General features: G+C 34.2%; 1 protein-coding gene and 1 pseudogene across 1 annotated transcript; both read right to left on the minus strand.

The window, feature by feature from the left end:
• Nucleotides 1-755: 755 nt before the first annotated feature.
• Nucleotides 756-4,509, minus strand: LOC132066883 (S-adenosyl-L-methionine:benzoic acid/salicylic acid carboxyl methyltransferase 3-like; annotated as a pseudogene).
• A 15,760-nt stretch (nt 4,510-20,269) lies between these two features.
• Nucleotides 20,270-22,449, minus strand: LOC132068262 (chalcone synthase 2). Its single transcript, XM_059461795.1, has 2 exons — nt 22,149-22,449; nt 20,270-21,438 (listed from the first exon to the last, which is right to left on the minus strand). Exons 1-2 carry the CDS (start codon nt 22,324-22,326, stop codon nt 20,447-20,449), a joined length of 1,170 nt encoding a protein of 389 aa, XP_059317778.1. The 5' UTR covers nt 22,327-22,449; the 3' UTR covers nt 20,270-20,446.
• Nucleotides 22,450-63,846: the final 41,397 nt, after the last annotated feature.

A 63,846-nucleotide genomic window follows, 5' to 3' on the forward strand; every position in this document is an offset into this window, starting at 1 on the left:
ATCAGGTGAAAGGCCTTATGACCATGGACAGATGGGGGCTACTAGCTATAAGGATATCTAGCAGGATGAAGAAAGAATTGGTCTTTGATCCATTTTAATTCCTTGTATGTCTCTCTTTTCTATAGGCTAGATACTTCAATGTTTAGGATATGGATATTCATAGATATCCTTTTCCCTCTTGCATTTATCTCATCAAAAATCTTATGTAAGGGCAGTGCTAGCCTTCAAATTAGCCTAGAAAGGATCTGTTGCACTCAACCCCCTCAAACCAACTGTAACAACCTTTTGGAGATTATAAATAGTTAATATTAAAAGAATTGACTTGGCTTCTATTCTAAGTGATCATCTGTCATTCAAAAAAAGATTCAGTATTTTCAGTAAATACTATTGCCACTAATAAATGCCGCAAAAAAGTAATTACTTTTAGCGGCAATAATGTGGGTCTTTACCGGCACTCACCATAAATGTTGTTAAAAGCTTTAGCGACTTTAGATCTAATGAAATTTAATCAATTGCTAGTAAATGCATTTGCGGCAATACTAAAGGAAATATTTATTGCCACTAAAAGCTTCTTTTGGTGTAGTGTTGGTAGGTGGGAGTATTGTACTAACCACGAACCGAGGATGGCTCACTTCTACTGAGAACTCCACGTGCTTTGAAAAAGATCAACGAGGCCCAACAACACTAGCACACAAATCAATATAACTTATCAATATGGTTATGTGACTTAATGAAGGAAAAATACATGTTATTCAATAATGGTTAAGTAAAAGAACTCTATAATCAAACACATGCCATGCATATATCGGTTTGATCTAAACATTTGATGCGGATAAGTTCTTCCCGACATCTAATTCTAGGATGATTGCCTAATTTGTTTTGGTCAAGGAGACAATGACATTTGTGAACATAGCCTCTTCTTTCGTCATGCCATTGGTATAGATCTCTTTACACTTATGGAACACATTATCCATCAATTCATCAACATCACCAAAATGACTGACAAGCAAAGGTTCAGCAAAAGCTCTCACACATTGTGCCATAATTTCACCAGAAGCATCTAAATGGAGTTCTGAAGTTTCCAAGCAACTAACGGTGAAAGATCCTTCCTTCTCAACTATATACATCACTTCTGCAGGACATGGACAGTATCCAGGAATGTTGAATGAATCCACTTTCTCTTCTTCTACCGAGCCCTGCATTCATTATTCTATTGGGAAAATATCACTGCATATCACTTTAGGTAAATTAATTACCCGTTGTAGCCATTTTTTTTTTTTTACATGCTTTAGCCACTTTTTCTTAGTTTGGTGCCACTGTTGGATTTCTATGTTTGAATTTTATGTTTTTGCTTTTGTTTATTATTAATAAATATCCCACGAAATTTGGTTGCTAAAAAAAACGTTTAAAATGTGTATGAACATTTTTATACATTATTATACACTTTTATATGGTGTAGAAATGTGTATAAACACCTCTTATACATTATGTATAAACACCTCTTGTATGAGTTTGTGTAACATTGTATACTAGTTGAAAGTGTTATGCACCTCTTGTATAATCATGTATATCCAGTGTAAAAGTGTGTATGAACGCCTCTTATACATTATTATACACTTTTATACAAGGTTGATACATAGCTCTTTACCCTGTCAAAGGTGTATAAAGTTATATATTGTTGTATAAAGTTGAATATTCAAGTTGGGCCATAAAATGTTGGACTGTAGGTTTGTAATTTAAAATATGGGCTATGAATATGTAATTTTGACCCATAAATTGTGTATAAGTGAAATTTCCCCTATTTTATTTGAGTTTAACTTTTATATACTAATAATAGGAGTATATAATTTATAAAGCTTCGTAAATTCTTTGTGATTATTCAAGCTCATAACAAACTTAAGAGAGGAAACTAATTAGCCTAGAAGATAAGTAATATATAAGCTTATAAAGATACCTGCTATAACTCGGATATAGGTTGTATGTTCCCAAGCTAATTAAATGGTCGAGCTCATGCATAACTTAAGAAGTTTAGCTAAGTTTGGAGCTGAAGAGGGGTTCATAAAAGGAAAAATTATGCTCTATGTCTACGGTTGAACTGTGGCACATTCCAGATAGAAAGAATAGGTGGAGACTCAGCCAACTGAGGCCACGCGTTCAGAGGTTAATTATCGGGAGAGACCAAGATAAAAGGTGTTTATACACAAATATGGGCTAAATCGGGTATGACCCAAAATATGGTCGACGTGGTCTAAATATTTTCTCCGGTAGCCTTAGAGCGTAATTTTCCCTTTAAAACACTCTAATTATAAAATTTGTATTTTCCATAAATGACATACTTTATATATAGCCACAAAAATGCATAACATATTAAATTATAGGTTTAAGAAGTTTTTATTTCTTTCGTATTATTAGTCAAACAGTTCCATATAAAATAAAACGGAGGGAAAAGTCCAAAAGATATAATGTTTTCATAGTATTTTAAATATATATTCAAATTATGTTAAAATTTTATTTTATGTCCACGATCGCCTGTATATTTTAACAATTTGATATTACCTCTGCAACTAGCTCTTTGAGGGCCCTGGCCAAAGGCTCCAACAAGTAGCGACACCTTTTGCTAAAGTGATCTTCATTTTCTTTGCCCTACATGGTCAATATCATACGTCCACCTTTCACTAATTCTTCCGAGCGATACTTGAGAAAAGTTATAAAATCTCTTTCATATTGCTCATAATATGCTTTATGAGCGCTTGGTGGGCTTGTAGTTGCTGCATAAATATCCCCCTTGTTATTCTCTATTCCATTAGGCACCTATCATAGGTGAATCAAAACGTAGAGTTAGCTTTATATATATATATATATATGATCTTATTGTATATTATTATTTTTTTAGATTTTGTGAAATCATTAACTTTTTAGATAAACGAAAACAATTTAACTTATGGCCGATAGTCATTTTCTTTTTATTTTTCTTTATCTTATCCATAAAATAAATTTAGAAAAATACTTTAGTAACTTTGATACAATAAGGTAAAAGCTGAGTGACTATCCATAAGATAAACTTCACAGAAAGCATAAAAAACCACATATAATAGTCAGTTGAAAAGAACATGAGCAGATCTTGTAAACTGAATTCCGTAATTTCAAATTTATATAGAGTAAATTTGGATTAGTCAGGTTAATGAATTCTGGTTACGATATGGTTTTACAAGAATAAAATTATATGATATATATCAAAATATACCTGAGAAAGCCAGTGGAGACTATAAGAGGAGTGGACAAAATGCAGCCTTTTGGAAGGAAAAAGTCTAGTATAAAATGAACCAGCAACTCCTGTCACAAAACATTTTGGTTGACCAAGTCCATCTTGTCCCATATTTTGTTTCTTCAAATCTTCGTGGATGCGGGCAACAATCGGAATATGGTATTAAAATCATTGCCAGGAAGATCATTCAAGAAAACGTGAAATTCAGGCGATTGTTGGCCATTGTTTTTGCATTCTTCATAAATAGTTTTAATGAGTTGGGAGACTGGCAAGAAAGTGTTAGGTCCAGAGGAACAACCTAAGTCTGCAATGCATATGGTTTCTGGTGAAAGGTTGCGGTAGAGAGCAGATATAGCTTCATCTGTTATTTTTTTTTTTTTTTTTTTTTTTTTGTCATGAGGATCACCTTTTGCTGCACATAATTCAACGTAAATCAAAAGGAAATGAGTTTAACTTTTATGTTGTATTTACTATGTAAAAGAATTTTTACAGAGACAAATTAGAATTTGAACATTATGTATTTAAGTTTAAAGTAACATAACTCATTTGATTTACTATCTAGGTTCGAAGATTATTACACTGGATATGTTGTTGTTGTTATGTACAGAATTTGAGCCAAATACAATAACTTCGGATGAATTCGTAATCCTTGACTACATTCGCCCTTGAACTTTTATGCTATCCGTTCAATTAAATGATAAATTAATTGTAACCAACAATTAAAAATAATGGAAATAGCAATTCAAAAAGCTAAGCAAGTTAATTGTTATAAGCAGAGGCAAACTTAACTTGTAACCTATGAAAAACTGGAACCAGCAATTCGGTTTAAGTAAATCAAGTTAACCGTTATAAGCAGAGTAGAATCTAACCTGTAGCTTATGAAGCCCAATAGCATTAGTACAAATCATGTATATATATTAATACATTCACTACACATATTTGACTATGAATCCAGTTATTATTGTAGATCAACTTGAAATCGCTATAATAACCTATAAAATCAACTCCCGTATCCGTCTCTGGATTACAACATGTTAAAAATCTTTGAGCATAAAATTATCAATATGTATTATAAGTTGAACTCAAGAGAAAATTGTTGTTTATATATAGAAAAATGAAAAAGTTGTGTGGTTATACCTGAAGCAGAGAATTTTTTGCATAGCTATCGTCTCCGGTTCCTCCATTCATGTGAACTTTAGCAATGTCCATCTTTGAATCTTTTCTGTGTTTACGTACGTTATGCACTACTTTCGGCTTAGCGATGTTTCAACGGGGGGATCACTATATATAAATATGTACCTATAGTATTTCCTCGATTTCAATTATGTGACACTGTTCAAATTTTGAGAATCAAACCTTTTAATTTTGACTATGAATTCGGATGGAATCTTTAAGTTTTTTCTAATAAAATTTAAATATTTAAAAAGTATTGTACATCATACTAATTGATAATTCAAAATATTCAAAAGATATATCAAAAAATTAAGTTAAAAAAAATTGTTTGACTTTTAAAATTTGAACTGTGGTTCCACCTAAACTGATACACAAGAAATAGTAGTAATTAATACTTGCAAGTTTTAATAGTTGACCAAGCAAAATCATCGGTTTATTCTATTCGAACCCCCTTTTTATAAATGATTAATTACGATCTCAGCAAATCCGTCACGTGAAGGATCCTTAATAGTCAATAGTCTCGTTATTAAATTCATTTATCACACACATATCCATATACGATTAAATTCCCAAGTAATTTTTCGTCTCTATATACGTGGAGGTTGCCAGGAAAGCAGCAACCTCCATGTGGGGGTTAATTTCTTTATTTGTGTGAATATTATATATATCCTCATATTTCAACATCTTTTCTGCGTTTTTTATTTTTATTTTTATTTTTTTGTTTTGATAAAAAAGTTGTCGAATATTTGGGTAAAATCCTCTTTGGCGGTCAATCCGGAACCCTCTCAATTCCTTAAATAGTCATTGAATTTGTAAAAAAGTCTCGGTAAAGTAATTTTTGAATTTTGGATAATAAAGTCATCAAACTATATTCTTGTTTCCAATAAAGTAAAACAAACCATTTTTGGACATAAGACCCCTTAACCCATTTTTAAATTATAAAATTCATTGCTACGCACAATTTTTCGATACTCCGAAATTCTTGTTTAAATTAATCTTTTTATATTTTAATAATAAAATAGAAATATTCTAACGTATTTTTTCAAGCTATAAGAATAAAATAATATAACCATTCAAACTATAAGTATGCTATAAGGTTTTCTTTGTTATATCAACTTCTTTTGAACTATTTTGATATTTTCCTATTGCTCAAAGCCGGAAGTTAAAGATTTTACTGAATCGAAGCGCTTGGACATAATTGAAACACAAGAGTCATTATATATAATTGTATGATGCATTTACAACATTTGGATAAATTTTCTCAAGGAAAAAACGTGTTGGATAACTACTTTCTAAAAATATAAAATGTCTATATTAATTGTAATCCACTTATTTATATAACTTAAATAATATCAAATATTACAAGTTCATATCCAAGAAAACAGAAATAGTAACTATTTTTTTTTGTATTAAATTTTTTCATATACCAGGGAAAATTATTTACAGTCAGTCAAAAAACATATAGTTAAGCACCGTGCTCAACTCTACTATCATTCAACTGTATCTTTTATTGTCCAATTTAGACACGGTTTTGCAATGTTTTAATTTTTGTCCGAATTAATATTTTCATATTTTGAAAATAAAATAGAAATATTCAAAAGGGTTTTATGATTTAAAAATAAGTTAAGGGGTCTTATGTCCAAAAATAGATTGTTTTACTTTTTTGGAAATGAAGATATAGTTTGATGATCTTATTGTCTAAAAAAAATTCAAAATTTACTTTAGTGAGACTCTTCTACAAATTTCATGATCATTTGAGAAATTAACTCTTAATTTATATAATAGTAGTTATTAAGAGATTTTTTTAATCTGCTTCCATGTGTCTTATGGTTTTAATTTGGGTTTAAAATGTGTACTTTTGCCAACCATGGAATCACAGGCAATAATAAAAGCACAAAAGAATATTAAAAGTCATATTTTTTTATGACAGCTTTGAGAGCAAAGGTCGGTACTTAGGTTGTATATCGTGGGTCCGGAACAAAAATAACCCCAAAAAAAAGATAATGAACGAAAATAACTACATGAAAAAAAGTATTGACAAAAACACATTTTAACGCATGATTTTCATGCGTTAAAGGACTTAACGGAAACGACCCGTTAAGTCCTTTAACGCACTATTTTCATGCGTTATTGACCGTCAATAATTTCAACCCAATAACGCACTATTTTCATGCGTTATTGGATTGTTTTTTTTTTTTTTTTCCTTTCTTTCTTTCTTTCCTTTTACCTTTCTCTCACACTTTTTTACATACTTTAGCTATAGATTAATCATGCTTCGAGACTCAAACGTCAACATTTTATATAGAACCGATATTTTTTTCTGCGTACTATAATGTAGGCTCGATACATCAAGGATACGTAAACGTTCGGATCGTCGTTTTAGGGGTTGAAAAGGTGCCGAAGTAAGTTTTGTTTGAAAAAACTTAGTGTTTTTTCCATACTTTAGCCATAGATTAATCATGCTTCGAGACTCAAACGTCCGCATTTTATATAGAACACGATATTTTTTTTCGTACTATAATGTAGGCTCGATACATCAAGGATACGTAAACGTTCGGATCGTCGTTTTAGGGGTTGAAAAGGTGACCCGAAGTAAGTTTTGTTTGAAAAAACTTAGTGTTTTTTACATACTTTAGCCATAGATTAATCATGCTTCGAGACTAAACGTCAACATTTTATATAGAACCTGATATTTTTTTTTGCGTACTATAATGTAGGCTCGATACATCAAGGATACGTAAACGTTCGGATCGTCGTTTTAGGGGTTGAAAAGGTGTCCGAAGTAAGTTTTGTTTGAAAAAACTTAGTGTTTTTTCCATACTTTAGCCATAGATTAATCATGCTTCGAGACTCCGAAACGTCAGCATTTTATATAGAACCGATATTTTTTTTCGCGTACTATAATGTAGGCTCGATACATCAAGGATACGTAAACGTTCGGATCGTCGTTTTGTGGGTTGAAAAAGGTGCAATTCGAAGTAAGTTTTGTTTGAAAAAACTTAGTGTTTTTTACCTACTTTAGCCATAGATTAATCATGCTTCGAGACTCCGAAACGTCAACATTTTATATAGAACCTGATATTTTTTTCTGCGTACTATAATGTAGGCTCGATACATCAAGGATACGTAAACGTTCGGATCGTCGTTTTAGGGGTTGAAAAGGTGCCCGAAGTAAGTTTTGTTTGAAAAAAAACTTAATGTTTTTTACATACTTTAACCATAGATTAATCATGCTTGAGACTCGAAACGTCGGCATTTTATATAGAACCCGATATTTTTTTCTCGTACTATAATGTAGGCTCGATACATCAAGGATACGTAAACGTTCGGATCGTCGTTTTAGGGGTTGAAAAGGTGCCCGAAGTAAGTTTCGTTTGAAAAAACTTAGTGTTTTTTCCATACTTTAGCCATAGATTAATCATGCTTCGAGACTCGAAACGTCAACATTTTATATAGAACTCGATATTTTTTTCTGCGTACTATAATGTAGGCTCGATACATCAAGGATACGTAAACGTTCGGATCGTCGTTTTAGGGGTTGAAAAGGTGCCCGAAGTAAGTTTTGTTTGAAAAAACTTAGTGTTTTTTCCATACTTTAGCCATAGATTATGTATACGTTTGAAAAAACGTATACGTATCCTTGATGTATCGAGCCTACATTATAGTAAGCAGAAAAAAATATCAGGTTCTATATAAAATGTTGACGTTTCGGAGTCTCGAAGCATGATTAATCTATGGCTAAAGTAGGTAAAAAAACACTAAGTTTTTTCAAACAAAACTTACTTCGGGCACCTTTTTCAACCCCTAAAACGACGATCCGAACGTTTACGTATCCTTGATGTATCGAGCCTACATTATAGTACGAAAAAAAATATCGTGTTCTATATAAAATGTTGACGTTTCGAGTCTCGAAGCATGATTAATCTATGGCTAAAGTATGTAAAAAACACTAAGTTTTTTCAAACAAAACTTACTTCGGGCACCTTTTCAACCCCTAAAACGACGATCCGAACGTTTACGTATCCTTGATGTATCGAGCCTACATTATAGTACGTAAAAAATATAGTTCTATATAAAATGCCGACGTTTCGAGTCTCGAAGCATGATTAATCTATGGCTAAAGTAGGTAAAAAACACTAAGTTTTTTCAAACAAAACTTACTTCGGGCACCTTTTCAACCCCTAAAACGACGATCCGAATGTATCGAGCCTACATTATAGTACGCAGAAAAAAATATCAGGTTCTATATAAAATGCTGACGTTTCGGAGTCTCGAAGCATGATTAATCTATGGTTAAAGTATGTAAAAAACATTAAGTTTTTTCAAACAAAACTTACTTCGGGCACCTTTTCAACCCCTAAAACGACGATCCGAACGTTTACGTATCCTTGATGTATCGAGCCTACATTATAGTACACAGAAAAAAATATCATGTTCTATATAAAATGTTGCGTTTCGAGTCTCGAAGCATGATTAATCTATGGCTAAAGTAGGTAAAAAACACTAAGTTTTTTCAAACAAAACTTACTTCGGGCACCTTTTTCAACCCCTAAAACGACTATCCGAACGTTTACGTATCCTTGATGTATCGAGCCTACATTATAGTTCGTTAAAAAAAATATCGTGTTCTATATAAAATGTTGACGTTTTGAGTCTCGAAGCATGATTAATCTATGGCTAAAGTAGGTAAAAAACACTAAGTTTTTTCAAACAAAACTTACTTCGGGCACCTTTTTCAACCCCTAAAACGACGATCCGAACGTTTACGTATCCTTGATGTATCGAGCCTACATTATAGTACGTAAAAAAAATCGGTTCTATATAAAATGTTGACGTTTCGGAGTCTCGAAGCATGATTAATCTATGGCTAAAGTATGTAAAAAACACTAAGTTTTTTCAAACAAAACTTACTGGCACCTTTTCAACCCCTAAAACGACGATCCGAACGTTTACGTATCCTTGATGTATCGAGCCTACATTATAGTACGCAGTAAAAAAAATATCGTGTTCTATATAAAATGTTGACGTTTTGAGTCTCGAAGCATGATTAATCTATGGCTAAAGTATGTAAAAAAACACTAAGTTTTTTCAAACAAAACTTACTTCGGGCACCTTTTCAACCCCTAAAACGACGATCCGAACGTTTACGTATCCTTGATGTATCGAGCCTACATTATAGTACGCAGAAAAAAATATCAAAGTTCTTTATAAAATGTTAACGTTTGAGTCTCGAAGCATGATTAATCTATGGCTAAAGTATGTAAAAAACACTAAGTTTTTTCAAACAAAACTTACTTCGGCACCTTTTCAACCCCTAAAACGACGATCCGAACGTTTACGTATCCTTGATGTATCGAGCCTACATTATAGTACGCAAAAAAAAAAATATCAAAGTTCTATATAAAATGTTAACGTTTCGGAGTCTCGAAGCATGATTAATCTATGGCTAAAGTATGTAAAAAACACTAAGTTTTTTCAAACAAAACTTACTTCGGCACCTTTTCAAACCCTAAAACGACGATCCGAACGTTTACGTATCCTTGATGTATCGAGCCTACATTATAGCACGCAGAAAAAATATCAGGTTCTATATAAAATGCTGACGTTTCGGAGTCTCGAAGCATGATTAATCTATGGTTAAAGTATGTAAAAAACATTAAGTTTTTTCAAACAAAACTTACTTCGGGCACCTTTTCAACCCCTAAAACGACGATCCGAACGTTTACGTATCCTTGATGTATCGAGCCTACATTATAGTACGCAGAAAAAAATATCAGGTTCTATATAAAATGTTGACGTTTCGGAGTCTCGAAGCATGATTAATCTATAGCTAAAGTATGTAAAAAAGTGTGAAAGAAAGGAAAAAGGAAAGAAAGAAAGAAAGAAAAAAAAAAAAAAAAAAAAAAACACAATCCAATAACGCATGAAAATAGTGCGTTATTGGGTTGAAATTATTGACAAAATTCAATAACGCATGAAAATAGTGCGTTAAAGGACTTAACGGTCCGTCTCTCCGTTAAGTCCTTTAACGCATGAAAATCATGCGTTAAAGGTACTTTTGTACCTGTTTTTTTTCCTGGGTTATTTTTCGTTCATACCCTTTTTTTTTGGGTTATTTTTGTTCCGGACCCGTATATCGTAGATTTTCATTGAAAAGAAAATAAAATAGAAAGAATTGATCCTTAATCACAGACATTTCATTTCATTTCATTTATTCATTATCATAATCTCTAAAAAGATAAGGCTAGATGTTATTATTATTATTATTGAAAAATCCTACAGAAAAAAGTTGGAATTCTCGTAGCTTGAGGTGTCTCAAGGATACTGTCTTAAGGATATTTCACCTATAAAGATATATCCTCAGAATTCAACAGTTAAATTTTTCTAATATAAATTAGGAGAAAAAACAACAAAGATTCAATAGGAAAGAGAACTCAACATAATGTAATATGAGACAAAGAATTTGTCATGATATTTTTTCACTTATCTAAAAGTGAAGCGAAAGGAAATTATATAAGCGATAAAACTGGCAGAGGATAAAGTACAGATAGGAAGAGGAACGTCCTGGTATTAAAGAATAATAAAAGCCATAAAAGCTGTTCAACGGTTAATCAAAGATCTATTACAAATGCATAAGAGACATTAAAAATATATTACTCCCACCGGTTCAAAAAGAGTATTGTCTGCCTAGTCATTTGTCACCCATTAAGGAAATACTAATTTCTAAGCAAAAACAGGTAATTTAATTAAATTACTTCTAATTAAATAGGTATTAAGATAGGATAATTTAAATAATATACAATTCAGTATAAAATATTACATCCACGTAGCCATATTTCAACTTACATCTGCATAGCCAATCTTTTTTTTTTTTTTGTAACAATGTTCTACACACGATATACAACATTATACACTTACTGTAAATAATGTATAAACAATTTATAAACATTGTATAATAATGTGTAAAAGGGTTATTTCGGGTAATATTAGAAATATGGGCCATTTTGGGTAAATAGTTTCTCCAAATAGACATGCCAGTGTTATTTTCTCTATTTGGATTTCATCACTTAGCACGTAATAAGGGTAAATCTGAAAAAATGAGGTTAATTCTTTCTTGATTTGTTAGTGTATACACTTTTTGAACAAAAAAATAAAGGCTAAGTGGACACTCATTTTTAACACAGAGAGTACTATAAAAGTGGCTATTAATATAGTAGAGAAAAAACAATGTGTTATAACTTAATCTTTTTGAGATATATATAAAAATTACAGTATAATTTTTCCAACAATTACATGACGAACGACTGAAATTTCAAACGTAGGAAATGACTAAGGGGAACACACACACACACACACGACGCATATATGGATTGCATGCCCTAGTTTGTTTTGGCCAAGGATACACTGATATTTACGAACATATTCTTCTCTTTCGCCATGCTATCACTGTCAATTATCTCTTTGTATTTGTGGCGACATATTGTACTTCTCATCATCAGATGAATTCCTACGCATTTCTGAAGTTTCCCAGACATCAATGGTGAAAGATCCCTCTTTCTCAACTATGTATATATATGTTACTTCCGCGGGAGACGGGTTGTATAGAGGAATATTAAAGGAATTCACTTTCTCTTCTTTTATTGATCCCTGCAGCATAAAATAATCATATAATATTATTCGATCACCTAAAGAATTAAATCAACAGAGAAAACTATCTACGATATTAATTAGGAGTAATTAACAGTACTCCCCCCGTTCTAATTTAAGTGTCTTACTTTTCCTTTTGGTCTGTTTCAAAAAGAGTATTTCTTTCTATATTTAATAAGTTAACAATTCAAACATCATACATGGCAAATTTAAAATCACAAAATTTAAATAACATTTTAGTATACTACGCACATTTTTAATTTTAGTATCACGAGATTCAAAAGTCTCTTTTTCTTTCTTAAATTGTATGCCAAGCCAAACTTAAACACTCAAATTAGAACGGGGGCATAATAATTTAACTGTCTCTTTTCGTTTTCCCTTTGAATACTTTTCTTGTTTCAATGTATGGATTGATCTATTTCAATTGAAAGCATACATACGTACACCTCCATTTTTGCCATTATCGGCAAAATGACGCAGGACAGAGAGCATGCGGCGCAGCTTAGGGTTTGTAGAAACCCCTTCTACAAAAATGAGACCCTTTGGGGTCTGTTTGGTGGCTTATAGCCGAGATGGGCCTGGTCTGGTCCTATCTGGACTGGACTAGCCATAAAAAAAATTAAAAAAAAAAAAAAGAAAAAAAAAAAAAAGAAAAGGGGCTGCCCTATTGTATATATACATATACACGATATACATATATATAAATGTATATCCATGTATATGTATGTGTATATATGCCTAGGACAACATGTTGTTTAATAAATGGCCAAAATTTAAAAAGTCAATTAATTAAACCTTTCAATTATGACCAAGTTAAAACTAATTAATCATTTTAAAGACACGGCGAATAGCATAAAAGGACTTAAATTGCAAACATAGTCTTAATTGATCTAAACCATGAAATTGGTTATTTCAATTATGACCATAATTAAATAACAATTGATTTTTTCAATTGTAGCCACAACTAATCACATAATAAGCTATTTTCAAATATAACCTCAATTACACATCTAATTAATTATGATTAATTAAAAATTGCAAATGCAAATTAATTATGCAAAAAATTAGAAATTGAAAGGTAAAATGATTATTTATTTAATTAATCAAATTTCTTGAATTAAACAGAGTAAAATATTTGATAATTTGATACTTGATAAATTGGACAATTAATTGAATAATTGTTTTAAGTTATTTTCTGATTAAACTTGACAAATACTTTAATATTAATAGTAAAATATGTAAATTGTTTTCAAATGACTTACAAAATATATTTCAAGTTATTTTTCCAAACGAAATGGCAAAATATTATCAAAATAATTTTGCATAATTAGATTTAAAAAATACATATTTCACTCCGTTTGAGATCCAAGAACTGTGGGCAATTAAATAAAATTATTGGAGGTCAAAATTAGGTGTCAACAATAGCCAATGTAGAGATTTTTTACAACAATATGGAATCATACACCAAAGTAGTTGTGTCCATACAACACAAAAAAATGGTAGAGTAAAGAGGAAGCATAAATCTTATTTTCTGACAATTGTTGATGATCATATTAGATATACTTGGATTTATCTCAATTCAAATCTGAAGTCATAGTAGTTCTGAAAATATTTCTATCTATGTTCCAAAATCAGTTTAATGGCCCTATTAAAACTATAAGATCAGATAATGGAACTGAGTTCATTAATAGCCAATGTAGAGATTTTTTACAACAATATGGAATCATACACCAAAGTAGTTGTGTCCATACACCACAACAAAATGGTAGAGTAGAGAGGAAGCATAGACACATTTTGGAGACTGCAAGGGCTTTGAGGTTTCAAGCTAACATTCCCATTAGGTTCTGGGGATTATGTGTCAAAGGAGAAACTTACCTGATAAACAGATTGCCATCTAGTGTTTTACATGGTCACACACCTTATGATATGTTGCACAAGAAAAGGAATGCAATTGCTCATTTGAGAGTATTTGGCTACTTGTGCTATGCAACCAATTTGGTAAAGGGAGACAAGTCTACGTAAAAGAGCCAAGGAAGCTATTTTAATAGGATACTCAGGAACACAAAAGGGATACTTACTATTTGACATTGCTACTAACACTTTTTTTGTCAGCAGGGATGTCACATTGAAGGAATCAGTCTTTCCTTTTAAAAAATTGAACAATGCAGTGAATCGGGAAGATAGTGCAACATGAAGCATTCAAACTTAGTAGAGGAACAACAATCTCCCCTAATGTACATGACTATACCACAACAATCACAACCCGCACTACAAAAAAGTGGGTAATTTGCTGGAGGTTGAAAGTTGTAATTCGCGGAGGTTTTAGCCTCTTCTAGCAACTAGTGGAGGCTAAAACCTTCGCGAATTGCAACTTTCAACCTCCGCAAATTACCCCTTTTTTTTGTAGTGCCGGTTCAAACACTGATGCAAATATGGAAGAAGGAGAAGCATCTGATCAAAGCACTGATGCAGATATAGAGGAAAGAGCAGTACACTCTAATCAAAGTGCTGAGGATGATGTGACAAATGATGCAACACTCAACTCAGCTGAACCTACAACTGGTGCATCAAGAGAGCAACATGATGATGCAATCACAAATAATGCCGATAAAGGACCTGTAATGTTATAGCCCGTATTTCGTACGTTCGGATAATTCGAGATAGTTGCAAGAAGTTAAGGGCAAAGCTATGTCGCGATCTTGTTTAATGCGCAAGTTGCTTATAAATATTGTTGTCATGGAATATTAAGGGCAAACTTGGAAATTGAAAATTTTTATTAGTTCATGACTTCTTGGAAAAATCAAGTGGCCGTGGGACCCACCCATGGATGGCCAATTGCTGCAAGCCATGAAAGGGGTGTATGTGTCCATTTTATATTTGTAGGGGTCAAATGCATACATGGAGAAAGATGACCATGCAAAGTACCAAGTCATCTTTGTGACTTAAGGAAATTTCTAGAAATTTGAAGAAATTTGGAGGGAAAAGAAAAAAAAAAAAAAAAAAGGAGGGGCACATGACCGGCCATGTGCCCATGTATATATATATATATGAGTCATGAAAAAGAACAAGACAACTTATCATTTTAACTTCAAGAAAATTCAAGAAGTTTGGAGAGAAAGAAAGAAAGAGAGAGAGAGCAACCATTCGGCCAAGCAAGCTGGCCGAAGATGGTCCCTTAAGTTTGATGGTGAAAAATAATTTTTCCTTGCCTTCCTACTAATTAGAAGGTCCTTGTTAACATGAGCTAGTTGTTGGAGCAAGCAAGGCATCCGTTTGTACGATTCATGTCAAGTCTAGAAGAGGAGGTAAAGGAACAAGGTATGATTCAATCTTATTTTTCATGTGTGATGAATGGTTTGTGTATGTCGTGAAGTGTGGAAATGAATGAAAACCATGAAAATAGAGAAGTTGGAGTGTGGCCGTGTGGGTGCATGTGTGTGGCCGTGTAGTGTGTGTTGTGTTGGAGTAAGGGATTAATTGTATTCAACATGTTTGTGTGTTGTTGTAATGTGTAGAAAATGAATGAAATTCATTAGATTATGTATGTTGATGTTAGGCCGTAACCAAGGGTTATTTGGTGTGTAATGAATGAACTAATGTTATCTAGTGTTTTGGGTTGTCGTCGCTATGAATTCTATGGCGTAAAATGAAGGTTTGATGACTCAAAGGGAAATCGTAATTGTGTGGGCTGATTTGAGAGTTAATGTGATCTTAATATAGTTTCTTGAATTTGTGAAGAATAATGTTGTTGATATATGGAATTGTTGAAGTAGTATGTTGATTAAATTGTTAGAATGTACTTTGGGTTGGTTATTGAAATTGTTAGTATGATTATTGGCATTATTGTGGATGGTTTGGTGGGTTGAATTCCGGATTGTTGTTGATTGAAATTGCCCAAGTTGAACTTGGTGGGATGGAGTATTTACGGGGGAGATGCTGTCGAAATTTCGGTAGGCAAGTGTTACCTTAAGATTCAACTTCTAAATGCTCTAATTGACGTTTGGTAAATGTGACCAAATTGTAGATTTTGGCGAACTTGGAATGAATTTGGAGTAGCGAAGAGGCGGAAAAGGTATGTAAGGTTTCACCTTCCTTTCTTGGCATGTCTTAGACGTAGTAGGTTTGGACACGGGCCTCGGGGACAATTCCTTTCCTAGAAATCCGAGATTGAAATTAACCCTTTTTCATTCAATAGAATTGAATTAATATTTTGCATAAAATGTTGGAAAGTTACCTAAACATCTAGAACTCGCACAAATACCCGACTACCTTAAAACTCTCATAAGTGACGTCTTGGAATGTAACATATGTAAATTATGTACGCCACCTCATTTGACTTGAGGTGGGCCCACTGTTCTCGGATTTTCTTTATTGCTCCGTTTATCAAACGGTAAGTATTGTAACTATTCTAAATGAGAATATTTCTATGATGATAATGATAGCGATGATGTAAGGAAGAGGATATGTCTATGATAAGTATGATAAGAATGATTCCATGACTAAGAGCCTTAAGTCAAGAATCCAATGCGAGTATGAAAGCGTTAAACTAGTTCTTGATCTTTGATTCTATTTCTTAGTTATGATACTATTTTCTAAAGATTTCAAGGCATACAAATTAACGTTTATGATGTCCATGATTTCATTCCGTGTTTTCTTTTAATGTTACTTTCCGTTGATGGTCTCGCCTTACGATAGTCGTTCCTCCATGCGAGACAGACGACCCTGGTTATTCCATAATGTAATCGGAGGTTTCCGACCTTATGTCACTCCGATGGATACATGACTTTCTTTGGGCTCTCTCCGCATGCTTATATGATATATGTATATGAGATATGTATACGCACGTGGGGTGGGGGAAGGGATACATGGGGATATGGGAAGGAAACATGTTTCATTGCCACCGGTCACTGGTTTATCATCCCGGACGCGGGATGGACGCGGGATTTATGGGCGAGCGCGGAGTAATTCGGAGCAACGTGGGAGAGCGACGCTGTTCGGTGCTATGATACTACATGATATACTATGACTTGATATGATATAACACGATATGATATGTTATGATACGATACTATATGTTAAGACATGATATGACATAAGTTCTATTTTCTATGTCTATGAAAGAAAAGTTTTCTTTTCCTAAAAAGGAAAGACAAGCATGCATGGTATCCAGCCAAAAAGGCATTCACATGTACAGGTTATCCTCTTATCTCATCACATGTTCTATGATCCCATGGTATTGTTGTTCATACTTATATTCCCGTTTGTATTATTTTTCATGCCTTACATACTCAACATTGCTTAATCGACCCCTCTTCTTCGGGGTTGCGTTTCATGCCACGCTTGTACACTCGTACAAGTAAGAGCTATTGCAGAAGACGTTCCGGCAAGTTGGTAGACTCCATTTGTACCCGGAGTGCTTTGCCGAGTCGATTATATGTCTTTGTGCAGTTTGTTCGAAGTAGAGACTTTGCGACAAGAGTCGTGAGTCAGAGTGTCACTTTGAGAGTGGGTCCATTAGCTAAAATATATTTTTATTACGCATTATGTTACATTCCTTACGCTTTGTTCGTGTTTAAATTGAGAAACGACAAAAAGAAATTTTGAGAATTTTACTATGTATTTTGCCTTTATTTGATCTAAGCATCCAAAGAGTATATGTGAGTAATAAGAGTATGTCGTGGCTCCGAATATGGGGTCGGGTGCCCATCACACCCTAACTTTATTAGGGTGTGACATGTAACCACACATGTACTAGATGAAGCACCAGGCAGCTCCACCAATGTACCATCATACACAAGAAAATCCCAAAGAGCCCATTTGGATGAAGGACTATGTCACTCAAAAGAAAGGAAGCACCAGTTTGTATCCTATAGCAAACTATTTGTCATATGACGAGGATTCTCCTAAGTACCAAATCTATTTAGCCAAATTCTCAAGTTCAACAGAACCACAACACTTCAGAGATGCAACTAAGGATCAAAGATGGATTGATGCTATAAAACAAGAAGTACAGGCCCTGGAGGAGAACAAGACATAGGAAGTAGTTAACCTACCCAGAGGGAAGAATACAGTTGGATCCAAGTGGATATATAAGATCAAATATAAAGCAAATGATGAAATTGAAAGATTCAAGGCAAGACTAATAGCCAAGGTCTATAGTCAAAGAGAAGGCTTGGACTATCATGATACATTCTCACCAGTTGCCAAGATGGTGGCAGTGAGATCTGTTATAGCATTAGATGCTTCTAGAGGATGGAACATGTTCCAGATGGATGTGTGCAATGCCTTCCTTCAAGGTAATCCTGAGAAAGAAGTGTACATGGAAATGCTAAAAGGTATTAGAAGACAGGGGGAGCACAACGTATGCAAACTGTTAAAGTCATTATATGGTCTAAAACAAGCCTCAAGACAATGGCATATCAAACTCACAGATGCACTGGTGGATCTTTGGTTTTTCTCAAAGTAACCATGACTACTCATTGTTCACCATAAAGGCAGGTGAAGACTTTGTGATAGTGCTGGTGTATGTAGATGATCTTCTGATCACTAGCAGTAGCATGGTGTTGGTTGAGAAAGCAAAACAAACACTTCATCACAAGTTCAAGGTGAAAGATTTGGGAGAGTTAAAGTACTTCCTTGGCATTGAGGTTCTGAGATCTGAAGGAGGTGTACTATTGAACCAAAGAAAATATGTGCTAGAACTAGCTAATATCAGAAATGGGATTGAGTGGTTCAAAACCTGCAATCACACCACTAGAGTGCAATCAAAAGCTCACTACTCTAGAGTATGACAAGGCTAATGACATTAAAGGAGATGAACTGCTGGATGATCTTTGGTATATATCAGAAGTTGAATGGCAAATTGTTGTATATGACCATCTCAAGACCTGACTTCAGCTTTGCAGTTCAAACACTGAGTCAGTTCACGCAAATGCCTAAAAGGTCACATTAGGTAGCTGCTATTAGGACTATAAGATACATGAAAAATACTTCAGGACAAGGTATATTGTTGAATTCTAGATACACTCAGCAACTTACATGTTGGTGTGATGCTGACTGGGCTTCTTGTCCAAACACAAGGAGGTCTGTCACTGGTTTTGCAGTTAAGTTTGGAGAATCCTTAATCTTTTGGAAATCGAAGAAGCAACAAATAGTTTCTAGAAGATCAACAGAGGCTGAGTATAGAAGTTTGGCAACAACAGTAGCAGAAATCACATGGTTGCAAAGACTATTCAAAGAACTAAATGTGTATATTTACAAGCCTATTACCATCTTCAATGATAGTAAGTCTGCAATTCAAATTGCAGCTAATCCCATATTTCATGAAAGGACCAAGCACATAGAAATTGATTGCCATTTCATCAGAGACAAGATCAAGGAAGGGTCAGTGAAAGCAGTCTATGTGAACACCAAGGAGCAGCAGGCTGCTTTGCTAACTAAAAGCCTTACCAGGATTCAACATGATCATTTGCTTGACAAGATTGGAGTATTCGACATTCTTCATCCTCCAGCTTGAGGGGGAGTATTAAAGTGTAGAGTTAAAACTTAGTGGTTAGATTGTAGTTAGCATTTAAGGAATTCTGTTAGTCTATTATTTCTGTTAATTCAGTTATTGCACAGCTGGAAGTTGTGACAGCTGTACGTGCACAACTCAACATGAGCTGTTAGAAGTTAGTTAAGTTAAATTGTTGTATTAGCTTAGAATTTTGCCTAAGTTAATCGGTTAGTTCATTGTATATATAGGACTGATCTCTCAATGAGATGTGTCAGTTGAAAATTCCCAATATATATGTTTCTTCTTCCATGATCAAAGCTCCTCTATAATGGAATATTAGATCACAATTACACCATGAATGCATAGTTTTTACATGATCTTTTATAATTAAAAATGGGGATTTGTATGCTATCGAGTTCTCCTGTAGGGTTAGGTTTCATCGTATCTTAGGAAAATTATATCATGAAAACTTGTCCCAAACAAATGTGTGTTGTCTCATTCGAAATATGATAGTTTACTAACTTATACTAAAAACTCATTCGGAATATGATAGTTTACTTATACTTAAAAAAAATCTCAATTTCTTCTTCTTTTGGAAACAAAAAGTAAGCAACCGATGTCCAATGAAACTTCCAAATGCTACTTAAAATTTTAACTAAAACAAAACAGATTTAAAGCAAGAAAAGAGGAGAGGGAGAAATGGACTTCTTTTTATACATAATATGCATTACAAATAACATTACTTGCAAAGTTCAATTGAAAACAAAGCAAATACATAGTACAATATATAAAAGAAATTTAAGATTACATAGAAAATCAATTTAATACTTCGATCACCCCCACAATATAAATCAATACCCAGCATACTAAGTAGAGACGCTATGGAGCACAACAGTCTCAACTGTTAGCCCAGGCCCAAATCCAAAGAGTACACCCCAATCAAGGCCTTCACCAGTGCTACCAAGCCCTTCTTTGGCTGAGGCCTTCCTCATTTCATCCAAAATGAACAAAACACAAGCACTAGACATATTTCCATAGTCACTCAAGACTTGCCTTGTAGCTCGAAGTTTTTCAGGCTTTAAGGCCAACTTTAGTTCAACTTGGTCCAGAATTGCCGGCCCACCTGGGTGAGCAATCCAAAAGAGAGAGTTCCAATCAGAAATGCCCAATGGTTGGAATGCTTCCATCAAGCTCTTCTCAATGTTCTTTGAGATCAATCCAGGAACATCTTTGAGTAAGTGAAATGTTAGCCCAACTTCACGAAGGTGCCCATCGATAGCACCTTCGCTGTCAGGGAGCAGAGTTTGGGCTGCTGAGACAAGCTCAAACAAAGGCCTTTCAACCTCTGGTAATGGATCAGAACCTACAATAAGTGCGCCTGCCCCATCCCCAAATAAGGCTTGTCCAACCATACTATCCAAGTGAGTGTCACTTGGGCCACGAAAAGTAACTGCAGTGATCTCTGAGCAAACAACAAGGACTCGAGCACCCTTGTTGTTTTCGGCTAAGTCCTTGGCTAATCTGATAACAGTACCACCAGCAAAACAACCTTGTTGGTACATCATGAACCGCTTAACCGAGGGTCGAAGCCCAAGAAGCTTAGTGAGCTGGTAGTCGGCCCCGGGCATGTCCACCCCACTAGTGGTGCAAAATACCAAATGGGTAATCTTGGACTTGGGCTGGCCCCATTCTTTGATGGCCTTTTGGGCTGCTTCTTTGCCAAGTTTTGGCACTTCAACCACCACTATGTCTTGCCTAGCATCAATAGAAGGAGCCATGTATTCACAAATATTGGGGTTTTCTTTTAGGATTTCTTCAGTTAAGTGCATGTACCTCTTCTTAATCATAGATTTGTCACCTGCATTATATGGAAAACCTAAAGTCATCAATAAACAGCGAGTATGTATGGTGCTTAAACTTAAAATCATTGAATGAACAAATTGCGCCTAATCAAAAGTCAAAAAATTAATTATGATAATATAAATCCTACTATTTATAAAGATCAACAAAGAACTAAAACAAAAGCTCAGCTTCCTTCAGATCTTGTTTCATTCAAAGAATCCAAAGTTCAACTCGGAGAAGCTAATTATAAAGGAAAATGTGACCATTCCAATGTTAACCTTTTAATCAGCTTATTGCCCAAAAGGTTTTGAAACATACTTACACTATTTATTAATTTTTAAGAGAAGAAAACATTTTTAAAAAGAGATCAGATAACAAACAAAAGGTCAGACCAATTTTTTCTTTTATTTTTTGGTCAAACCAATTGCGGTATAATTTTAGAATTGTCTAAGTCCAATATTAAGGAATATCATCAATATTATTAAGGAATGTAATATAGGATTCAGTCAGCATAAAAAAAAAAGCATATCACATGGTACACTATTTAGGAACACTACTTAATTACTAGTATATCATTTACCAGCGGCAGAAAAAAAAGAATCAAGAACATGCATAGTTTTGGTATACGTAGGTATCTTTCTTTAATTATAATCTACAAACACATGTTATCATCAAAACTGCAGTTATGATACATGATAGTTCTAATAAAATAATTATGTAACTTACACATGCGCTTAAATTTCTCCTTAAGCTCGGTCATATGCTCACTATTCGTGACTCGAAAATAATAATCAGGATAGGTGCTTTGATCAACACAATTCGAAGGAGTGGCTGTGCCAATGGCCATGATGGTGGCCGGACCTTGTGCACGTTGTGCCTTTCGTACCTCCTCGACGGTGACCATTTTCGCCGGAAAAATATAGTATTTTTACTAAGAAATTTGGTGTATGTATATGAAAATACCAACTAGTGTACCAATGTATTACTAGCTATTATAGCTGGTGAAGAAGATAAAAGGCTTGTGTTTGAAGTGTTTGCATGGGGTTTGGAAGTATTTATAGAAGAAATTCTCATAACAAACTGGTAGCTAGTATTCACGTGCTTGAGCAACTTTTTGAGGCCGGTTAGCACATGATATTTTTCTCTTTTTTTTTTTTTTTTTTTTTTTTTTTTTGTGCTTCTTTTTCCCAACTCTCATTTTCCAAGCAATTAACCTTCTACACAACTGCGAGGTTTTTGGTCGGATTGAGAATCTGAATTTTGATGGGTTTAACTTAAGATTTTTAGTACTAAGTTCACTAATGAAAAAAAAAAAAGACACTGAGGTCGTTGAACTTTTAGAATTATGGGCTCACAATTAATATTAGTTGAAATTTTGATGGAATTTCAAGTACTCCTTATAATCTTCCAATTTGTTAGATACAATTTTTTATTAGTTCGCTACATTTTTATATTTGAAAATAAGCAACTTTAAGCTCTTCATTTTATCTTAATGAAAAGCGTTACAGCCACACGAATATTATGACATGTTTAATTAAGACCAACATGTTTCAAAAGTCTTATCGCCACACAAACGTAATGACATATTTAATACTGAAATAGAAAATATATTAATCTATCCGCCATAAAAATATTGGGTTTGGGTCTAAAAGCTCCATCCGCCACTTATGCTACCTACTTCTCAAAATGAAACGTCATGGCTTTTACTCTTTTAGTCACTATGATCAACCCAACGGATTGGGTTTTTATCATTTTTAGACATGATAATGAAAATAAACGTCACGACAAGAGTACGGCACGTATAATAGTGTTCTGATCTGGTAAATTAGAAAGTATCTTTAAACTATTCCATAATTGGACACTGATACAAACATGTTCCAATATAGCATATAGAGAAATTCTAATTACTATTGCAATATCTAATTAGGACGTCCATCGGAGTCGCTAAAAAAATTATTCTCTCCGAGTGTTTATACTGTAGTTTACTTGAGTCTTCTACTTATTCCTATTAGCTCGAAATAAGAAAAAAACACAATTAAAAAAAAGTAACTTTGAGTGTGCTTGGTAGGAAAAACAATATTCTTAAAAGTCAGAAAAATGACTTTTCTGGTGGAAGTCGGGAAAAAAGTTGCAACAGTGGCTTTCCATGCTGATTGACTCCTTCGCGCACCCTTCCAATATCCTACCTTTACCCTTATATAGTGTTTGCTTAAATTAGAGTATATAAATATTGCTCATGCTAATTCTATAGCTAAACGGCAAAATTTGTCTCTAATCATATTTAGCGATAAAATATTATCAAAAACGATTGTTAGCGACAAATTAACGATGAAGTTCGTAACTGATACAATTTCTTTTGTTGTTATGGGACAATATTTTCTATTTACATACTAAACATCACAAAATAAATGAAAAACTCACTTATTTTCTTGAAAAATATTTTACCGAACATACCTAGGGGCTACGAGTCGAGGTTTCTGTCTAGGCATTAATGTGAGGTTGAGGGTGTGAACACCGAATAAAGTTTTAGTTTAGGCAGAAAAGTTATTAATTGCATGAATGAAATTAAATGTTTACAAAGAGTGATGATATTTGGTACACAAAAGAAAAGATGTTAGGTTTATTAAGTGTTCCACACAAAGGGACTATATTGAAGAGGCATTGTAAAGATTTTGTTCTTGTTGTTTACTTGTTTACCATATAAGGAATTGAATTGTTTGATTGTTAAGTAGGTGCATTGTGTGGTGTTGGAAGATCTGGTATAATATGTGGACTACAAAGTTGGAACGTCATCTCTTTTCACTTTACATATGTAGCACCGTCTCAACAAAAATAAAAAGAATCTCTCAAATACTTCTCCTTTTGTTTTTATGATCTTAGGAAAGGACAAAATGGAGAATAACCATTTATTGATACCTTTAGGAAGGGAAAAGATTCCACAAAATGGGTTCAGTTGGAACTTCAATTAATCGGTTTTAGTAAATATTCGTTTAGTTATAATTTTACACTGAAGATTATTAATTAATAAAATATTAATTATATCCATCAAATTCATGGTACATATATCCAGAAGTGAATGTAAAGTATAAGTTATGTGTTCATCTGAATCTAGTAAATCATATATATATACTATCATAGCCAATAAATCAATTCAAATAAATGGGAGTAAAACTTCGAATTCAAATCCTGAGATTGTGCAGGGAGGTTATGGATGTATACTGTAGGTAACCTTCTTCATTTGTGAACAAAGGTTTACGCCTTTGGGCATGATTTATCGTGTGGTATGTTGAGAGATTGTTTTTTCGTATGGATAATATACGTTTGAATTACATTGGAAGTACCCTATCAGATACTAGTATTTGGTGAATATAAAGGTACTAGTAACACGTCAAGGTTTTGACATAAAATTCTTTTAAACAAAATCTGAAAATTGATTAATATTGCTTCTTATAGCCTTAAATATAGGTCCCCACCATGACAAAATACAATATGCTCTATTAAAGTAAGTGTATCGTTAGCTTGAGACTAATTTTCAGAAGTGAATCAATAGAGGTGTTTGAAAAGTAACCTTTATTTTTTGGTAAAATTACTCGAATGACTATCTTATGATAGTTTCCTATCATTTATAGCTATCCTTTTAAATATTACGATTTGTAGCTATATTTTCCCAAATTAAGGTATTTTTTCGGATGTATTTGACATTATAAATTCAAAAAACACGGAAAAAAACATATCTCTTAATTTTAGGCCATAATGGTGGGATCATTTAATTAGTTATTAATTGGCATTTTTTACCATACTCTTCCACAAAATTAGATTTTAGATTTCTTTTCCATAACCGTTTTCTATTCCTCATCCAATCTTCAATATTCAAACGTAAAAAATCAAAAATTCAAAATTTGAAACCATTCAACAGCCAATGTATTTGAAATTTTCAATATTGATTTCGTTTTTTATTTACCCATGTATGTGATAGCATAACTAATGTATTTGAAGTTTTCAATCAAACTTCATGTATTTTATATTAAATATCATGTATTTGTGTGAGTAACAATTTGCATCACCCATGTATTTAGTGGTAATGTATTTGAAGTTTTCAATATTGATTTTGTTTTTTATTTACCCATGTATTTGATAGCATAAATAATATATTTGAAGTTTCCAATCAAACCCACGTATTTTTTATTAAATCTCATTTGTTTGTGTGAGTAACAATTTGCATCACCCATGTATTTTGATGGGATTAATTTGAACAAAATACATAATATATAGAAAACTTACCATGTATTTGCGTCATCGTGTATTTGAAACTAGATCAGATGGAATTAATTTGAACAAAATACACAAACATATAAAAAACTTACAAAAATACGCAAGAACTACAACAATTAATAGTTATATCATAGAATATACACAAACACATATATTTTTCGTCTTCTAAACCCTAGAAAACTTGTTGATTGGTGAGAATGGAAGTGAAATTTTTTAGGGTGAAGAGAGGAAGAAGACAACTATTCAAGCAATACATTTTTTCCGTTTTTAAAAAGGTAAGAATTTACAAAAAGGAGAGAATGGTAATATATATTAAGTGATTAATATTGTTATCATTAAAAGGGAATATGGGATTTGGGGTGCTAATTTTTAGGTGTATTTGTGAAATGGTAATTAAAAATTACTGTGTAGCTATAATAGTTAAATCAGAAAAGTATATAGTTATTATTAGTAATTAAAATAAAAGGTAGTTATTACCACTAATTATGTATTAGAAGTAACTATAACGCGTAAAAATTCCAACTCCTCTCATTTGATTTGTTTGAATTAAGAAGGAACATTCTGTTACACTTAAAACGATATTCTTGTAATTAAATGCATAAATTCTTGACGTTCGCAGCGACAAAGATCCCTTAACAAATGAAGCCAGGGACTACAAAAATTTATATTTAAAATTTCCCACAGGATTATTCAAATATTACTACTTCCATTGTAGTAGATGTTAGATAGTATGTAATAGAAGTCTTAAGTTGAATAGACACATCTGTTCATGAAAGGGTATGACTATTCTGAAAAATCATCTCTCAAATTCTATAAATATAAGAACACTCTTGACTTAATATATAGAAAAATCTACAGGTATAAATACAGTTTTTTATATTCTGAAGGGAATTGCTTGTATTTTTCCCAATCTGTATACGGGCAATATCTCTTTAAGGAAAATCGATTTATCCTCGCCTCAAGGTCATTTTTTCTTCAATTATATATGTTTACCTATTTTTCTGACGGTAGGTCCTCTAAGGAATTGGTTAAGAGTTTTTATTTTGCACTAATTTATTCACATATTTTTGTTTCCGTATACCTAGCTTGGTCAGTACTAATTAATACTCACAAAATTTTAAAAGTAAATTCTTTCTTAAACTCCATATGCAGTCAAACACAATCAATTAAATTGGAATGGAGATAGTAACTAGAAACTGAAGGAGTTAGGTATAATATAAGATCAAATTTTGGCCACCAGGGAACTTCAATTTTGTCAATAGCATTCATCTCGCAGTTCTCCTGTTGACGTGAAATCAATTAATCAACCAAAGGACAATGGTCCATTAACCAAACACTTGATATGGTCACTTTCCTTGGTTTTTTCCACGTTATGATTGTGTTTGGATTTGATGATGTTGTGACCAAAAAATTTTATGGGACCGAATTGTGAAGTAGTCAAATTATATGCCACCAAAAGATTTTTGACAAGTTACTGGCTAATTAATTGACTTTTTTGGCAATATTGGAAAGAATATAAAACAAGTTAAATTCAGAAAGAATAAATAAACAAGTTAAATTCTTTTTTCGTAAGCTATATAGAAAGGTAGTTAAATTATATGCCAACGAAAGATTTTGAAAAGCTATTAGTTATTTGAATTTTTTTGGTATATTGGAAAGACTAAATAAACTATTCCCTCCGGATCAAAAAGAGTGTCCACTTAGCTTTTTTTTTCTAAGGTCAAAAAGAGTGTCCACTTATCAAATCAAGAAAAAATTTACTTTAATTTGCACCTATTAAGTGTTATGTGATTAAATCTCAATACATATTTAATTAATTAAGGGCAGTTTAGTCAAATTACCTATTTTTTCTATAAATTAATATTTTCTTAAGGGGTGTGCAAATGACTAAGTGGACACTCTTTTTTATCCGGAGGGGGTACTACTTAAATTCTTTCGTAAGCTATATGCATGGCTTAAATCACAATCACCAAGGAAAAGAATTTTCATTTCCTCAACTTCCTAGACTATCAACCTTTCTTCATGCTCGTGACCTTCATTTGCTAGAAAATCTGCACATTTATTCACCTCCTTCCAGACATGTAAATTGATAGCAAATACTTATAAGTTTCAAAAATAGCCTTAAGAAGATGGCACTAATGTCCTCCTCTTTAATAAGTTTGGTCGAAGTAAGCAATCGATGTCCACCCGTAGATCTTTATGTCCCGTTTGTTATTTGACGATTATGCAAAGAATGAGACTTTGCTGCTTCTTGTAGGTTTCTTGGCTTACTCGAGCAAACTCTAATTTCAAGAGTCAAAAATTAAAGCTGTCTGCAAATTAGACTTAGTTAACTACATCATTTAACAATAATTAAATTAGGCTACGGAAATCTGTATAAAAGGCTTGTAAAAGCTGAAAAACGATAAAGAATGCAGAAAAAGGAATTGAAATGAACTTACCCTAGTGTGAATCGGATTGGTTGTTATGTTGATTGGATGATATCTACCACTATTTAAAACGATCTTGTGAACTACTGGCAAGTGAAGAGGCAAGTCTATATACATTTACTCACAGATGAAGAAAATAAGGCAACTAGGGCTTAGTTATTAAATTTTTGAAAATAGAAAGCTTTTCTAAGAGGATTTACACTTTGTGTAGGACTGAGACGTTATTATTGTTATTAAGTGATCTTCACATATAACAGAATATTTAGTTTAAGTTTTTCCTTGTAATACTTGCATTTTCTATGGTTCAAATATTATAAAAACCGCTTTATTATATAGGGGTAGGGGAAATGGAGGAGGGGATTGCAAAGTGGGGAATCGAACCTTACCAACAAGGTGAAAGTTCAGGTAGTCAACCAACTGAGGATTATGTTGGACCTATGCAATCTCGTTACAACGTTCCTCTTTTTTTTTTTTTTTTTTAACGGAAATTTCTGGTGAAAACTTCAATCTTGAAACATGGAAGCTTCTTAAGATGTGCATGAACAACAACTGCAGGCACATCTAGACTCCTGCCCCACATGTTGGGATTCAACTACTAAGATCCCCCTTATAAAAACCGCTTCTTCATGAAAACTATAATTTATTTTGTCATGAAGGTATGTTTCCAAGAGGGTTTGTTCTGCTCAACACTGTACTTTTAGCCCAGTTCCTAGAACTGGGAGACAGACCTTTGGTCTCCTTCATGGGCTTTTATTTCAGCAAAATCATAGCCCAAATAAAAGTAACTCGAAATGGATAATTGGAAGATTTGAAATGGCTTGGAGCTCAGTCAGACAATAACAAGAGGGCCTAAAACAAAAGAAGAAGGAAGGAGAAGGGAGGAGAATGTTCTAGAAGCAGGCCCAGATAAAAGGAAAAGTTACATATGGCCACTCCCAAAAATGATTCACCCGCTAGTTGTGCAAAAAATGTACACTAGTTATATGTGTGTACACACTAATTAGTGTACACACACACACTAATTATGGTCGTTATAGTCTCCTCGGTGGTTTTGCCCATTCCCGAGCATTGATTAGCTCACTTTTGACCCGAGGCGACCCGTTGACACGCTTCCCGAGGTGTCTAGGCCGGATTGGGGCAACTTTTGTGAAAATATAGGTTTAAAGTGTAAAATGGTTGACTTTTAGGCAAACGAACCTTTTTCGGAATTCCATCGATTCCGAGAGGCCTGGATGGTCCTTTAGAACTTGTGTGTGTGTTTGGTTCGGTTCTCAATGCACTTGGGTGCATTTTGGGACTTGGGATGGAAATTTGCAATTAAGGCACTGGGGTTGACTCGGTCAACGAGACCTCCGTTGGGAATTCCGAGGCCACAGGCGCGTTCGTAGCGCATTTTTATGTGAGATTAGGTGTTTGGTATGTGAGCAGATGGCCTCGAGATTTAGTCGGAAAATCGGATCAAAAGATGAAACTTTGGTTAAGTTTTACGGTGTACGAGTGCCTCGTTTTGGCAGCATCAAGACTGCTGACACGGCACCGCCGGGGCTGGAAGCGGTAGCCCCGTCCCGGAAAATGCTACCAATGACTTTAGTCATTACGGATGAAGCGAGCGGTGGCCGCCGGGGCGGTCGTGTACGCCTAAAGGGGCGATTTCGGTAGTTAATAATATTAATGAAGTGTTAAAAAGCCCTAGACCCTCATTTTACCCCATTTCGATAATTAAGCTCAAGAAACGCTTTCTTTCAAAAGATATTTGGAGGAAAATCTTGGAGGTAATTCCTACTCATTTCTTCATTCTTCCTTTAAACCATAATCATTGTTAGATTCTTCTCCCTTAACGAACCACATTGGTGGTAAGAAGTTGGAACAGGTTTGGAAGAACATTGTTCTCGGGATTACTAATGAATAAATTGGCGAGGTTTTGTTAGATATTGACTAATCTAGGTTCATTAATCATAGATCTTCCACTTTTAACGTTGAATTTCGGATTTGGAGATTTAGGGTTTATAGCCAATTTGGGGGTTTTGCAAGAAATCAGAATCTAGGCTAATTATTCAGCTAAATCAGCAATTAATGGTTGGATTATGATTGCCTAGTACTTAATTTGGTATTTTGCCCGCGATTTCCCATTTTGCCCTTGTGGGCCCGTTTTCCCAAATTCTAGGGTTAGAATTGACCTAATTGAAATCATAGCAATATTAGTATCATTCTTCATGATTTCTAATATAGAATTCGATTATGCTTAGACTATTTTGGTTCTTAGCTTCAGCGGAAGGGCAAGGCAAAAGAGTGAGTTGTTGGTGTTGCAGTTCGGCAGTCCAGGTAGGTTATGGTTTACCTTTAGTGAGACTTCTTAAAGTGAATCACATATTTATATTATAATGTCGAAGACAAAAGCACGTGAACCTTCGGGCATGAAGTTGGGATGGATATTGCCTTAAGTTGGGCCCTTGATGTGTGTTAGCCAGACTAGCCACCCTGGCTACGTGTGTTCGATTGTTCAATCGGTGTTCGATGCCATGTGGAGTTGGTAAATATCGACTTTTGTCTTGTCGTCTTGATTTGGATAGAATTGACATACCCGTGGGTGGTATTTGTATTTGGATATATTGTTGGCGTACCCACTGTTGGTACTTGAATTATTGATATATATTGGCATATTCACTGTTGGTATTGTGATGTGATACTTGTTGGCATACCCCGTTGTGGTACTTATGATATTGAACTTGATCGATTTACATATGCATTGCACGCATTCTCTCATATTCATGCATGGCCGATACCCGGTGATGATCCGGTATCGTTGATTTGATCGAAACTGATATTTGATAAACTCTTTTACTTGAGTGATTGTAAAAAGGTCGATGTCCGAAGATCCATTCCGGAATCGTTGATTATATTAAACTGATATTTTGATGAACTCTTTTACTTGAGTGATTGTGAGAAGGACGATGTCCGAGGTTCAATTCCTAATCGTTGATTGTGTGAAACGATATGTGATGATTTTTTCTTGGTGTGTGAGATGGCCGATGTCCCACGGTACGTTACGACATCATTGTTGCATGACCGATTCCGATGTTATTTCAGAATCGTTGTTAGTGCATGGACTCTGCGGGTCCCCCGTGGTCGTCTTAGGTGAGACTTCCCCTGTGACCAATTAGCCAGGGTCCCGTCTGTCTGTTGGGCAAAGATCGGGGACAGGTGGCACTTAGACTTTCCGAGTCACGCTGGGTTGTGCTACCGAGACGTCGATATTTTCGTCCGGAGTACATGTGTACACTTCATTTGCTTGGCATTACATTTCATTCATTCCATCATTGCACTGCATTGCATTATGACTTGATTGAGATGTTTGGTGATTGGATTGTGATGATTGGATTAGATCGGTTATACTCAGACTTGACATATACGATTTAGATGCTTACATAGGTGATGACGGATACTCAGTTGTGATTATATTGTCTCATGCTTGGTTGGTTTATTTGCTTATCTACTTTATTATCTGAATTGTCTTAACTATGCGTAGTCGGCCGATGATGCCTGCCAGTACTGTTGTTTGTACTGACTTGCACTTCCTGCATTCTTTTATGAATGCAGAGTACCAGGTCGGATTTACTTCTCTGACCCGTGGTTGATCAACTCTTCAACTTCCACTCGAGTTCCCAGGGTGACCATGGTGTCCGCTGACCTTGAAGACTTTCGTATTATACGTCTTACTTTTATTCCAGAGATGTAGATATTATGTATTAGTAATTCCAGATTGTATTATTCTCCTTAGATGCTCTTGTATTATTCACACTAGACCCTGGGGGTATTTATTGTCTTCCGTACTTTTCATTACTATCTATCTATATATATCGTGAGACTTATGTATTTATTGATTTTTGCTACTTAATTTTCTTCAAGTTATGTATTAGTTAGTTGTTGGGATGAGGGTTCGTTTACCGAGGTGGGAAGGTAAGTGCTTGCACGGCCTAACCAAAATGGGTCGTGACATTTTATCCATCTTATAACTAGGCTTATAAAATTCTGATCATGTATTAACAAAACTAATTTGTGATTTATCAACATAATGTCTATATATATTATGTGTTCCATCCATTTGCATTGCTGCAACTGGTTTCTCTAGAGTTTTTATTAGATTTGGTGGAACTATCCTTTTATTTATTATACACTTTGTGCATCCTGAATCTTCTAATGCTAGTGTCTCTATTTCATAATCGTCTATTTTAATCCTTGCAAGTATTTTTATTGTACTTAATTTTTTTTATGTAATTTTTATTTTCATTACATACTAGTGCCTCATAATCTTCTACACTCATTAATTCTTCTTGATAGTCATCTGGTATTGGCTTGAGAGCTCTAATTAAAGTTGGTCTTGTATTAGATGGTACTATATCTTCAGCCTTATTTTCTTCATATTCTTCTTTTTGTTTTCCTTTTTCTAACTTCTATATTCTTTTTTCGAATTCATTTATTCTTGTTTCTAATGTCATTACTCTTAAAGTAATTGTAGGATCATTTATTTCTTTATATTTTTCTTCTTTATTTACCTTTGTATCAAATTCCTTTTCTATACACATAATACATCCTTCTAAATAACATTTCTTACATTTAACTCTTTTATCTTTACTAGGGTACCATTTACATAGAAAACATTAGTTACTATCTAATCCTTTGTTTCTTTCAAATTCATGATTACAATCTTCAGAGATATTTACTAATGTGCTTGCTTGGATTGCTTCTACATCCAATTTTTCTAATCCTATTTCATTTATTAGTTCTTCTTCTTCTGATTCTGATGAGTCTGTTTTAGTTTTTTCTTCTGTGTCTACACTTACTTTTCTTCTGTGTCTACGCTTACTATAGAATATATACTTTCATTATCAGACATGTATTCATCTACATTTATTAGGGTTTCTTGAAAGTCTTCTATTAACTGCGAATTTCTTGTTGTATTGTTTATTCTTTTTGGACACGTATTTGCTAGATGTTCTATACTTCCAAGAATAAAATATTCTAATTTATTTTTATGATTTCTCTCTGTTCTATATTTTCTAACTTGTCTATTTCTATCCAAATAAGGCTTTCTAGCTGATGATTTTCTAAGATAATATTTCTTTTTATTATAACCACTATTGTATTGTGGTCTATACCTTCTATATTTTTTCTTGTATAATTGTCCTTATCGTAACTTTGAGTTGTGTATACTACATTTTTACAGAAACTCATTTCATTTTGTTTTAACTGTTTCTGGATTTGTATATGTGTACATTTTTCCTGTAGTATTTCCATTATGTGTTGTATTTTTTGTCCTATCGACCATATTGTATTAGGTTGTTGTAGTACTCCTTCTCTTTTGTACCACCTATCTTCTATTTCTCTACCCAAAGCTCCTGGTAATTTATTAAATACTCCATCTGTTTCAATTTATGTGAACTTATTTCCTTATTAGTCTGTGCCAAAAAAAATGACATCTTTCTATAATTGGAAACAATTTACCTTTATGAAATGATTTATAGCCACACAAACCATATGTGACTCATTTAACACCACAAGTTTAAAAGTTTCCTCCTTTTTCTTAAACTCCGTGTCCAATCAAATAGGTTCACATAAATTGAAACAGAAGGAGTAACTTTTTACCTAATTCTTGATCAAAAGCATTTCCGCTAATAGTACAATAATAAAAATAGTCATTTAAGAATTTCTTAATATGAAACCAACTACTTATACTTAATTGTTCTAGTTTTATTACTGCGTTTCTTTGTAATGCTATTAATCCACTATTTGGGTCTTCTCCTGTGATTAAACTATGCATCTTATTTGTAAAATTATAGGGGTTTGGTCTCATGGCTACCAAAGCTTGAAATTCTTGTGGGAATTCTGACTTGTATGCTTCCCATAATCATTTTGTTGATTCTCCTAAAAAGTTTCCATATATTTATACATTGTTTCTGCGTTTGCATCTTGATATGTTTTTATATAATCTGCTACTACTATTCCTTTCCAAAGATCTATTACTGAGTTCCACATTTGTGGATCATGGGCTGCTATATTTAGTATTTTTCCCTTATTACCTCCTTCTTGTAACCTAATAGGTTCTTCTATTGGCAAATTTTTTCCTGCTGGTTTTATATTTTTTGGCCTATTCTAAAAACTCTTCTTCTAGGCACATTTCCTATACTAGTATCTACTGTAATTGGTTCAGTTGTTCTTTGAAATGAGCTAGAACTGGTTGAGGTGTTTTCTATTAATTCCTTTCGACTTATTATTGAATCTAGTGCTGTTTCCTCATCACTATCTTGTATTTCAGCTAAGATTTTATCAAAATTTTCTAATTTCTTTTGTGAAATATTTTCTGCTCTGTATCCCCAATTATCTATTCTTAGTTCACATTTTTTGAAGTGTTTTATCGTTTCTCCCAATGTTAAACTTCCTAACTTACATCCTTTACATTTGAAATTCTTGTTTGTATCTTTTATATGAATTTCCCTTGCCTTTTCTAAGACTGTCTATTTCAGAGTCTTCTTGTGTTATTTCGATGTTCATACATTCAGAGTCAGTATCTGCTAATGTACTTTCTTCATCTAATTCTCGCTGAGTAGTGTAATTATAATCTGTGAATCTTATTGAGGTTTCTCCTTTAGAATTAGTGTACATTAAATGAGCTATTGGTTTTAATATCTTTTTCTTCTTGAAGTCTTCTAAATTCCATTCTAATCTGCATAATCTTCAGGATTTATTTTTATGGGTTTTATTAACTTTATGCCTCTATTTCTCATTACTTCTACTACATCATCTACTTTAATCTTGAATTTAGTATTACTATTATTTGTCATTTTTCCTAAAAATCCTACATACATTAATAAATTATTTCCGTTATTCATTTCTTCATATCCTTTAATCTGAATTCCTATTTTAATAATTTTTCCAAATTCGCAAGATTAATCATAAAGTCTGGACTTATATAAAATATCCCTCCATTATTTGTCATATCTACTTCTATTAATCCCATTATGGATATTTCTTTGAGTCTGACCATCTGTCATCATAAATTACAACTAGTACTTTAGTTCCTAGGTTCTTTCTAGTTAATCATTTTAATCATATTACTATTAATACCATATGCATTAAACTCTTTTTAGAATTTCTTATTTGTCTTCCGATTCGGGATTAATTAGATTTATTGTTGTAACATTACTTTCTATAGCTGATAATTGTTCTTCTCTATAGTGCCTATATAATTGTGCAGTACTTGAGAAATGTCCTATATTATATAAGGTCTTTGGGTTAAGTAATCTTAATTGATTTTGCTGAAAAAATTGTATGTCTCTATCTATGTCTATTACCTCATCTAATTGTTGATTTTCGTCTTGTTTTCTTCTAGTTAAAATTCGTGACTACATATTATTACCTATTCTATTATCTGAAAAACTTACTCTTGGTCTTTCTTCGTTGCTTGATCGACTTGGAAGAAGGTCCATTTTTGCGGTTTTCTAACTATTTTAGCTTTTTCTTTTTGAGGTGTTATTTCTACCCTTTTTAACTATTCTACCAAATCGTCTACTTCTTTATTTCTTGGGGTTTCTGTATTAGTTTTTACTTCTTTATCTTTAATAATTTTATCTAATTTTTTGGTAACTTCTAACAGTAATGCTATTATAGAGTTATTTTGTTTTATTATTATTTGATCAAATTTAGCACTAGGAACGTAATCTGTAAATCCTTCCGGGTTAGCCTGAAATTTAGTTGTTAATTGTAATGCGTCTTTATATATTGGGTTTTCTAATTCGTTCATGAAAGAGAAACTTCTTTTAACGTTTCTATTGTCTTTTTTAGTTCGCTAATATCACTAGTTAAAACTTCTACTTCTTGTGTTATCTTTGCTACCAATTGGGTTGTCTTGATCTCTAATTCTTTAGGCTTTTTCCGTGATAGTTCTAATTAGTCTTTATATTTCGTTCTTTGTAGGTAGTTTTTCTAGATTGAACTTATTGTTTAGAAATTGAATCTTTCTATCTATTTCTAATTCTTGTGATTTTAAAAAATCAAAGTTTTGTTCTAATCTTTCTAAAATCTTCTTTTGTTTATTTTGTAAAGATTCTATTACATCTAATATTCTAGTTATATTTTGATTACTTTCTTGAGCTTTTTCACTAAAATTTATTATTAAATCTATTAAGGTATTGTATTGTTTATCTTTATTGTGTAATATGTGTTCTCCACTATTGAAATTACACTTTATAACTGTATGGTCTTTTAAGATTCTACATTTCTTTTCTGGATATATTCTTAAATCTAAGTATTCTAAATTTTTTAATGTATCTATTATGTCTGATTTGTTTGTTATCCTAGTGGAATCCACACTTTATTTTCTTTTTGAAACTTAATTCTCTTTTCTATTCTTTCTATATCGTCTCTTATTCCTTTTAATTCCCAAATTATGGCAGATATTGTATTTTCGTTTATAACACTTCGTAAAACTCTATTTACTATTAATGATAATAACTCTTCTGTATTTATTACTTCTAAAATTACTTTCAAAACTTTTTCTATTTTCTTGAGCTCTTGTCTATATTTTGTATCTCTATGTAAATACTAGTAATTAATAGCTATTTGTTTAGTCAAAGGATGTTGTTTCATATAGGGACGTTTAATAAGGCTTAAAGCGTTTTGGTGTTTGCTTCTTAGAGGATCTTCTAGATTTTATATATCCTAATAATCTATACTCTAATCCTGATATTATATCTATTAATTCTTGTAGACTTTGTTGATTAATTTTAGAGTTACTTATCTACTATATTCTGGGTATAATCTATTTAATTCGTCTTTTACTTCTAGATAGTGATCCTGCATATATTATCCTAAGGGAATAAAACTCACATTCTCTTTTATAAATCTTATATATTCTTTTCCTCTATGTATCTCTTCTGTTGCACTGTATATCTCCCAAAGAAGGTAATTCATAAAATTTAAAGCGTCTATATTATTTTCTAATTCTACAAGATTGGTTGTTTCTAAATAATTAACGTACTCTATTAGTAATTTTTTATTTTTTCTAGTACTTTTGAGTTTTTGACGAGTAAGATGTGTAATAAGATAATGAAATCTTATATATTTAGTAAAGCTATGTTGTCTCATAGAAATATGGTCCAAAAATCTTTTGGCTCTAATACCAAATATAGAAAGGGGGGGGGGGGGGGGTATATCGTAGAAAATTATCAAAAAATATAACTTTTTAAAGTTTTGGATGGCTGTTGTATATCAAATTTTAACAATCCTACTCGGTACTTCCTCACTCCTTGAATATCTTTTAATCATGCATTTGTCCTTATATTTCTAAGTTTATGTGTTTTCTCCCTTTTTTTTTCTTCTTCTTATATCTATCTATATAGAATAGGAAAGACAAAAGCTTGACAGGATGACAAGTGTCATCACCACAAAAAAAAAATCTGAACTTAAAAATACACAATAAATAAAATAAAACAATGCAACAATTAAATAAAAACTGGTAGGGATCTAGTAGCTCGATTGGTTATTTACTGAACTCTCACCTTGTTGGTGAGGTTTGAATCCCCACATTTTAATCCCCTTCCCATTTCCCCTTCCCCTATCCCCTATGTAATAATTTTTTTAAAAAAAAATTAAATAAAAACTTCAAGGAGTAAAATACTTCCTCCCACTGAGGTTGCCCCCCCCCCCCCCCCCCCAACACAACCCCCCCACTCGATTTCTCCAAATTATTGCAGCCAGCGACTCTTAATGCAAGTAATGACCAAAACGCTACTAATTCTTCTTCGAACAGTGGAACAACACTTAATTTACCACCAATCCCATTGAAGCCTATCATGTACCATCATGGAAAGCCAAAAATTCAATATAGCATGGAGGAGATAGATAGAATGATAATTTAAGAGAATCTCCAATACGCAGTTGTTGGAAAGTTCAGTTATGGATTGCCATACATGCACGCAGTACGTACTTTGATTCCTACGCAATGTGAATTGAAAAGTAATGCAACCATTGGATTATTATGTAATACACATGTTTTGATAAGGTGTAATATGTAACCCTTTTATCAAAACCTGCTTTTTGGATTAAAGAAAGTAATTGGTATTATCCTATGAGAACTTTGAAGTGGGATCCTTGGCTTAATCCTGAGGAAGAAACTTCTATTGCCATTGCATGGATTTCGTTTCCTACACTAGCACCAAATTATTTTGGTCAGTCGCAGTTATTTTCTATGGCATCAGCTGTGGGAAAACCATTATGCTTGGATGTTGCAACCAAAAATAAAACCAGGCCAAGTTGGGCTCGTGTTAAGGTTGAAGTTGACTTGTTGGCTGAGCATCCCAAAAGGGTTCAAATTCAAGCTGTTAATGTGAAAACCAGTGAGATTAAGTCAAAGTGGGTAAAGATCCACTATGAATTTATGCCCAAGTACTGTAAAGAATGTTGTTTGTAAGAGCATGATGAAGAATGATGTTGGAAAATTCATCCTGATTTGAAGCATGAGGAGGAGGCTGAAGAAGATGGTGATGAAGATGTTGGTGATAGGGGGAAGCAAATTCATAACCCTGACAATAGCAAGGAACCAGTCAAAGAAGGCAAACGTCAAAATCTAGCCATGCAAACACTAGGCATGCACATGAGCAGGATCCAGGCAAAGTTAAAAATAAAGCTAAGTAGTCGAATTTTCATCATGCAAATTCTAGAAATCAAAATCATGTTATCAAGGTCCTTGAAAGTGGTAAGGTCATTGGCAATGTCAAAGATTTATACAGAAGGCAGAAGAACAAGGGAAAGCAGCAGATGCATGATAATGGAAAAAACCAACAACCACTGGCAGTGCCATCAATCAAAGAGGATAGTGGAAAGAACTCAGGGAAACAACTAACTACAGTTAATTCTATTGCTGTACAAGTTGCTAATAAATTTGTTGCATTAAGTGGGATTGAGAATGAGCATGAAGAGGTTGGTAAGGTATTTAAAGTGGACCCAGGCAAGCAGATGGTTGCAGCAGATACAGATTATGCTGCTATACCTCTTAGTGGGGAAGAATCAAGAAAACAATTGGTGACTCTACCAATTCCTGTGACCGACCATGATCCAGAAGTACCAGTGCTTGTGATGGTGTTGAGAAGCATTTGAATATGAATGCAAAAATATGCACTCCTAATAGGAAGAGGAATTCCCCTATTCAGACAAAGCAGTGGGTAGCTAGTTCATTTAAATCGGTTGAGGCTGTGGTGCTTACCAATAAAGTTTGTGAAGAATCCACTACCTTTGCGAATGATAATTGTACTAGTGGTGAGAGGAGGTTGTGGAGTGAACAGGTGGAGAAAATATTGAACAAGGAGAGATTCCAGGAGATAGAGCAATTGGTGAACAGTCTCCTGATTCAATAACTTCCTCTCAAGAAGTTCAAGCCATGTTTGGTAAAGGTACAGATGATGCTGAGGCTGTACACATTGAAACTGTAGCTTTTAATGCAATGCATAACCTGAAGGTAGATGTCACTTAACCTGGTGTGAGTGTTGCAAGTAGTCAAGAAGTGAAAAGTCAAGAAGTCAATAAAATCACTGCAGCTTTAGAGGAAATCAGTCATGCACAACAGCAAATGATTGCAAATGAGATGAATGCAGCTATCCAAGTACAGGAAATTAGGAGCAGTGCAAGGAAACTATCTTATGTTTCTAACTTGGTTAAAGATACAACAACTTCAAGTAAAGAGAAAGAGCATGATGCAGTTGGCAATATGGTGGAGGATTCTACTACTAGGTTGATAGAAGTGGTGCATGATGAAGCAAGTATACAAGAGAACAGGCAACTGGTGGATGCAAGGGTGCCACAACAACCAGTCAAGGCCAGTGCTCCAAATATTAAATCAGGTGGTAATCAGGTGACCTCAAAAATACAGCAACCAAAGAGTATGGGTAATTCAGTGGAAGGAAGCAGTCAAGGAATTGATAAGGACACTGTTAAGCTAGATGCAGTGAATTCAGAATCAAGGGCTTGCAAATAGCAACACTAGGAGAATACTGCATTTGTTTCAAAAAAAGACAGTGCAAGTGTTCAGGGGAAATTAGGTGATCAAAATATGCAGTAAGCAAGTAAAGGTAATGCTGGTGTGAACCGGAATCAAATGGTTCAACATGCTCCCAAATCCTTTACAAAGAAGCAAAGTCTAGTAACCGTCCCAAACTCTATGCAGATGGCAGTTGCTAGTGAATCTGAGCCAAGAATTGATACGGATGAAGAATCCACTTCCCAAAATTTTCTTAATGCAGCAAGGGAGGGTGATTTATCCCCTAAGCAGGTGGAAAAAGTAGTTGGCAGAAGAAGGAAAACTTACAAGGAAAATACAACATCTCAAACTACAGGGGTGCATATAAGGAGAACTGCATCTAAACCCTAAGTGTAGTGATGATGAACGCACTAATTTGGAATATTAGATCAGTTAATACTAAAAAGGCTTTTAAAAGGCTCTTGACAATGCATACACAACACTGATTCTTTCTTATAGGTTTGATGGAGCCATTTCAACAAGCTTATAAGATGGAAAATTACAGAAGAAGGTTGGGGCTAGAGACTGCTATTTGCAATGTTTCTGGCAAAATTTGGGCCTTTGTTGATGGAGAGTCTGAAGTAAGAGTCTTGATGGACAACGTCCAGCCTTACACCGAAGTTATTATTCGGGATATAGATATGGAGATTGTTGTCTCCTTGGTTTATGCTAAGTGTGATAGGATTGAAAGAATTAAACTCCGGGATTCTCTGTATAATCTTGCTTCTGATTTGACAATTCCATGGTTAGTTGGGGGTGACCTTAATGTCATCACTGATGAGAAGGAGAAGTATGGTGGCCTACCTGTATCTCTGAAATGAAGTTGAAGATTTCAGGCATTGTATTCAAACATGTAATCTTACCGATTTGGGGTATAAGGGAAGTGTTTTTACATGGTGGATGGGAGAGGGGCAGATGATTGTGTATTTAAGAGGCTGGATAGGTGTTTGGGTAACTTTGAGTTCCAGCAGTTATTTCCAGGCTTAGAAATCACTCGTTTGATCAAGTTTGGCTCAGATCACTCTCTTTTACTGCTTGAATGCAAACAAGAGGTCCAGTAATTTAAGAAATCGTTCAAATTCTTAAATTTTTGGACTAAGCATGATATTTTTATTGATATTGTGAAAGAAAATTGGGAGACTTGTTACACCTCGTGAATTTTCGCGTCGTCGTAAGCAAAGTAATGTGAGTTCAGAGAGGCTATGATACCCCTATAAGGTCAAGAAAGACTTTTGATAAGTGTTAGACAAGTATTTAAGGGTTTCGGGATCAAGTGAATCGAAGAAATTAGGTTCGTTGAAAATTTGAAAAAACTTGAAATTTTGGATGAAATTTTGGTCCAACTTGAGAGGAGCATATCTCTAGAATATAAGGAGTTATGGAACCCATAACCTACGAAAATTCGAGGTTCAACGAGTCTTCTTTCCAATGCAGGCAATCGGATCGCATTTCCGTGAAGTACGGAGGAAAGTACGGCCCGTACAATAAAGTACATCTCGCATTTCTGGCGCGTACTTTGCAAAAAATTCGAGAAAGTTGGAATTTTTTTTTTACCTCTAATGAATAGTAACCCGTACTTTGAAAGTACTGATGAACAGTAACCCGTACTTCAAAGTACGGGATGAATAGTACCCGTACTTTCCCTGAAATTTTCAGAAAATTGAAGTCAGTGGAAAATTTTCCTAAGCCTATAAATAGAGGCTTCCCACGATTTAGACCTCATTTTCACCAAAAATAAAGCCCTAAATCCTCTCAAAGCTTCCATTAACTCACCATATCAACACAAATCCAAGAGAAATCAAAGATTGAACACCAAGAATCAAGAGAATCAAGTGTGTGGATGGTCACCACTTCGGTGGGCGGCTTATGGATGATGATAGTTACATCGTGCCTATTTGGCTGGGCAGTCACCGCTAGTGGGCGGCGTGAGATGATTACCCAGGACGCGGGAGGCCCGGACGAGGGCTAGTGATGATATTATGTTATGTATGCATGAAAAAAGTTTTCTTAAAAGGCTAAGCATGTATGGTATTCGCCTTAAGAGGCAGTTTGATATACAGGTTATCTCTTTCCCTCATGTTTCCTTATTGCTTTACTATATTATGGTTCATGCCTTACATACTCAGTACATTATTCGTGCGACGTCCTTCCTTTTATGGACGCTCGTGTTCATGCTGCGGGCAGAGACAGAGACGAACCGGATACCAGGAGCTCTATCGGTAGTCTTGAGCAGAGCACTCTACTTCTCCGGAGTTCGCTTGTTGGTATATTTTTGTGTACATATTTGAGGCATGGCGGTGGTCTTGTCCGTCCTTATGATTCTTGTATTCTAGTAGAGGCTCGTAGATATATGTGTGTGGGTCGTAGATGTCTCATGATCCTATTAGTGCATGTTCTATACATCATTTTGTAGCCTTGTGGGCGTATGTGTATATATATATATATATATATATATATATGTTTGGGAAGTAAATGAAGGCTGTCTCGCAATGAGTTTTATGATGAGAACGGTGTATGTTCAAATTGAATGTGATGACAAGTGAGTTAGGTGGTGCTCGATAGGGTAGCTCCGGGTGCCCGTCATGGACGTCAGGGCGTGATAAGACTGATGTGGTTGCTAATTCTTTCATGACTTTTAATGTGAAGCTGAAGAAAATGAAACATGCCTTATCCCAATGAAGCAAGTCCACTTATGGTGATATCTTTTCACAGATCACTAACCTTCGAAGTTATTAAAGCTACGCTTAAGCACTTTTTGAGTCAAATCCCTCTTATGCCAACAGGGAGAAACTCATGAAAGTGCAAGCTGAACTTACTAGAGTATTGTATTTGAGGAGGAGTTTCGGAAGAAAAAAGCTGGAATGTCTTGGTTTCAAAATGGTGACAAGAATTCCAAATTCTTCCATGCTCGTGAAAGGCGAGAAGAAAAATGTTGCGGTTGAAAAGAACACGGAATTCTCGGCAATGGCTTAACAATGAGGATAAGATTGCAAGGAGGTCATTGGATTTTTCGGCACAATTTCATGAAACTTCGTGGTTCCTACACGCTTTGATATCTTGAAACATGTTCCTTCCATGATTAGTAATGAGCGTAATCAATAATCGATTGCGCCTCCTACTAAGAAAGAGGGTGAAAGCTGTTTTTGGTTTAAATAGTGCAAGTGCGAGTGTGGTCCCGATGGTTTTACGGGCTCGTTTTTCCAAACATCGGGATATTGTTGGTGAAGATATTTTCAACATGGTTTGGGACGTCTTTAGAGGTTTTGAATTGCCAAGGTACATTACTCATACTAATCTTGTGTTGTTGCCAAAGAAGAAGGATGTTCAGACTTTTAGTGACATGAGGCCTATTAGTTTGGGTAACTTTGTGAACAAAGTGTTCTCTAGAAGGCGCATAAGAGGATGGTGCTTTTGTTTCCTGATTTGATTTCACAAAATCAAGCAGGATTTTTAAGGGGTAGAGGCATTGTGGAGAACATCTTATTGACTCAGGAAATAATCACTGATATCAGACTCAGAACAAATAAAGGCAAAAAGAATGCCAATGCTATTGTTCCTAATGTTGTGATGAAATTGGACATGACAAAGGGCTATGATAGGTTGTCATAGATTTTTCTTACAAATGTTCTGAGGAAAATGGGATTTTGTGAGCAATTTATCGGCCGATTTATGAAATTGTTGGTAATAGCTGATTGTTTCATTCTTATTAATGGTCAGCCACATGGATTCTTTCATTCTACTAGGGGTGTCAAGCAAAGTGATCCATTGTCACCTACATTGTTTATTCTTGTTGTAGAGGTCTTTGTCTAGGGGCTTATATGCATTGCATAACAATTTGTGGTTTACTGGATTTGGCCTTCCAAAGTGGAGTCCAAAAATTAATCACTTAGCTTATGCAGATGATACCATCATATTTTCTTCAGCTTGTGAGATATCCCTGGGTTTGATCATGAATGTTTTGACTGAATATGAACAAGCTTCTGGTCAATTGATAAACAAGGCTAAAAGTTCAGTCTATTTGCATGATAGGGTGGATGAGGAGGAGTTTCAGAAGGTACAAAGAGTTACTGGCATTGCAAGAAAGGAATTTCCTTTCTTTGTATCTGGGTTGCCCTATTTATTATGCGAGAAGTAAGATGTCATTTTACTCAGAGCTCATTACTAAGGTGAGAAACAGACTTCAGGGATGGAAAGGAAAGTTGTTGTCATTTGGTGGAAGGCCATTTTGTTGAAACATGTGTTACGTGCTATGCCAATGCACTTGATATCCTGGGCTGTTGATCCACCGTCCTTTGTGATAGAGAAATTGCATAAAATATTTGCTCAGTTTTGTTGGAGCAACACAATTGGTGAACGGAATAGACATTGGGCAGGATAGGATACTGTTTGCTTGCCTTGTGATGAAGGTGGTTTGGGTTTTAGATCGCTTAGTGACATGTCCATGGCCTTGTGTGCTAAGTTATAGTGGAATTTTAGAACCAAGCCATCTTTGTGGAGTTCTTTCATGAGCAATAAGTATTTGAAGAAATAACAATCCTATTTTGGTGCCATGGAAGAAAGGTTCACATATTTGGAGGAAAATGCTTAAGCAAGAGATTTGATTGATCATCAAAAATATGGTGGCGACTTAAAATGGGGTCTCAATTCGGTTTGATAACCGGATTTGTTTAAATTCTCTCTATTTCCTTACACTTGCTGATTTTTACTGCAATGAGAAAATTAATAATGTTTCTGATGTAGTAACAGAAGGTAGGTGGCATGAGCCTGCTATCAGAAATAACTTGCTTGAAGATCTTGCTGATTATATATTGAATGATGTTCAACCACCTGCCAGAGGGGATGAATTAGACAAGCCTTGGTGGATGCTTAAAACTAAGGGAGATTTTATCGTCAAGTCCGTACGGGAGTATATCGAGAAGCAAAGGAAAAAAGGGATGTTTACAAAAGAAGATATGGGTGAAAGGGTTGCCATTTAAAATATCATTTTTGATGTCAAAAGTGTGGCATTTCAAAGTGCCATTGGATGTTGGGGATATCATATGCCATCTATGTGTTCTTGTTGTGTATCACCTAAGGAAGAAATTTGTACCTCACATTTTTCTAAGATGTGAAATTTGCTCGTAGAACATGGTCTTATTTCGTGCTACTACCGGTATCAATATAGAATGGATGCATTTGCATCAAGTGATTGTGAAGTGGTGGTCTCATGGACGGGCCTCAGAATGAAACCTATTTTTATACTATTCCTTCTATTATTGTTTGGGAATTATGGAAGAAGAGGAATGGGGATAAGCATAGGAACAAGGTTTCCATCGCCAGGTCATATATCAAACCTACCAATATTCAACATTTGGTAAAGTTGAGGAAACCAGTATCCAAAAACAAAGGCTCTATGGTGGTCCGAAATTTCGAGAATATTAGAGAATTATACTCCAAAGTTACAAGTTACTAAAGTTTGGTGGAACTTACCTCCGATGAATACTTGAAGTGCTAGCACTTGATGGTGCTACTGTGGGGAACCCGGGGAGAAGCTCATTTGCATTACTCGTGTGAGAGATTCTAAGGAGAATTGGTGTATGCAAGGGCAAAGGAAATGGTGGATAGTACAAATACTTAAAGTGAGGCTATGGCACTTCTTGAAGCTGCTAGGTATTGCTTGGCACATCATGTTTATACTTTCATATTAGAGACTGACTCTCTAGTATTGAAGAATATTTTGGACAGATTGTGGAAGCCTCCTTGGAATATTGCATTTATGGTAGAAGAGTTATGGGATATCATTGATAATGCAAATGTACTGGTTCAGCACATTATGAGAGAGGGTAACCAGTTGGTTGATCATTTGGCAAATTATGCTCTTGATTATGAAGAAGTTACTGTGTAGTCCTTTGCAGAACTTGATTCAAAAGGAAGAAAAATTCTCAATAGTGACAAGTCACAATGCCCCTATTTGAGAATAAGAACTCAGAAAAGATATTGATGTTGGATTCTGGTGATGTGAAGTGGAGGAGGCTGTACTATCTTACTCAAGTCCTATGGGAGGAGAGTAGGGTAGTAATTTTTTCTACTAACTTATTTTTCCTGTTTACAGGTTGCATTCTCACTATGGTGATATATGGAACCTTAATATGGAAGAATAAGGTCATTAGGAGCAGAATTTTTATTACTGTTTTTTACACTAATGATCTACTTCATAATGGAAATGATTTACTGCAAAAAATGGTCCACAATTGACATTCTCAGCTGTTTCAGTGATCCTTGCACAGGAAATGATTTGGTGACAACTTGTATGGTGCTATTCAAGGGGTATAAGACAGCAACTGGGCTAGTGACATTAAATTCCACTGATTCTGACATGATGTGGTACTGGTTATTCAAAGTGAGAGATTTGGCACAAAGACTGTACTGTTCTTTGGAAGCAGGATCAAGGGTATTATTGAAAACTTGGTGCAAAGGTGTTTGCTGCAGGTTTCTATTTGGTTTGCAGGCTAATTTTTGGGTTGAATGAAGCCTGTGGTACATGGAAACATAAGCATACCAGTAGTCTTGTTTGGTTGCTGGTGTTGCCTTCAGCATGCCTCAACAACTGGTATACAAGAAATGATTTGGTGCAAAGACAAACAAAAGAAGCAAGGAAGCAGCATAGCAACAGATGGCTCAAGAGTGAACTCATTAAATGTGTCACTGATCCTAATTTTTTTGGGACAAGATGTGATGCAAAAATGGTTCACCACTGGTTTGGTACATCAATTTCACAAGAAAGACTGCAACTTACACCTTCAACTTGGATATACACCAGCTGCTATGCTAGGCAAATGTTTACAGATGGAAGGGGTTACAAGAAAGGTATTCTAAGGATACAGGTGCACTGGTGCTGTTCACATTCAAGTCAATATGGTTGGCTAGATGGTGCATCAAGGAATCAAATTTGGGACACCAATTGTTGATAGTTGCAAAGGAAACAGGTTGGTGTGGACATGTTAATGCTCAGCTTGGAAGGATAGCAAGATCTACTACAAGAAACAAAAAGTTGGGAAAGATAATCAATTCTAACAATTCAAAGGAGCAGCTATGGAATAGGATGGAGCGGTGCTATGTATTATATGACTACTTTATTCATATAGAATTGCAAAATGCAGTTCTTTGGTCAACTCTAGATCACAAACTGCTCAGTTTTTTTTCCCAAATTTTTAGTTAATTTAGTTTTTCCACTTTGTAGTATCAATTTAGGACATCATATAAGTCTTAAGTTGGTCATTAGATTAATTCTTGCATTTTTATTAGCCAGTTTGGCTACATTTGTAAAGACTCTTTATTTGTTTTGCCTTGAGAAAATTTATAAAATCAGCCCTAGACTCACAAGCCTAGTGGAAAAAAAAAATTAAAAACTACAAGGGAAAAAATAAAAAAGGGAAACGAGCGTACCAGCAAATTAAACAAATTAAAAAATTAAAATAACTGCAAAAACCCATGTTTGCAAATTTTTTAGATAACTGTACAACACAACTTCAATACTTACAAAATAAAGGAAAAAAAATCGGATAACTGCAATCCAAAGTTATTAAAATTACGTGCAAAGGCCCACTACAACAAAATATGCTTTTTTAAGCAATTAATTTGGCGGTAACAACTTAATTGCCGCTAATTATATTCTGTAATCAATTATTACGCTATCTGAATCCTAACTTAGCCCAATAATAAATAACGCCTCACAGTTTTCGCGACACTTGGATCTAATGGCATTAACCATTCTTTACAGAATGTTTTTGTGGCAATAACTATCACGCTTAAAATAAAATATATATCATTAAACAAAGTTCTTGGGCGTAGTGGCCCTTTCAAATTTTTCCTCCACACTTGTGGTTTCCTTGCCACTTCAAATCTATCACCGGCATCCAAGCTCCAGTTTGCCCAGGTAAGTTGCCCAACATGTTTCAGATACATGTTTGTTTATGAATTTGTGGGGATAAGACGGATTTCGAGGATGAAATGGGACATATGAAGGCTTTCAAGTTTGGAGGTCTTCTTTCTCAACTTCTTAACGCAATCGATGAAAGTTCAACCTATAATCAGGGTAGGCCAAAAAATCGTTGTCATCGCCTGATAAAAAGTGAAGGCATTAACATCTTTTTTAAAAGTTTTAATCGCCATATCTCTGTATAAAAATCTTATTTTAAACTTATCATGCAGGCCTTATATTGAGTTTGTGATTCAGCCGATATATGTACAAGTAGATATATTGATGTGTTGTTTAGTTTTTTGTGGAGTATGGAACTACTTAATTACTTTTATTTAGAAGAGCATTATCTATTACTATCGTTTTGGTTGCCGAAAGAATAAGTTCTGTACTTTCGCCTTAATTATGCATTCTTGATTCCTGATTCAAAATTTGTTGTGACATGCTAAGTACGGTCATTGACAATTTCGTCTATAAAAGTTGGACCTTTATGATTTGTGATTAACAATGGCGCTTAACCAGTGTTTATTTGCTTCAGATTTTGTGCCTACTCCTTACTTTTGGATACTCAACTGAGCTTTATCTCCTTCGCATTCCACACGATGTTGAGAGCTGTCTTTGCTTAAATCCTCAAACTTTTTATATTTTGTACTTCCATGCCATTAGTTGACATTTTCATATGATAAATATCCATTATTTCTCTTAATTTTTATTACATAAAGGTTCTTCTTGCTAATGGACATTATTTATGAAATTTATATATGTAAGATGTAGGTGCTTCCAACTTGCTAGCTAAGGATTTGATTTTGCAAGTAAGTTTTGTTATATACTATGTGGTTCATTTCTGTCATAAAACGAGCAGCTATCTATCGTATTTCTGTATTTCGCAAACTTTGTTTGACCAATAACATTCCAAAATCCAACCTTGAATCATATGAGATGGAAGGAGTTTTGGCGTGTGTACACAATACTAAATACTGAATATAACTAATATGAGCAGTTACTGTTAGGGAAATTAAAGTATCAAGCTAATATGAGAGAAAAATACTTCTATTACTTTCAAGAATAGAAATAAGAGACATACAAGCTCTAATAAAAACTCTAAAAAAAAAAAAAAACACCTCACAAATCTCTCAAGGATATTACACAACTCTTTGGTTGTTTGTGATGATCTAATATCGCTTATAGAAAGCTTTACAAGCCTTCTATTTATAGGACCAAAACTAGGTAGGAGGAAGCTAGGAGGAAGGTGTGAGGAAGCTTGGGAGGAAGCTTCAATGGTTGGTGAGAGGAAGGTGACTCCTAGGTGTGAGGGGAAGCATCCCTTGTCATTCATAGGTTTAGAGGAAAGCTTCAGAAATTGCTAGGAGTTGAATTCTTCAATTTGCTTTATGGATATGTCTGAAATTGAATTCTTCAATTCTCCCCTTCCAGTGCATATTCGTAACAAGCATCCCGACTATGTCTCTCGCATAGTTCTAGCTTATCTCGTGTCACCACCTTTGTCGGCATGTCGATGGATTCTCGCTTCGTGTTGATCTTCACTAGTCTCAACGGTTGTTGATCAATCGTCTCGCGTATCCGGTGATACCGAACATCAATATGTTTTGTACGGGAATGATACATGGAGTTCTTGTCAAGTCTAGAGCACTCGATCGTCACAATATATCTTGTACTCTTCTCGCCGGATCCCAAGTTCTTGGAGATAGCGCTTTAGCCACAACATTTCTCTCCGCCGGCGAACGTATTCTCGCCCGTTGTAGATAAATACACACCTTCGCAATCTTGATTGCCGAGGAAATACTCCCCACTCGCAAAAAAGTGTAGATATATCCACGAAGTAGATTTTCACTATCAATATCTCCGCCATATCAAATCTCGTATAGCCTTCCAAGACCGGATCAACTCCACCGTAGCAAAGACATAACTTCGTGGTACCCCTTGAGTATCCCCGAGAATCCATTTGACCGCCTCCCAATGCTCCTTCCGGGGTTAGAGAAACCGACTCACTACTCCATCGCATGAGCGATATCCGGCCGTGTGCATACCATGGCATATATCGACTTCCAAGCTCGAAGAATAGGCACCGCCGACATCTCCCCGATCTCTTCCTTGGATGTGGGACATGTTCTTTTGCTCAACTTGAAGTGATTCGCAAGTGGAACACTTGCTGGTTTGGTATTATTCATGTTGAATCTCTCAAGTACCCGTTCAATGTACTTCTCTTGAGATAGCCATAACTTGCGATTCTTCTCGTCTCGAGTGATTTGCATCCCAAGAATTTGTTGAACGGTCCTAAGTCTTTCATATCAAAAGACTTAGAGAGTTCTTTCTTTAGTTGGTTTATCTTCATTGGGTCTTTCCCAACGATCAACATGTCGTCTACATATAGTAGAAGAGCAATGAAGGTAATGCAAGTCTCTTGATGTATACACACTCATCCGCGTAGTCTTCTTGTAGCCTTGACTCTTTGTACGAGTCAAACTTCTTATTCCACCTCTTGGTGCTCGCTTCAAACCATACAAGCTTTAGATAGCTTTGCACACGAGATTATCACTTGAAACCTCAAAACCTTTTCGTCGTCGCATATAGATTTCTTTTTCAAATCTCCGTGAAGAAATCTTGTCTTCACATCCATCCGCTCAAGCTCCAAGTTCATACTTGCCGCCAAGCCAAGTATAACTCGGATTGAGGTCATCTTGGCAATCGGTGCAAAAGATCTCATCAAAGTCAATTCCTTTCTTCTGCTGGAACCCTTTGACAACCAACCGAGCTTTGTGTTTCACCACTTGTCCGCTTGCATCCTTCTTTAACTTGAACACCCATTTGTTTCTCAGTGCCTTCTTCCTTTCGGAAGTTCTACGATCTCATAAGTTTGATTTTTTGGGCAGGAGATTCTAACTCGTCATCTGCGTGTTGCTATCAACCCATTTTGCTTTATCCTTATGAGACATCGCTTCTTGAAAACTCTCCGATTCTCCTTCGATGCAAGCAAAAGATATTCGGATGATGAGTACCTTTTTGATGGTATATGGCCTTGTTCGGATCTACGGCGGTTGGAGCCATGCGAGAAGAACTACCATCATACGTGTCGTGTGATGGTTCGGTGAGGTGGGTTGTGGCTCCCCTTGCTCGACTCTCTTACATGTCTCCTCATCTTCTTCTCCGAGTTTTCTTCGGCCTCGTCATTATTTCTCAAGAACAGTTACCAACTCGCTTCATTTGAAACTTGAGCACCCTCATTTGAATTCTGAGACATCGTGGATTTTTCAATGTCTTCTATTGTCAGATTTTCGTGAAACACAACGTCCCTACTTCTGATCATTTTTTTCTCCTTAGGATCCCATAACCTGTATCCAAACTCTTCATTTCCATAGCCAATGAAAATGCATGGGATAGTTCTCGCATCAAGCTTCTGTCTGAGCTCTTTGGATACATGTGCATATGATGAACACCCAAATACTCTAAGATGTGAGTATGTAGGATCCTTACCTGTCCATAGCCTCTCTGGAACTTCAAAGTTGAGTGGTACTGAAGGTGATCGGTTGATGAGAAATCTCAAGTAACTTTCCTATCTCTAGCTCAAGTTATTAGATGAGTTTTAAAGCCCCAAATTCTTGTTAGTTAATCTTTCCCAACTTCAATCTTCCTCTCTCGAGCTCAAATAGAAGTAAATGGGCGGGTCTTAGGGTTAGCTAATCCCTTAAGAAACATTATAGAATAAAATTAATTAAAACAACATTAACTTGCTTCATTAGTAATAAAAATCATTCAATACATAAGCAAAACAGGAGTTTCACCCAACACTTTAATCATAGAATATTTCCATAAACAAGATTCAAGTGAAAAAATAAATACTATACACTTAGATATTCATTAAAAAAGCAAAAAATGAAGTAAAAGTTCAAGAAACTACTCAACCAAATCTTCAAATCTTCAACTTTAAAGTATCGTGTAAAAATGCCAAAGATGATGATATTTGCCTTCAAGGCTTACTTTTATAGTTGCACAATTTTCCAATCAAAAATAAGACCAAAACAACCCCATATTTTCAGATTTTACAATCTGTCCCTTTTTGCAGTTTTAGCCATTTTTGTCATTTCTTCAATTTGGCCTCTTTTTGACTTATTTTTCACTTGATTTCTTCCAAAGCTCTTCTCAATCATATGAACCTATAAAATGGATGTAAGCGATATTAATGTACTATTTTTTCAATCAAATCATAGCGACAATCTAAGATTAAAGAAGAAATAAGTTGGTAAAATACCAACTTATCAAAATGTGGCTCCGCCCCTATATACAAGGCAAAAGTGCAGCCACCGACTATCTTCCCTGTCTCGCGGCTATGTGCACCGTTGGACTGAAATGCAAAATCTCTTTGCTCCGATGTCATATCGACAAACGGCTAAATGCGATGGAAACTAGACTCGTAGACCTTTAATTTGGTGGATAGATCACCTCGTAACTCTAAGTAGTTTGAGAGAAAAACTCTACAATATCTGCCCCTAAATTCCAGCAAATGTACCACCATAACTTGCAACTATCTTTGTCGACTTTCGCATTATAACATGTTTGACTTCAAAACTTAACATAAGACTATCATGCTATTTAAATACCTCATAACATTATCTTTTTAGCATGTTATCCACCTTACGATACGATAACGCATGAAAACACTAAGTGTAAAAGTTATCAAGTCGAAGAGTTGTGAGATCATTTTTTTCCAGTCTTGTGTTTTAAAGCTATGTCACTGTTCTGGATCAATAATGCCACAATTAATTGCATATTACCTACAGACATTAGCTAAAGGTCGTTAGCTAAAAGAACTAATTGGCGTTTTATTTAAAATCTGTCTTATTTAATTTTATGGCTAACGACTGGGATTAGTTTAGTGGCTACATATTCATATTTTTGCACGGAATGCCCCTCTTTTGGAGTGGTCTTTAAATTTTGTCCCTCGTATTTGTGGTCTTTAAATCTTGCCTCTCATATTTGTGGTCTTTAAGGTTTGTTCTTCGCTTGGAAAGGTGGGCGAATACGTGAGGTTCCGGATTTGAACCCCCGCTCAGTCAAAAATTTAAAAAAAAAAATATATATATATATATATATATATTTACTTTTCAAGATAAACTTTTAGTTATGTCTTAACTAAAAGTGTGCCCCATGAGACATAATTAAAAGTATGCCCCATAAGGCGGAACTTTTCCTTAAGGCATAACTAAAAGTTTGCCTTATAAGGCAAAGTCTATGCCTTCAGGAAAAATTCTTGCCTCATGGGACAATTTTTGGTTATGCCTTAACTAAAAGTCTGTCCCATACGGCATAACTATACTATGCTTTAAGGAAAAGTTCTGTCTTATGGTACTGACTTTTATTTATGCCTTAACTAAAAGTCTGTCCTATAAGGCATAAGTATGTCGAGCCCGACATAACTTTAGTTAACTTGTGGATGCTCCTTATATAGGAAAATTTGGTGTTACCTGAACCATGTCACTTAGTACTTCCTCCGTCCATACTAGAGAAAATGACCAAAATGGTCCTTAACATATAGGGGTTGGACTATTTAAATCTTTCATATATACCAAGTATAACCAAAATAATCCTTAATGTATATAAAAATAAAAATAAAAAAAAGTGATCATTTTCATCCTTCATATATATCACGTAATCAAAATAGTCCTTAATTTATGAAAAAATATTCATTTTTTTTAGTTCTTCAAATATAACACATAACCAAAATAGTCCTTAATATATGAAAAAAAGGATTAGTTTCATCCTTCGAGTGCCCACAGGCTAATCCACACTGACTCGACCCAGAAGAAAAATCCCCTGCTATCGTAGGCAGCAGGTTAAGAACCTAAAACCTCTATTATGAAAGCCTCGTGCACAACCAACTGAACTACCCTTGCGGGTTAACAAAGTAAAAATGTGATGAAGCCCGGAAATACAATTTATTTTTCTCACAATGCAATAATTATGACTCCCTCCTTCTCAAAATAGATGGTATTATTTTTTTTTTCCTTTTATGAGAGTTAATTTAATTAGTCTTAGAAGTTAAATCAATTAGGACATTTTGATATTTTTAAGTATTGGTCAAAGCTCACCTCGTTTTAAACAACAATGTAGTTAGTTCCAAAGATTATTTAATGAGTTGACGAATGCGGGCGTTTCCTTTTTGAAAGACTATTTAATGAGTTCTCGTTTCAAAGTTATTTTTTTCGGTTTGAAAAGATTAATGAGTTCTCTTCTCATCATAGACAGATCTAAAATTTAAATTTTAAGAGTCTAATATGTTAAATTTTTAGCACTAAATCATTATATTTCTAAAATTATGGGTTCATATCTAATATTTATTGTAATTTTATAAACTTTTACATATAAATTTATATTTCGCATTGAAAGTTTGGGGTTCAATTGAACCCCAAGTTATAATGCTCTATCCATCTCTACTTTTCATAGTTATTCTTTTCGGTTTAAAAAGAATGTCCATTTAGCTTTTATTTTTTATTCAAAAGAGTGTTCATTTACTAAATTGAGAAAGAATTAATCTTCTATTTTCAAATTTGTCCTTATTAAGTGTTGAGTGATCAAATTCTAATACCTATTAATTATGAATAATTTAGTCAAATTACCTATTTTTGCTTAGGAATTAATAATTTCTAAAAATGTCCAAATAATTAAGCGGACACTCTTTTTTAATTGGAGGGATTAATCCTTTTCTACTAGTTTCAATTAATCGTAACAAGCTGGCACAAGATATGTAAAGCCTGGAAATGCGCAGCACTCTTTGTTCTGAGAATGTGTAGAGCTTTTTGGAAATCCAAACCAAGAAGCAACAAGAAAACTATGAAAGGATCGGGAAAAAGAATTGTTAGATGCACGAAGCATTCCGTATTTATATAGGTTTAATTTTATCCTGACACATACATTAGTTATTGATTTTACGATTAGAGTTCGTGATCTATAAATCTTACAGTGACAATTGTGCCATTACTCTTGTGAAAGGACCAGAAGTTGGGGCCATTCGTTTACATGCATGACATTGAGCTCGACTCTTGTTGCTTTTTTACATGTTGATTCGTCATCGTTAACTTGCCTTATGTTTATTTACTATTTTTTCTTCCTACCCTTATGTGACAATAAAGTGCACCTAATTTGACAGGTGGCCTTTTTAATAAGGTGAAAAGAAAAGAATTTTGGATTAAGTTTATTTTGTGCCTCACACAATTGATTTTAATTATTTAATATGTGTCTCACACAACTGACATTAGTTATGTGAGACTTCATTTTGTGAGATAAAAAGTGGATCTAAAATTTGTGGACCCAAAAGTATAAGATGTTAAAATGTTATTTCTTTATACACAAGAGTTACTAGTAGTTGTAGCTTGTGGTGATGATGATGGTTAGAAATGATAGTTATAAGGTGGTTATTGGTGTTAATAATGTGCCATGAGATAGTTATTGGTGGTGATCAGAGGTAGTGATTGTGCATAATAATAGATAAAATGGATACTAAATATTAATTTTATAAAAAACTTTAAATGAACTACATATGTTTGGGGAAAAAATATCTTAATAATTTGAACTAGATCAAGTAAATGGTTACAAAGAAATTATAACGAGTTGAGATCTGAACTATTCAAATTCAGAGTCCATACATAGGGGGGGGGGGGGGACCTAAGTAGACGTTTGAACATGCGGTTTGAAACCATGGATTGAAATCATGAGACGAAACCAGCGATTGGACATGCATTTCATCTCATGGTTTGAAACATCAAATCATCCAAAAAGACATGATTTGGGGTTTGAACCATGGTTTCAAAAAATTTAAATATAAAACTTGACCCATAATTTATATTTTATAAAAAATGACCCATAAGTTGGTAAATATTTTTAACAATTACTCTCATCAACCATTTACTAACCACATTAACTTCCACCAACCTTTATTTATGTCTACCATGTGGGAGGATTATATTAAAGAGTAGTTACATTACTATTCATGTTAAATTTTCGTTTTTATTGAACTAAAGTTTGATCAATTGATGTTGTATTTTTTAGAAAAGGCCTTCTTGTAGCGCATTAGTTTTGTAATAAACTATGACTTGCTCATTTGGTAAGATTATATAAGAATTAAGAATGTTTTGATAGTTTTCACAACTTGTGAATTTTTATGTCTGTAAGAGAAAATACAACTTAAGACATTCAAATTACATGTCCAAACATGATTTCAAACCATGGTTTGAATCCATGATTTCAAACCACGTTCAAACGGCTCCTAAGTAGGCGCTTGAACATGTGATTTGAAACACGGTTTGAAATCATGAGATGAAATCAGCGTTTGGACATGTATTTCATCCATGGTTTTAAACCATGGTTTGAAACCCCAAATCATGCCTTTTTGGATGATTTGGGATTTCAAACCATGGTTTCAAAGTTTTTAAATATAAAACTTGACCCATAAGTTTATATTTTGTAAAAAAAAAATCATAAGTTGGTAGATGTTTTTAACAATTACTCCCACCAACTATTTATCAACCTTTATTTAGACAATTACTCCCACCAACTATTTATCAACCTTTATTTATGTCTACCATGTGGGGCGGATTATATTAAAGAATAGTTACATTATTATTAATGTTAAATTTTCTTTTTTATTGAATTAAAATTTGATCAATTGATGTTGTATTTTTTAGAAAGACCTTATAGTAGCGAATTAATTTTGTTATGAATCATGACTTGCTCATTTGGTAAGATTGTATAAGAGTTGAGAACATTTGATAGTTTTTACAACTTGTGGGTTTCTATGTCTATAAGAAAAAATATAACTTAAGAAATTCAAATTGCATGTCCAAATATAATTTCAAATCATGAATTCATCACATGGCTTAAATCAATCATGATTTGAAATCATGTCCAAATCGCTCCTAAGACAACTCTTTCCTAGTAAGTAATCTTTTGTTGACTGGCCTAGTTGAGTTTTGATTTAAAGCGTTCATAAGCAATTTTTCTAAGGTTTTCTTGATTTTCTTTCTTATCTTCATCAAAAAAAGATACTCCTTCTTATGACCAGTTAGTGAAATTTCTGGGGTCCATCTTCCACCTAAAACTGATGGAACAAATTTCACTACTGGTTAAAGCGATAGCTTTAATTTAGTGCATTACAAAAACTTTTTCTTAATTTTCATATTATATATTCTTTCATAAGAAGACTTTCATAGTCTAGATAGATGAAAGCTTTAAAAACACAATTATTTAGCTGAAGCTGATGGGGAAGGATTCGAATTGATTGAATCCGATTCTCTCCATTAGAGTAGTACTTAAGTGGTTTTTAATACGGTGAAAAGAAAAGACCTATGGTTTTTTCACCCCAAAATTAGTCCAAATGAACAATTTTACTACGTGTTTCACTCATATTTTAATTGTTTAATATATATCTCATACAAGTGACATTAGTTATGTGAGATTTCTCTTTGCGAAACAAAAAAGTAGACCTAAAATTCATGAACTCAAAGGTGTAAGATGTAGATCCACTTTTTATCTCACAAAAAAAAAGCTTCATGCAACTAATGTAGATTGTGCGAGCCACATAATAAAACTTTTCCTGTTTCATAAGCATTTATTTTGTTGTTAAAAAAGAGTGCTTACTTTCAAATTAAGAAATAATTAATTTTATATTTTTAGATTTATTTTTATTAAGTATTAAGTGATTAAATATAAATATTTATTTAATTAGAGATAGCTTAGTTAAATTATTTATTTTTATTTAATATTTTCTTATAAAGCGCGTGAATAGCTGAATGAGTAATTATGACATTCACTCTTGCCATGTAGGACCCATATTCCACCCAACCTTTTTTAAACCACATTGGAGCATTGTCATTAAAGCGACATCTTTGTTAATCATGTTCACTTTTACTTTTCTTTCTTTTTCCAGTACAAAAGATGATGCTAGTAATAGTAGTATTTTCACTTTTAATTCACTTTTCCTTCTTTCGGATAGAATAAGACTTTCATGCACCTTTCATGACAACAATCTTTTGCTTTAAAAAAACTCAGTTACTTAGCTACTCCCTTTTTCTTTACTTGTTCCTTGTATTAGAATTGTTCTTTTACCGATTCATTTTAGCAAATCAAGAGAGATTAATTATTTCTTTCAATGTTATCATTATCATTAAGTAACTACATAAAATGCTAATAGTAAAATTTAGATTTTTAAAGTATAATTTAGTAAAACAAACCCCTAATAAATCGTCTTCCTTTCACGAGTCTAGACGTATTATTTTGACCTACCAGGGCCATAAGGAAGAATAGAAAAACAAAAAAAGACAAAACAAGGTAACTTAATAATGAAGAATCAATGTGTAAATAGCAAAGGATGGTCAAGCTCAGTGTCATGCAACGTAAATAAATGGTCCTTTCATAATTTTGTTGGCTTCCTTGTGTTAACTTCCCCGAAAAGCTTAAACACTATCCAAATTAAAGTGCTGCACATTCCGAGGCCTGCATCTGCATCTAACTTAAAGTAGTCGACACAGTCAACAAAGATAAAAATTAAGTAGTAAAAGACAAAGAGGAGAGTTGGAAAACCAATTACACAATATAACCTATTAACCTATGTTCGTATGGTGTTCAGTTAACTATTTACACATTCTATTAAAAAGATACTAACTCTTAAAAAAAAATAAGTAATTTGATTAAATTATCTCTAATTAAATAGGTATTGAAATTTGATGATAGCACTTAATAGGGCAAATTTTGAAAATTAAAGTTAATTCTTTCTTAATTTGATAAGTAGACGCTCTTTTTGACCTAAGAAAAAAGCTAAGTGAATACTCTTTTTTAATTCGAAAGGAGTAAATAAAAGGATCTATTACATAAACAGCAAACTAGTAGAAGGTAATTATATTTAGTAACTATAGTTTAGATTAATTAGATCCTATACCTAAAATTAATATGTTAAATACAATTAAGATAGAAAGAAAAATAGCAAGCTTTCAAGAAAAACTTGAACTTGAAGTTTGTTCATAATTACCAAACGCTTTTTGGGAAAGAAAGCGACACATTGTTGAGCTACAATATATTGATCGATTCAATGAATAGGCCATCCCTACAAAGGCAAGGCCTATCCAAATGAATCACGAGTTAATGGAAACTTGCAAAAATGAAATCAATGACCTTTTACAAAAAAGGATAATAAGACCCTCTAGATCCCCTTGGAGCTGTTCAGCATTTTATGTAAATAAAAATGCCGAAAAAGAAAGAGGATCTCCCAGATTAGTTATAAATTACAAACCTTTAAATAAGGTGCTACAATGGATTAGGTACCCGATACCTAATAAAAGAGATGTATTAAAAAGAACTTACAAAGCAAACATCTATAGTAAGTTTGATATGAAATCAAGATTCTAGCAAATACAAATTCTTTGAAAAAGATAAATATAAAACTACATTCAATGTCCCTTTTGGGCAATATGAATGGAATGTTATGCCTTTTGGGTTAAAAAATGCCCCGTCTGAAAATTATGAATAATATTTTTAATCCCTATAGCAATATGTCTATTGTCTATATAGATGATGTATTAATATTTTCTGAAGACATAGACTCTCACTTTAAACATCTGAATACTTTCTTTAAGATTGTTAGACATAATGGTTTAGTAGTAAGTGCTAAAAAGATTAAATTGTTTCAAACAATAATTAGATTTTTAGGACACGACTTATACCAAGGTACTTATAAACCCATTTGTAGAGCCATAGAGTTCTCTTCTAAATTTCCAAATGAAATTCCGGACAAAACCCAGTTACAAAGGTTTTTAGGAAGTCTTAATTATGTTGCAGACTTTATCCCTAATATTAGGAAAATCTGTGAACCTCTTTATAAACGTCTTAGGAAGAACCCAGTCCCATGGAGTCTAAAACAAACAGAAACAGTTAGAAAAATCAAGACTGTTGTCAAAAAACTTCCATGTCTAGGTATTCTAAACTCAGATGCTTTCATGATAGTAGAAACTGATGCTTCTAACGAAGGATTGGGTGGAATCCTTAAACAAAGAACTTCCCCAGAGTCTATAGAACAACTAGTTCGTTTTACGTCAGGGATCTGGAATCCTGCACAAAAGAATTATAATCGTTAAAAAAAGATTTTATCTATAGTACTATGTATTACAAAATTCCAAGATGATTTGATAAATAGGAAATTTTTATTAAGAGTTGATTGCAAATCAGCAAAAGAGATTTTACAAAAAGATGTTAACAATCTTGTTTCTAAACAAATTTTTGCCAGATGGCAAGCCTTACTCTCAAGTTTTGATTTTGAAATCGAATTTATAAAAGAAGATTTAAACTCTTTACCATATTTTCTTACAAAGGAATTTTTACAGGGTAACCATGAGGCCAGGAACCCCAACCTCCCCTTTCCAGAAAAAACCTAATAAAAAGCCGAATGATAACAGGTAGTCAGCCTTAGCTGAATTCCCAAACTTAACCAGATCCATGAGGCCCACATTTCCAATCCAAAACAAAAAATTAACCATTCTTGGTTCTATTCCCCAAACAGAACCATCATCACCATTCCAAAATGCACAACCTCACCAGCCGATAACAAAGGGAAAATCCAAACCATGATTGCTATGAAATGAAGACCCCCGAGTCTTTCGGCAAGCAAGATTAATCAACACTCCCTCAAAGAAGGAAGATAAACGAAATAGCAACCCACGAAGAGTTCAAAATTATTAACAAAGCCATGCTCTCTGTTATGGCATTAGATAAACATTATTCAGACTGGAAGGTTGAAGATCTACTCAAACCTTGCTATACCAATTTTGACTATATTGAAAATAAAAATCCTATCAAGACTAGGAGATATTGCGAATTTATCCTGACAGACACAGGTCAATAACTATTGAACACACTTTGAGTAATAAGTACGGCCAAAATGGTCTTGCATATTCAAAGTTCACCATAAACAAGATTATCAGTCCCTTTGATTGGAAAGTAGATCATCTACATACTCCAATCGTATTATCAAAACAACATAGGCCTCAAACCTATAATTATTATGATTATGAATGGGCATGGTACAATTTTCTGTATGTACGACCTATTTCTCACACATGGTTCGTAAAATACAACGAACAAATGTCAAAGTCAATAATCCCTAGATGATTCTACACCTGGTGGGAAAGATTTGGAGGCAATGAGGCAACAATGCCTAAAAGCTTCAAAATTCATTACGAAAGATTCCAGAAGGAACAGGAGATTTCCACCTTACTGGATCATATTAAATTATGTCAAAATTACATAAGAAAAAGAATTTCTTACATCATCAGTTGGTCTTTTGACATAGCTGAAATATCAAGAATTAAATATTTAGTTAAAACCATCAAAATCAAAGGATGGACAACAGAGTCTAAGAATTTGAAAATCAAGAATCCAAAGTCATCCAGCAGCAGGACGGGATCAATCGAATCCAAGGCAGAATTAAAAAAGAAGCTCCTAGAAGCTCTAAACAATATTGATGATACCGACCCAATGATATCCAAGAACTACTGGATACGGCATCTTCATCAGCAGAAGATAATGGCGACATGGTGGACCCACAAGGAATGGCCCAAGCATATCTTCATTATCAAGAATCAGGATAAAAGGTATTTACCCCTTCGGAAAAGAAAGAGGTAAAAACAGATGGCCGACAACTTTCCAAAAGTAACCGTCCAAAGTTTACAACAGAAAAGTGGCCGACAACTTTGCCGTCCAGCTTTTCAAAAGCAAAAGTAGAAGGAATCTTTAAAGATAGCCGTCCACTTGTAACCATCCAGGAGATGTTAATTATTTTGGAGGTCTATATAAGACTCTCAAGTTGTAACTAGGAAGGCACTCGAAAATCACCCCGACTTCGAAATAGCCTTTTCCCGTTCCCTCTCTGTAAAATTCCATGTGTGCTTTCAATGTTTGAATAAAAAGTCTTCAACTTTTGTAAGTACTTTCGTTTAAATTTCGCAATTATTTTACTTACTATTTTAGCCGTAAAAAGATCCTTAAAATATAGAAAAAATATAACTTAAGAAATTCAAATTGCATGTCTAAATATAATTTCAAATCATGAATTCATCACATGGCTTCGAACCAATCATGATTTGAAACCATGTCAAATCGATCCTAAGACAACTCTTTCCTAGTAAGTAATCTTTTGTTGACTGGCCTAGTTTGGTTTTGATTTAAAGCGTTCATAAGCAATTTTTCTAAGGTTTTCTTGATTTTCTTTCTTATCTTCATCAAAAAAGATATTCCTTCTTATGACCAGTTAGTGAAATTTCTGGGGTCCATCTTCCACCTAAAACTGATGGAACAAACTTAATTATTGGTTAAAGCGACAACTTTAATTTAGTGCATTACAAATTTACATTTTCTTAATTTTCATATTATCTATTCTTTCATACGAAGACTTTCATAGTCTAGATAGATGAAAGCTTTAAAAACACAATTATTTAGCTAAAGCTGATGGGGAAGGATTCCAATTGATTGAATCCGATTCTCTCCTTTGGAATAGTACTTAAGTGGTTTTTAATAAGGTGAATGAAAGAATTATTTTCCGTCGTTTCCTTTCATTCCTTGAATTGGTTAATATACAAAAATATCCTAACCTAAAATAGGAGAGTATAAAATATTACAAAATATTCTAACCTAAAAGAAGAGATTACAAAATATTACAAAATATTTACATAATCTATCATACCCCCGCAGTCGAAACGGGAGGTTTACGGACACTGAGACTGTCACGAAAATCTTCAAAAAGGACCTGAGGAAGACCTTTAGTGAAAATATCTGCAATCTGATATCGGGACGGGACATGAAGGACACGAACTTGTCCCCGCGCAACTTTCTCACGCACAAAATGAATGTCCATCTCAATATGTTTGGTGCGTTGATGTTGCACCGGATTACCGGACAGATATATGGCACTCACATTGTCACAATATACCAACGTAACCTTGCGAACCGGACAATGTATTTACAATAAAAGATTGCGAATCCAGCAAAACTCAAAGACAACATTAGCCACACCTCGATACTCTGCTTCAGCGCTAGACCGAGAAAGAGTTGGTTGTCGCTTCGACGACTAAGAAATCAAGTTGTCACCCAAAAATACACAATACCCCGACATAGAACGACGAGTGTCCGGACAGCCACCCCAATCTGCATCGATGTAGGAGACAAGGTCGGTGATCGATGAGGGGTAGAGATGCAATCCATGGTCAAGAGTGCCCTGAACATACCGCATGATCCGCTTAAGAGCATGCATATGATCGTCCCTTGGATCATGCATATGTAAGCACACCTGTTGGACAGCAAATGAAATATCGAGTCTCGTAAAAGTGAGATACTGAAGAGCACCTTCGAGACTACGATAATGTGTTAGATCCTCATAAGGAGCACCCAAAGTAGCACTGACCTTCGGTTTTGTGTCAACCAGAATGAGAGAGGGCTTGCAAGATGATATGCCCGCGTGATCAATGATTTCCTTGGCATACTTACGTTGAGAGAGGAACATCCCCCCCTTGTGACGGGTCACAGCAGTGCCAAGAAAATAATTCAAAGGACTTAAATCCTTTATAGCAAATTCGAAACCAAGCCTCTCCATGATAGAACGACGGAGAACGTCTGAGGATGCAGTGAGTATAATATCATCAACATATA

Source organism: Lycium ferocissimum, chromosome 8 (genome assembly GCF_029784015.1).
Source record: "Lycium ferocissimum isolate CSIRO_LF1 chromosome 8, AGI_CSIRO_Lferr_CH_V1, whole genome shotgun sequence".
Taxonomy (NCBI): domain Eukaryota; kingdom Viridiplantae; phylum Streptophyta; class Magnoliopsida; order Solanales; family Solanaceae; genus Lycium; species Lycium ferocissimum.

Excerpts from the sequence above, each read along its gene's own strand:
- LOC132068262 (XM_059461795.1), bottom strand. The coding sequence starts at position 22,326 with ATGGTCACCGTCGAGGAGGTACGAAAGGCACAACGTGCACAAGGTCCG. Across the intron at positions 21,439-22,148 it reads GGAGAAATTTAAGCGCATGT|GTGACAAATCTATGATTAAG; the intron begins GTAAGTTACATA and ends CATATAATGCAG.